The sequence below is a fragment of the Halichoerus grypus genome, chromosome 4 (genome assembly GCF_964656455.1).
Source record: "Halichoerus grypus chromosome 4, mHalGry1.hap1.1, whole genome shotgun sequence".
Classification (NCBI taxonomy): Eukaryota; Metazoa; Chordata; class Mammalia; order Carnivora; family Phocidae; genus Halichoerus; species Halichoerus grypus.
The window spans coordinates 57,557,252-57,629,340 of NC_135715.1; the positions used below are offsets into that span (position 1 = coordinate 57,557,252).

At 37.8% G+C, this 72,089-nt stretch overlaps 1 protein-coding gene across 1 annotated transcript; it reads left to right on the forward strand.

The window, feature by feature from the left end:
* Positions 1-15,060: 15,060 nt before the first annotated feature.
* Positions 15,061-42,051, forward strand: ITM2B (integral membrane protein 2B). Its single transcript, XM_036079394.2, has 6 exons — positions 15,061-15,377; positions 35,968-36,096; positions 37,782-37,988; positions 39,336-39,446; positions 40,240-40,390; positions 41,306-42,051. Exons 1-6 carry the CDS (start codon positions 15,261-15,263, stop codon positions 41,389-41,391), a joined length of 801 nt encoding a protein of 266 aa, XP_035935287.1. The 5' UTR covers positions 15,061-15,260; the 3' UTR covers positions 41,392-42,051.
* The last annotated feature ends 30,038 nt before the right edge of the window (positions 42,052-72,089 follow it).

Here is a 72,089-nt window from a genome sequence, read left to right on the forward strand (position 1 = left end):
CAAAGTCTCTGATGTACTAGGGTTTTTGTTGTTGTTGTTGTTACTTTTTTATTGATAGACTTTATTTTTTAGGGCAGTTTTAAGTCCACAGTAAACAGAGCAGGAAATACAGAGAGTTTCCACATACCTCCTCCCCACCCCACACAGCAGCTCTCCCCGCCCTTGACATCAGCATGCACACTGGGTACAATCTGCTAGCTTTAGAACTGAGGTTTGCTCTGTTAATCTGATGATATAAGCTTTCAATATTTCTGAAATTTTTTAAAACCTCAGATCTCCTGATAGTGTATTTTGTTATTTTCAAGCAATAGAATGAATTCCTCTTCATCTTTATAATTTTTGTAATTTTGAGGAACTGGGGCAGGTGGGTAGGGAGGCCTTTCTGCACATCCTCCATCTTGGAGGTGGGTGGGGGGAATAACTTCCATGGACTGTTATTAAAAGTCATACCAACAGTCTTCCAATCTTCTCAATAATTCTTCTAAATTCTAAAAGGCAAGCAAATTATTTTTAACTAAATATTCAGCATTTTTTTTTAAAGTAATCTCTGTGCCCTACATGGCTCAACGCAGAGATCAAGAGTCACATGCTCTACCGACTGAGCCAGGCAGGCACCCCTAAACAGTCAACATTTTTAATAAGTAGTATATATCAACCTATGTATGATAAAGTAGAATGGCTCTATTTTTATGAGTTTTTTTCTTTAATGTACTGTATTTGTGATTGTTGAATTTGTGGCATATTTAATTTATATAGTATATTAAAATTATTTATCAATACTATACATTTAAGCAGTTTTATAGAAAAAAAGAACACAAAGCCATTAAATTCTATTTCTATTGCCCCATATTCAGTTTTAATCTGTCAGTATATATGAATGCATATTGCATAGTTCTAATATTTTATGCATATTATTTTTGTACTGTTTTGTTATCCAGTGTGTATGTGCGTTTACTTATATTCACAAGTCTACAAAATTGCCATTTTTACTACCCATATAATTATTAAACAGAATGGAATCATGTTTAAGAATATTTTTTATTGTGCTGAAGAGTATGAATTCCATGAAGCAGCTTTCTAAAAAACTCAAACCAATTTATAGTGTGTTATCAACCCTGCCAAACACTGGGTTTAAAATTTTAATTCTTTGGGAGGTTTTTAAATTGATACTTTTTTTTTCTTACATTTGTGAACACATTTTCCCTCTCAATGACTTCCTATCTGTATTCTCACACGTATGAAAGTGTTTGTGGTAGATTGTGTTTTCCTAATCTGTCTGTAACAACCAAACTGCCCCAAACCTTCTTCTTGGACCCTCCTCCCATTCAGAGGTAAAAGCATATTAAACAGAATGGAATCATCATGTTTACTGACATCTTGTGAGAGTAAGAATGTTTTTTATTGTGCTGAAGAGTATGAATTCCATGAAGCAGCTTTCTAAAAAACTCAAACCAATTTACAGTGTGTTATCAACCCTGCCAAACACTGGGTTTAAAATTTTAATTCTTAATTCTACGTTTTTCTTCTACATTTTGAGTTGACCCTGTGTGACCTCCAAAGCTAGGTTATAGAATGTTTGGGTTCAAAAGAAGTTTATCAAAAGAAACACCTGCTCTTAGAAGTAAGCCACCTAGCTGGGAGGAAGCCCTAGCAAACTGTAAAGAGGCCGGGGTGGAACAGAACGGAGGGCCTCAACCCGCAGTCCTGGCTGAGTTCAGCACACAGCCAGCCCCAGCTTGCTAACCATGTGAGTGAGTCACCTTTATGCACTAGCACCCCAACTAGTCACTCTTGCTAATGCTGTTGGCCGACAGAAGTATGGCATCCCTGCTCAGCTCTGCCCAAATTAAAGATTTATAAGCAAAATAAATAATTGTTTTGTTTCAAACCACAAAATCTGGGGCTGGCTTGTTACCCAGCAATAGATAATTGATACAGTGTGCTTATCTCTTTTAACCATGCACCAAGTGCAATTCGGAACGTTCACACGTACAGGCATACCTTGGAGGTATTGTGGGTTTGGTTCCAGACCACTGCAACAAAGTGAGTATCACAATAAAGTGAGTCAAATGAATTTTTTTGTTTCCTACTGCATATAAAAGTTATGTTTACAATATACTATAATCTATTACGTGTGCAATTGCATTATATCAAAAAAGGTACATGCTTTAAAAATATTTTATTGCTAAACAATGCTAACCGTCATTTGAGGTTTCAGTGAGTCAGAATGACTGATCAGAGATCACGATAAAAAATATAATAATAATGAAAAAAACTGAAATATTGTGAGAATTACCAAAATGTGACAGAGAGATGAAGTGGGCAAATGGTACTGGAAAATGGTGCTGATAGACTTGCTGACACAGGGTCACAAACCTTTAATTTGTAAAAAATTCAGTATCTGTGAAGTACAAGAAAGTGAAGCACAGTAAAATGAGGTATGCTTGTATTTGTCTAATCCTTTGTTCGGAATAACCACTTTTTTTTTTTTTAAATCAGAAATACAGAGAGGTAAGCGGCAGTACAGCAGCAGGTGTAAGAACACGCGGGCATTAGACTGCCTGGGGTCAAATCCTGGCTCTGCCAGTCACCAGCAAATTAGCAACAGATACCTTTGTCATCTGTTAAATGGGGCTGAAAATGACAGCCATCTCATTAGAAGTATTCTGAGGATTAAATGAATTAATGTAGGGCACATGGGTAGTTCAGTCGGTTAAGTGTCTGCCTTCGGCTCAGGTCATGATCCCGGGGTCCTGGGATCGAGCCCCGCATCGGGCTCCCTGCTCCGCGGGGAACCTGCTTCTCCCTCTCCCGCTCCCCCTGCTCATGCTCTCTCTCTCTCTCTCTCTCACTCACTCTCTTTCAAATAAATAAATAAAATGTTTAAAAAAAATAAATGAGTTAATCTATATAAAATACTTAGCTCAGTGCTCAGCCCAAAGTAAATCCTCTTTGTTAGCCATTCCTAACAGTTACATATTTTCACACATGACTCTATTTTGTTGCTTTTTTAAAAATTGCATTATGACATGCACATTTTCTTTCCTTTTTTTAAATTTTCTTTTATACTTGTTATATCAGTCAAGGTTCTTTATAGTGCGATAACAGAAAACTCAATAAAAACTGATTTAAGAAGGACATAGTTTAACTAACTTAATAAGAGGTCTTGATAGGACAGGATCTGCAGTTGATCAATCTATCATTTCAGTAACCCCATCAAAGACCCAGGCTCTATCCAGCTCTTAGATTTGCTAATATTGGCAACAAAATGGCTCGGTAATTCCAAGCATCATATCCAGATATGACAAGTCTAGAGGAAGTAGATGGGCCATCTCCTCTTTTGATTCTCTCATAGGAGCAGGAAAGTTTTTCTTCACAGATTTACATTCATTGGCAAAAATTGTGGATGTACCCAATTCAGAAACAAATCCCTTGCAATATCATTGGAGTGGAAAGAATGTTGGACCATCAACCACAATGTTTACTGAACTTTCTAGCATATTCAATTTGCTTTTGGTAATATATAACCTGTTCCGTCAGTAGTTCTGATTTCTCCTCAGACTCAGGTATTTAAGAGAGTGTTCTATGCTTTCCAGATGGTTGGTTACTTTTAAATTCTATTTTTGTTACTGTATTATAGACAAAGTGACATGTAGAATTATGGTCTTTCATGTATTATGCATCTTTGAATCTCATCCTACTTCTCAAGGAGAAAATCTATTTTTTTCTCTCCATGTCTGTTAATTCTACTTTATTTCATGGTTCAGTAATTAATTATTGTTTAATTGATCTGCCATTTTGATAGTGGGATTTTAAAGTCTTCCATTATGAATATATTTCTATTTATTTCTTCCTGTATTTCTCCATTAACTTTTGTTTTAGGTATTTGTTTGCTTTATTTCTTGAAGACAGTTAGATTTAATGTTAGTATTTTACCTGTTAATATAGTTTTTACCATCACATAGCAATCTTGTTTCTCATATGTATTGTTTTAGTTTCTGATCTATTTTACCTAATACCATAATAGTAACTCTGCTTCTGCTTCTCTCTCTCTCTTTCCACTTTCTTTCCCTAATTTATTTTTGTTTTGTTTTCAAACAGGTTGAAATTCAGACCATCTCTTAAAAGCCCTCTTATCTCTCATTTTGATAATGATGCCATTAACAACTTTTAGCTTAGAAAAATCACAAAAATACCTATTGGTTATATTTTTTATGCCTATTCTAATTTCCTGGAACTTTGAGAGCCAAGAGCCCCTGAAATTTGCATTTTTAAAGATTTTATTTATTTATTCATTTGAGAGAGCAAGAATGAGAGAGAGAGAGAGCACATGAAAGGGGGGAGGGTCAGAGGGAGAAGCAGACTCCCCGCCGAGCAGGGAGCCCGATGGGGGACTTGATCCCGGGACTCCAGGATCACGACCTGAGCCAAAGGCAGTCGCCCAACCAACTGAGCCACCCAGGTGCCCCTGAAATTTGCATTTTTAAATAAACTCATCTTTTACAAGCCAATTTGTACTTCTTTATGGAGTATCATCAACATCATTATGGTTAATACCATATTTTCTGATAATGAAGGTGACTAGTTAGATATAAAGATACTACTTCAAGCTTTTGCCAGAGTCAGAAATGCCAGAAAGGTTATTTTATTATCCAGTTTTCTATTCAATAATATTTTGAAGGCATTACAAGTAATTTTGTACAGAATTCCCCAAATAGTGAAAAACATATGGATTCCCTGTGAACATTTGCAGGCTTTTAAATTGTTCTCAAAGTAGTCCAGTGATGACTCCTAGAATAGTTAGGGTATTGTATATTGCTATGTATGTGAGAGAGAGAATGGAACATATGTCTGTAGTCAGTTGAAAAAAGACCCCAAAGATATCAGGTCTTAGAGCCTATAAATATTACCTTATTCTGAAAAATAGTCTTTGCAGATATGATTAGGTTAAGAATCTTGAGACAGGGAGATTATCCTGGATTATCTGGTGGGCCCTAAATGTCATCGCAAGTGTCCTTATATAAGACAGGCAGAGGGTGATCTCACACACACACACACACACACACACACACACACACACACACACACACACGGTGGGGGAGCTGAGAGAAAAAGGAAGGAGAAGAAGATGAAGAAGAAGGAGGAAGAGGAGGACAAGGAGGAGGAGGAGGGGAAAGAAGGAGCAGAGGAAGAGCTGAAGATGTTGGCCTTGGAGATTTGAATGATGAGGCCACAAACCAAGGAATGTCAGCAGCTACCAGAAGTTGGAAGAGGCAATGGATGGATTCTCCCCAAAGCCTCTGGGAGAGAGCAAGGCCCTGTAAACACCTTGATTTCAGTCCAGTGGTATTGGTTTAGGAATTCTGGCCTCCAGATTTCTGACAGAATAAATTTGTTGTTTTAAACCATCAAGTTCGTGATAATTTGTTAGAGCAGCCATAGGAAATGAATACAATGCCAATGAATAATACATTTTCAGTTATCAGAAGATTTAAGAACCATACCTCTGGGGGCACCTGGAGCTCTTTTCTTCTTCCAGTCCTGACCTCATGGCACCATTACAAGTCAATCACACCGTAGACTAAAGGAAACCACTCTGCACTATCTTTCAATGCCTATGTTATCAGCCACATTGAATAATTTCTCAAGAAGTCTCAATATTATGTAGGCCAGCAGGCATTTCCACCCACTGTTCCGACAATTCCATATGGGTTGATCTCTAAGGACCTGGCTATTTCTCAAATTCTCTGACCTATCAGGAGACTCTACCTTTAGTGGGGTCCTATGCAATGAGAGCAGGGTTCCCGGATATAGTAATAGGAGCCAACCTTGGTATCTACTATAAAACCAGAAGCCTGCATGCAAGTGACCCACGGGGGTAAAGTAAGTTGCCTTTAGACCCAGGAGAAGATTCTGCTAAGATCTTAGGATTCTTCCTAAACAAAATTGGCTTTAATTATCTAGTTAAGAAGAATATGGGAACACTCTAGGTTCAATAAAACCTGAACAAAACACCCTGCCTCTAAAATGCCAAGCGAATGAAACCTACAAATGGAATGCCGCTGTTCAGGTACGGCGTGTCATTTCTCTGCTCACAGAGATTCCCGTTTGGCAGAGTATCTGTGTGTAGGTTAATTTAGAACCAGCTGGGCCCCCCTCCTCCCCTCCCCCCCCCCGAAGGCACTGGAGATAGGCGCAAGGCCTTCATGGGTTTCTCCATCACTTTTTTTTTTTTTTAAGTTTCCTTTCTTGGTTTTGTTTTGTTTTTCAAACCAGGAGAGTGGCCTGCATTTCCAAGGTCATTAGCTCTTCTTCTCCTGTCTCTTCTTTTCACGACCATATTGTTTTGTTTTGTTTTTCTTTAACCTAGGAAAAAATGCAACCACAAAAGTAATGTTTATCCTTCAAAATAGCAGCTGAAAAAGGCACAGGATGTGTGAGACTAAAAACGCTCTTTTGGTTTCCTCTCCTTTTTTGTGTGACTTTCCTTAGGTTCCTCCCAGAGGGAGCCTGCTATAAGTGACATTCTTCTGTTTGGCTTAGGAGGGGGAAGTTCCCCCAATGAGAGCATCATCTCCTTAGGAACATAACCTGGTCTGTTCTGTGCCTTTCGGCATGGGCTTAACTGCAGTTGAGCGATGAGTCTCCGCTGCGTTGTCTTCTTCATTATGACATGGCTTCAAGGGGATTAGTCTTCACTCTCTCTGCAGTTGTTTGAAAATAATCACAGATCATGGATCCCAGTGCTTCTGAAATACTGGCTTTCCTAGGGAACTCTATAAGAAAAACTTCTTAGAACTCTGTCTTCAACCAACAGAGCTGTTTCCTTTCTTTTTGGGTGCATTCCATAAGACAACAGGACTTATGAGTTCAAATTCTTGCCTCACAGAACTACTCATTCTTAATGACATGTGTCCTTTCTTCCACTTCTCATTTCCTACACCCCCTTTGCTCATTCTATCTTCCTTTATTTCTAGATCTTTGCACGGTCTTCTGCAACCACCTACCTACTTGCTATTGACTAGGGACCTTTCTCACCCCCCTTATTTTGGGTGTGACTTTTATAAAGTATATAGGAACTGTGGCAAGGGGTTTTTCAAAAAACTGAATTGAATTGCTTTGATAAAGGCCATTAAGACTCCTTGTCTGCAGTATACATATGTTTGTTTCTGTTACATGTACTCTAATCCTTCATAAAATTAACTCTGGTCTCTCAGAATGATGGTCAGGCTATTTCTTGGTAATGACTATAACGCAATGTTTTATTATGCCTCCAAAGTATCATCTTTCTCTTTGTAGGAGATAATTAATTCACTTACAGAAAGAAATGAGTTTCAAAGTTTAAAAACTGACTAATGCAAAGAAAGGAAAAACTGGTTATGGTCTATCTGGAGAAGCATGCTCCATAGGTAGTTTGACCCACACACTGAAAGATGAGGCATTGAAAGAGTCAAGAACAAGTGGTCCCCATCTGAGTAGTGCATAGTCACATTGAAATATCACCCCCCCTTTTATGTTTTTTAAAAAAAAATTTTTTTTAAGTAGGCTCCATGCCCAACATGGGGCTTGAACACAAGACCCTGAGATCAAGAGATCAATGCTCTACTGACTGAGCCAGCCAGGTGCTCCTATTGTCCTTCTTTTTGGTGACTTAAGGAGCTTTAACTGAGACTCTATTACTTTATTATTTTTTTTAAATAAAGATTTTATTTATTCATTTGACAGAGAGAGACAGTGAGAGAGGGAACACATGCAGGGGGAGTAGGAGAGGGATAAACAGGCTTCCTGCTGAGCAGGGGCTTGATCCCAGGACCTTGGGGTCATGACCTGAGCCAAAGGCATATGAGAAGCTTGAGGACTGACCCACCCAGGTGCCCTGAGACTCTACTACTTTAGGAAAGTTTCTAAGTGTATGGGTATTTCTAGAATGACTGGTAGTTTTTGTTTCTTTTCTATTGACTGGAGGTTTATTTGCAGTTTTATGCAGTTCTGTTCTTTCAGGGAATGTCTTCCTGCATTTGTTCCTTCAGTTCTTCTATTCCATAAAAAACTGGCCCTGAGTGGGTACTTAGAAAGGGGAAGAAATGCTCTTTTTTCTTTGCTGTTTTCACTGAGGAAACCAAAGGCAGACCACTTCCTTGTTATATCTTTTAGCATCTTATCAGATTTTCTTTTATAATATTTTTTTCTCTGTGTGTGGTCTTATAATGCAAATGGCAGTTAAGTGTGCTATTTCTGGCTTAGGTCAGGTATTTTCTCAAGACAGATTTTATAGGCCTTTTATGCAGTGTGATCAACCAGCCCCAAGAATATCCTAAGGACAAACTTCCGTGTTTAATACACCTAACATGCCTGAATTTCCCTTGGCCTTCAAAATGTATGTCCTGAATCAGCTCTTATTTTATCTGTCTGAAACATCCTTTAAGGGAAATTACAAAAATAAAAAAGAGGTTTTTACATAAATATTTGGTTCTTGGTTCTCTGGAGTTTTAATAAGTCAAACTTTCTCTCCCTTTGCTTAAAATAAGCCAGAGGAAAACTAGATGAATGATTACACAGAAACCGTCTCTTTAGATGCTGTCTGCCTCAAAGTACAAACAATTTTTCTGTTGGGTATAAGTTCTCTCTGTTATGCAGTGATTCAAAGCATAACAGAAGAAAGTGGATTGTACCAAATTCAAAGTAAAAATCCAAGTAGATTTCTCCAGCTGTGGTGGGCTTATTTGCATTTCCCATATTTTTTTTTCAGGTCCCTTAAAGTGGTCTGGGACCCAGGCTAATTTGCCCAGTATGGACTAGGGAATAAATAACTCCTTTTGTATCTGAGTGCTTCGTAGGGAGCAGTCTGCAACAGGGAGGCTCTTAAACACATTTCTTTAAGACCTCTTTTTGTCCCTGGCATGGGTCAGCGGGCACAATGTACTTCTTACACTTTAATCTCACCTGGAGCTCCTTTGGTTATAAATTCTCAAATTCCTTTACCATTATCACCTCACTAAAGAGACAAATATTTTTAACAGTCTTCAGCATCAAAACCATCTTAAAAAACTTTTTTTTTTTTTTTAAATAGAGAGTATTGGGACAAAAGAAGAAACCAGCTCATTTCACCAGCTCAAGGATCTGGCAATATCACCCAATTGAAGAAACACAGTTCTCAAGGACATGCCCTACCGCTGCTGGCCCTGGGAGTGCAGCAGCATGGAGTCTGATCTGGGCAACATAGGTTAACTGTGTCCGTCAGTTCTAAGGGTTTCTTTGTCAATAACCCGTTGTGAGGCCTTTCCCAGGTCTTTGTGTCTACTAAGGGTGAGGATCACAGGGGACAGTTATAGGTAGGCACAGACTGCCATGTTGATCTAGGACATATCTCTGAGTAGATAAGAAACAGCCTTCTCATCAATATCTATGGCTGAAAACCATCTATACTGGAAGCCACCTAGAAATCACACACACACACACACAAAAGCCCTTACTGTTTCTGTGCTGCTAATTACGCTGCTTTATGAATGATTTTCTTGTTTAGTAACTACTGCCGGATGCAATGTATCTTGGGGTTCGAAGGTGGAAAGGTCACCTTAGTGATCTTTGACCACAGTTCCAATGACCACGGTTTTGCAGGAGACCAAAATCATTCAAGTTTTTCTTTTGATTTTTGAATATTTTTGTTTAATGATCATAAGGAAAGTAATTTCGTAGTGGCCTTTAAAAATAAGACTGTCTAAACAAGCATGACCTTCCCATTAGGTTGAATTGCAATCTGTTCTTGCACTAGGCAGAAAAAGAACTATGAGGAACTTCTTGAAGCCTTTTTCCAGGACTGTGATTCTATTAGTTAGAACATTGTTTGCACACAAGGCAAAGTCCTCTGGCTATTAAGTCTGAAAACATGGGACTTCACACTTATAGTTTTCAGAAATTTAAGTGTCCCAAGCCAGCCACATTTGTTTTTTGATTTCCTGCCCAGCACTTCTATTTTGACTTAGATTTAAATTGTACATATATATTTTTTTAATTGCACATGTCTCAGATGTAATTAATGAGTATGTATGAAATATAAGGTATAATATACAAATATATTTAGAGATGTGGAATATCAAACCCTGATTAGACTATCTCACTCATTATCATAAAGGTTCTAGACAAAATAATTTTTAAAATTATTTAGCAGTTAAGTTTACAAAATATTTCTGAGAGATAATGTATATTGCCATATGTTCCCCTAATGAATGTAGCTGCATTTTATTTATTTTTTTTTTAAAGATTTTATTTATTTATTTGACAGAGAGAGAGAGAGAGCACAAGTAGGCAGAGAGGCAGGCAGAGGGAGAGAGAGAAGCAGGCTCTCCACTGAGCAGGGAGCCCGACGTGGGGCTCGATCCCAGGACTCTGGGATCATGACCTGAGCCGAAGGCAGCTGCTTAACCGACTGAGCCACCCAGGCGCCCCAAATGTAGCTGCATTTTAAACAATATTTTCGGAGTTAGGATTAAGTGATATTATTTTCTTTATTTCATTAAAGTGTCACAGTGTTAAATAATTCACCAGAATCCATATAAAGTTAGCATTGTTTTTGTCTCTGCTGTGGGGAAAAGATTAAAAAATAAGGAAAAAAATATAGGGATCTCATGGGGCCTTTTAATTAGATCCTGGGGTAATTAATACATTTTTTAAAAAATTGGTGTTACATGGAGTCTGCCTTCATGTGCTTTTTATATGTGCCCTACTATGTGTGTCAGGTTTATCTCATTTTAGCAAAGTGCACAAAAAGATGGAATTAACAGTGTGCAAATTTAATCAAACATCTAAGAAACCCACTGAAAGAAATTTCTTAGTACTAACTTCCTATTCCTCTTCTGTTATAACAAAATGGGATTAAAAATGGCAAACTGTTGCTTTCTCCGTACTAATTAAAATAATAATTTTGGTAAAGCTAGAAGGAGGGCAAATTCCTATACTGAAAGCCAGCCAGAATAGAGTGGACAGAGCACTGGGGACTTAAGTCTGGCTTGATGACGCAGGGCCTTGAAGTTTAGATTATACACATACACACATTGTGGGCATGGTGGGGGTGGGGAGGAGGGTTGTAGATCATATATGCAGTCATGACAGAGAAATATCAGTGCCTCCTCCCACAGTCCATGTTGCCAAAATAATGACTATGATAACAGCAACACTTCTATGTCATTTGCCCGCTAGCCTTCCTGGGTGAAGCCCAGTATGACACTTGGTAAGATTTCACTGGAGTAAGGCAGACTTCTTATGATATTTAGCCAGCTTCTGTGCATATTTCTCTTACCTTGCTTGACTTATACACACACACAAGATCTCTATTATATGTTATTAGTAATGTTGGTTTATACAGTATCCCTTCTTCTAACATATGAGTATTAGAAATGTATCTAATTTATCCTCATTAAGAAAAAAAAGAGGGAAACTTTTCAATGGCCTGGAAATTTCTGTTTGGTGTTTCCTTCTTTCTCATTCGCTCAGAGTGCCAATCAATCTTTACAGAGCAATCTTTTTGTTTTGTTTTGTTCTGAACAGGTTATTTGCAGAAACTTTCAGCAATTCTGTCAGAAAAAAAATTCCACACTACTCATTGTAACACGACATAGAGATTTATGGCTCTATCCTCCCTATCTTGCTGTTATGCCCCACATTACTCAGCATGTATCCACTGGAGGCCCCCGCCCAGTCCTCTCTCAAGGTGGTCTTGGTGTCCTTGTTCATGCTGTTTCCTTCACTCCGGCTGTTGTTCTCTCTTCCTTTCTCTGCATCCAAGTCTTTTCCATCCCTCCAACTAAAATCCTGTCTCCTCTATGAAACTTCACCGGGTCCTCCAGGTCATTCTAGACCTCATTCAATGTCATATTATGAACACTTGGCTTATTCAAGTATTGCTGGTAAAATATGAGGCATGGTGAAGTTTAAGCAAGACTAGGGTTCAGGTTGTTTGAGTGGATTCTGCCTGTTGGACCATCTCTGTGCCTTTTTGCCATTTCTCTCTCTCTCTCTTTGACTTGTTTTTCTCATCTTTTCTCTCTTTTTTTCTCCCTCCCTCCCTCATGTGAAGAGACATGTCCCAAGCATGGATGTACTTGGAAAGCCATACTTTGGAGGAGGGAAGCTAATAGATGGCAACTAAAAGACTGGAGAGTATCCAGTCTTTCCACCATCAAAAAGAAACAAAACAAAAAACCCAAATGCCACAGTCAGTCAAATCAAGAGAACTGAATTTATTATTAGGACAATTCCCAAAGGCATATTACAGCCTGAGATTCTGAGAGAAAACAACAAAACCCTGAAAAAAAAATAATTAAGTCAGTTCATCAAGGAAAACAATGACATGGTATAAAATAAAATAATTGAAAAACATATATGGTATTGAGGTAAGGAGGTGGTAAGAAATATAAACCTGGGAGATAAGAAATTTAGAATCAATAAAGATTTATCTAAAGTTATGGAGAGAAGAACAGTGCTTGCTTATATCTGAACAGAGGCAAGGTGAAGCCTTCACCATTGCCTAGAAGAAATACTTCTTTTTTTTTTTTAAGATTTTTATTTGAGAGAGAGAATGAGAGAGAGAGAGAGAGCACAAGAGGGGGGAGCGGGAGAGGGAGAAGCAGACTCCCTGCTGAGCAGGGAGCCCAAAGCGGGACTCGATCCCGGGACTCCAGGATCATGACCTGAGCCGAAGGCAATCGCTTAACGGACTGAGCCACCCAGGCGCCCCTGGAAGAAATACTTCTTAAATAAAAGCTGAGACAGCTGCAGGAGGCCCAGCCACAGGCACACACTGGGTTAAGAGAGAAAGTATCAAGAGCACATTTCAAAGGGCATACTGAGTGATGTCGCACCAAGGGCCCTAAATTTGCAAAAATTTCCAATTCTCCTGCTAAGCCTGAAAGAGAATGAATTGAAAGTATGGAGATGCAAACAACCTAAAAAAAAAATCCGTCTCCAAGCGCATCATACAAATCCAAATGATCTAAGATTCTTGAATTTAATTCTCTGATTCTGTTTTGTCTTCCCTCCTGGTTAAACAGAAAAACACTAACATCAACGTGAAATGTAAAGCAAGGATCACTTTTAAAATAGAGGCTCCTTATTCTTCCAAAATCACCGTGATAAAGGAAGATAAAGGTCTTCTGGAAGCCCCTTTACATTCAGTAGTCAATGGTAAGCTATCACTATGTTTTTAACTTTCTTTTGTTGAGTCATCAACTCTCCTCCTCCTCTACTCCTTCCAGGGTCAACAGACAACCTTTTATTAAATCATGGGACTGTATTTGCTATGTTTGGTTTTGATCCAGCTTCTTTATTATCTCTGCTGTTGTTGTGCACTACACTGTTTTGTAGACACACCAGATAAAATGGGGAAACAAAACCAGGAGACTATTCCCAGACTGTTTGCCAACGGATTTTAAACTGTTGCTGGATACTAGTACCCAAAATAATGAATGTTTTTTATTTCCAAGTCTTGTAGAATAGAAATGGGGGGGGGTGTTAATTTCTGATTCTGTCAAATGCCTTCATTCTTTCTTTGCCTTAGTTTCCTGATTTGTTTAATAGTGTCCCGAATTTTGTTTTCTTTTCTTCCCTAATTCTATGTAGTGCAAATGCCTTGAATATTTTTCCATCATTCCATCATAACAAGAGAAGCAGGAAGGATATATGTATAATCATTTATAATCCTCCCGATCTTGCTATCAGAATTCCTTAGTTTCCAATTGTAGTGTCTCAGGAAATCTATGAAACTATGCCAGTTCACAAAGTAAACCTTGCAGAGTTGGTCCCTGGACAAGTGAGGCCCAGGGAATTTCAGTAAGTTACCACAAGACATATGGCTGGCTAGGGTCAGAACTCACGAGACCTGGAATTCAACTTTTGCCATTCTCAATTGAACACTTAATTTTCACTGAAATTTCAGAATGCCTAAGCAGACTTAAGGTCTGGATTGGGTTTCTCTCTCAGTCCAGTATAATCTTTGGAAACATATGATCAGAAAGATACGAAGATCTTGAACTATTTCACAGGAATTTCGGGTCTGATTCTACCGTCTGAGACCTAACCTTTTCCTTGAGCAGAGCCACATTTCCAAGGACCTCAGCCACAACCTACTTTCTTCACAGTTGACCCAGGTCAGAGTTGACACAGCTGAAACATTCTAGAGTATATCCACATCTCAGGTTGAACCAGGACACAGTGGGGTGGGAGAAGGGTGTAAGATCAACCATTTGTCCAAAGGGCCACACAATCATTAACCCAGTAACACTGCAGGCCAGTATCCTCTCTCACATTAGCTATAAGTAAAATATTTTCAAAATGTAATTTTGCTTTATCCTTAATATATATATTTTTAATTTTGCACAAAACAACTAAAGACTCATCATCGAGTACCTTGCCTTTGAATCACAAGTCAGCCCGATGTGCACGTGGGTTTTGTTAAAATCTGCACAAGAGTGGAACATTTTGTTTCAGGAATGTGAGATTTACAAAATACAAATGTGCCAAGAGCCTTCCTCCAAATTGCTCTGGGAGTAGGCAGGGAAGTTACTGACCTTCCAAGGGAGGGAGAGAAGACGGCAAGTCTGACTGAGGTAACGCCCTTGGGTGAGGTCCTAGGAAGATAAAAGAAGTCAGATCACAAGGATAGAGCGTATTAAACATTTCTGCGCTCCACTGGGTCTCTTCCACAATAGAGAGGAAATGGAGGTGTGGACGCCCAAAAGTTCCAGTCTTTAGACTTGCGGTGGGGGCAGCAAGCAGGAAAAGGCCGGCCTAATCCGCTGTGTGGGCAAAACCAGGAGAGTTCACCTGATTTTGTTACAGACCTGCAACATTGAGCCCCGAGGTTAAACTGGCTGGAAACGAACTCAGAACCGGAAAATCCAGGCCCGCACCCAAGGAACGCCCGTCCCAACCCGGCTGGATCCTGCGTGGGACCTGGGGCGGGGGCAGAGTCTGGCGCGGCGCCCGGCCCCGCCCCTCCCGCCCGCCTCCGGCCCCGCCCCTCTTGTCCTCCCCACTCCGACCCCGCCCCCGGGGGTGAGAGCCGTCTCCGCCCTCGCCCGGGAGCTGCGAGGCTGCGGGAGCGGTGCCGCAGTAGCCGCCTCAGCCGCCGCGGAGCCGCTCGCCCCTGCTCAGGCGTAGCTGAGCCGCGCCCGGAGGCCGGCCGAGGAGGCTGCAGCCGCAGCCAGGAGCCCGCAGCCCCCGCCTCGAGCCCGCCGCCGCCCTCCGAGGGCGCCCCAGGCCGCGCCATGGTGAAGGTGACGTTCAACTCGGCTCTGGCCCAGAAGGAGGCCAAGAAGGACGAGTCCAAGTGCGGCGAGGAGGCACTCATCATCCCCCCCGATGCCGTCGCGGTAGACTGCAAGGTCCGCGGGCCGGGGAGGTCGGGGGAGTGGGCGCTCGGCCCGGCCGGCAGGGCTGCGCGGGGCCGGAGGCGGCTCTGCGCGCTGAGGAGGCTCAGAGCACGGGCGAGGGTCCCCGGGAGAGCCGGGCTGTCCTTCTGGGGCTGCTGCTCTTTTTTGTCCGGCCGCAGCTTCTCCTTTGTAAGAAAGTGCGTGTGCAGGATCGGGGGCTTGGGAGGCCTGGAGAGAGGGATCGAAGAATTGTGCCGAATTCACGGTCGTTGTGCAGTCGGGGGAATGTGCGTGGGGTCGGGACTGGGTTCGTTCCACCTGGAGACCGGCGGCGACGTGCAAAACAACAAAAACAACAACAGAGTTTGGCACTTCCTCCCGGTATAAATGTGCCTAAAATGGCTGACATCATTCCAAGCCTGAACCTCCGTTGCTTCCTACTTTCGTTTCTAGGCTGAACAGCACTGGGACTAAGACCAGCTGCTGCAAGCCTCTTAATTTTAAAAGCATTTTCTTTACCTCCTTTTCCACGGCCCTTCGGTATTGGCAGGTGAACTTCACATTGGGGTCTGGAGAGGGGGCTGAGGAGCGGTTGAGGGGAGAAAGTGAGGTGAAGATCTGTTCAGAATAGGCTTTGGCTGTTGATTTTATAATTAAAACAAATATTCCCCGTAAAGATCAGTAATTACTGTTTAGATGTTAGTATAAAACCCACGACTGGTTTTTAAATTATATAAGCATATTTATGAGGACCCCTTAACGCTAAGTGAAACTAAACGGGAGAAACTCGTTCACGTCCCTTGTAAAATTCTCCTTTCTTTTTACAAAATCCCTCTTTTTAGTCCTAATTAAAAATCAGAAGTGGAACTATAATTGTGCTAACTTTTAGCGGATTACAATAATAATTTATTTAGAATACGATTGTAATTGTCTCAGGAGTTAAAAAGGAAAGCCTCATAGCCTGTTTTCTACGAGATCTTTAGGCTGCAAACATTCAATCCTGTAGAAATTAACTGTAAGAAGTTCTTTATGTTGCACAACTTCCTTTTTCCTTAGCATTTTTTCAAGATCTGTTATCAGTAGGGTAAACCTAAGTTTTCTAACTTCAAAAAACCCAATAATTGTGTGCAGGTGTGAGCAATAAGTGTTTTTTTTTTTAACTACGGTTTAATGAAAATTACGGTTGAAAAATATGGCACTAATATACTATTAAAAAATTTGAGATTGTAATGTTAATTTGGACGTGCCTGTACTTATTTTTTGGAAATGTTCTAGTTAAAAACAAAACCAAGGGTTGATTTTTAAATGACTGCCTTGCCTTGAAATAGGAACAGTGAGATAAAAGGATTCCCTAAAAGGATTAAGAGTTTTGGTATTGGTATTGTTTTTCTGAATCCATCGCAAACAGTCTTGGTCTTAAAAGAAAATGTCTGGAATGCACAGAGGATAATTCCAGTAGCAAATTATTATCTTAGCTCTATGTTTATCTAACATTCATTGTACCTAAAATAGATTGTCAAGTGCCCTGTCATAACAATCTCAGATACATATAGAAATTAATCCTATTATATATCTTTTAAAAAACCTGTAAATAAATGTAATTCCTTCCCTTTAAAAAAGAGGGAGAAAGCATCGGATGATGTCACTTCAGAGGGCTTTTCTCTTGATCTGTATTGAAGGAGATTTGGAACTCTGGATAAAAGTCAGAATTAATTTGCTAGGCAGCTGTAAATCTGACTTTTGACATTTTCTGTCATTCCTGAAACATTAACTCCGTTTTCAGATTCTCAGAATTTCTCACAGTTTCACCATACTCAAATTTTGTGGTCACAGCAGCTGTGAAAAAGTAACCATTCGTAGCTCTGTGCATTTTCTGTTTCTGTTTTTTTAGATCCCATACCCAAATAAAAATACTGGAACTAAGCTCTGAGGGCAGAGTATTCCTTTGTAACCACGCAGCAGTCATGGGTGAATAGGCAGATTAAAAAAAAAAATGACATTCTTTTTCTAGCTATAAGCTCAAAGACTTCTTTTCTTCAGTGAGTGACAAAATATTGCTCTACATCAAAAGTAGAATCCTAATAATCGGTCACTTAACGGTAAATGAAGACTTTGCTTAATAACAGATATTGTGAAAGAACTTCTGATCGCTTCATCTGCGCTTGGGCTGTGATTACATAATGTGCTGTAGCTCCTTGGGGTGACTTTATGGTAACCACCGAGTTTGCCTGGATTCTGCACAGAATCAGCCTTCGTGTGTTTGCCTGGGGCTTATCCTTGCCTGCCTGGTTGGTTGAGAGAATCAAGTAAAGCTAGTTATGGACCAGAACTCCTGAAGAAGAAATTTTTAGTACCTTTAAACCCTTCTGGACCACAATATCCAAATGATGTTTATTTCTCAAAATGTACACTTTTTCAGGGTCACCTGCCCTGGTGTCAGCTTGGATTCTGGTTTAAAAATGCAGATTCTACTACCTTAGAATCTGCCAAAGAATTCTGGTCTCTGTCTACCACCAAGAATGCTGATCACTCCAGTCAGCTGTCTTATGTAACACCCATTCCAGTACTTCAGTGTTGCTCCTGTCTCTTGCTATTTCTTTAGCTCTTTTCTCATTGCAGGTTGAGAACCCTCTGAAAGCGGTTCCATTGCCCTGTTTTTCAGTCTTGCCTTTCAGTAGCTCTCAACTCCAACAGTCATGTCTATTGATGATCTCAACTAGCTTGCTATTTACTCTTCTTTTCCTGCATTTTCCCCTTAATTTTTCACCTTCCTCTGCCTGTCCCAACTGGCACAAAGCTCAGAGATACAGAAATAGCAAAGAGTAGGACCTCTGTTTTTTTTTAATAGGTGAACGTGAAATTATATGCATGTTTTATGTTACAGGTAGCAATTCATTTATGTTTGTGTCTAAAATTTTTTCCTTTGGAAAGCTGTTATTTATGTGCAAATATCAAAGAAAATACCCTAATGGACTGAGTCAGAAGTCCCTGTTTTGTCATTACATAACTGCTTGATCTTGGGCTTAAGTTTTTAGTTTATCTGTAAAAATGAGAGGACCACATGGTCTGTAAGGACTCTTCCAGTTTTAAAATTCTCTGAAGCTGTTAGGATTACATAATTATATTTGTCAGGAATTAAATTGTTTTAATTGTGAAAAATAACAGTTACTTCCTCATCTTAACCAGACTGTTCCGTTTCTTCCCCATGTTTATTTAGCATGTTACATTGTTCTTCCTATTAAGTAGCAGTGGGTCAAAGAGAAAAGAAATGGACCAAGGTATTACGTAATAAAACCAAATTTTTATTTTGGGTTACCTCACTTTAGAGCAATAGTTGTTAACACCTCTTTTTTTTTTTTTTTTTTTTTTTTGGTAATGCCTAATTGTGAAACACCTTTCCCAGTATCAGGGCTCAAAAAGCTTAAATTTGCTTCATAGATATCCCTCCAAACTGTACTGCCAAAAAATAGTGTTGCCCCTCCTCGACCCTGCATCATAGTTGTAGACGTAAAAGGTTGAGAAAAGGAAAGTGCTTGCGTAGGAGAGAAGATGGGGCAGGATGGAAGTGGGGAGAAAAGTGCAGGACTACTAACCCAGTTAAGTTCTGAGTTACCCATTAGAGCATGGCTCTTTGGACCCTAGTTCTTTGAACTTTCTGGTATTTCCTGTATGCATATATTTATATATATGCTGACTGATGGGTTTGGTAATTTAGCGTTTTGGTGGTGTTTTTGGGGAGGGTTGGGGATAAGGAGGAACATAAAATACACGATGAGGTTTACTGATTTGTGTTGACCTTCAGAGAAGGGATTTGGGAGCTTGGTTCTTTTTAAAGTACGTATCATTACCTAGTTGTGTAATTTAGTGTTTGTAAACAGTGGCCAGTAAAAACTTCACAGTTAACTGCATTCAGGTTCTCCATGAAGGTATTGATAGCTGAAGTGTGAGGGTTTAGTACTGGGGATAAATTAATTGACGCCCCCGCCGCTGCTGCATACCACGTGACTTGGCAGGCCCGGACCCCCGCCCCACCGGTATCCGTGCAGCGGGTTGGCTGCTGCAGAGGGTGGACAAAGGTTGGACGAGGTTGCATGTTGCACCTTTGGAGGACAGGTTTCCAGCCTGGGGCTTCACGGTGTCATCTTAAACATTGTTTGGACTAAACAGAAGCCAGTATATTATTAGCAAAATCATAAGCCCGTGAGATGTTGTGGCATTCAGCTCTGCCATGTAAGAGGTTTAAATGAATATAAGTATTTTTTTTAACCAGAAGTCTCTCTTAGAACACATGGCACAGGCTTAAGTTGATTATTTAGCTTATAAAGTTTTCATTATATGTTACTAAAGCTTGACTTGCTTTAAATATTCATCGAAAAATGTAGTAAGTAGTAATTCTGGGACATTTTATTTCTCTTGTTCTCTTGTTCTGTCTAGGGTGTGTATTTAAAAGGCATTTTTTTTCCAAAAGGAAATACTTTCTGAATTGAGATTATAACTAAAGCAACTTCGACTGCTTTCATACCATAGTGTCAGTAGAGGAAGATCCAGAAAATATTTGTCTTTTCAAATACAATATTGATGAATTCATCCTCCTAAACTTTTAGGTAAACTTGGCAATTTTTATTAGAACTTAGACTGAAGGAGTTAAGGACTTTGCCATCAAAGAATTTTTTTAGGTCATACATAACTACTGCCTGTTAAAGGATTTGACAGTTCCGAATTTCTCAACGAGGTGGTTTTTGTCCAAAGGATGTAGAAAATATTAACACTGGAGCTAGTTTTTCAAGAAGCTTATGTATAAAGTTATTCCCTGGCTGTCTTATTTTCTTTGCATAAACCTTAACAGTGAATGTTTTTACGAGGTAGATGGGTGAAAGTTGAAAATTAGAAATTTTATTACAGATATGACCTAAGAACATCATTAAAAAATCATTTAATGTGATTATTCTTTAATTAGTATTTATGATACATTTTCTTAATAGCTTTAAAGATAGCTATAATATAATCCTCTTTTTAAATGTTACCAACAATTGAATGAACAAAATTATTTTCAACAGTTGCGATTTCTTTAAAGCTCTTTAATTGATTTGAGGGGAAGAAAGAACCTTATGAAGTATTTCTATAATTTTACCATTTGGGGGAAAATCAAGTAAGAATGAACATACACTTTAGAATGTTCAGTGTAGAGTGAACTACACATACTTTATTCTTAAGTAGAAGAATTTTAATCCTGAGTTACAGAAATGAGGAAATTATTTTTATGATAGGGATATTCTAATTTTTCATTTAATGTTTTATCTTTTAGTATTAATGAGCTTCCAGTAGTAATTATATGACTTAGAGCTAATGTATATGTGTATATGTATCAGAAGAGAAATTAATGTTGAAATAAAATTTGCCTAATTTATAAATACTGAACATTTTGAGTTAAATAGGGAATTTATTTTGGGAAATTGACACTAATTACGGTGTTAGATATGCAATACTTGGAGATTTTAAAATATTTGCATAAACTTGTTGACATAGTTGATTTTCATACTTTAAGAAATTAAGTTTTGATGGGTTTTTGTATATTTGAAAGTTTGTTTTAATGCCAAAATTATTTTTGAAAATTTGTTTTTGCAGAATGTGTTAAGAATAAAGCTTAAATCTTGAATTGTTTTCTCTGCCTTAAATATGATTATCATGTTTAAAATTATTTAAGAAAAAAACCAAAAAGGTAAGTTACATTGTTAAGTAATTCCTTGGATCACTGCAGCATCCAAAAGAAGACCCAGCTTTAGTGCTGGGAAAAATGATTTCTAGAATCAGTCTGTGTCTGTATTTCTTAAAATTCATTTTCTCAGCCCACGTTTGTAGTAGTTCTGTTCTGTATACACTACTCTATATGTTTTTATCTTTCAATTTATAACTTTCTCCTTCAATTCATTTTTTCCTTGCTTTCATCTTAGTGCTAGGAAAAACATTTCCTAAGCAGGCCGTCAGTGTTAGCCAGGGCAATGCTAGACATCTTAAGCAGAGATCGCAAACTCCATCCTTCCTGGGCCCAAGCAGAACTAGTGAAGGTGGGCTTTTTACCTATTAAACAATTTAGAATATTCTTCATTTTCATTAAAAAAAAAAGGGGGGGGGGACCCAGGGTTGTTTGGTTTTCCAATCTTTAAAGGCAAGCTAGGATCAGGGTTTTTATTTGAAACTTGAGTTTTAAATATTCACAACTAATTTATACAAGAATTTCAAGCAAGGCAAGAATACTGACAGCCTGACGTGGGCCACTGTTTCAGTCTCCTTTACAGTGAAGAGTCCGGTTGGCAAATTATGGCCCATGTGTGCAAATGTGGCCTGCTGCCTGGTTTTGTATGGCCCATGAGCTAAAAATTATCTTTACATTTTTAAATGGTTGGGGAAAATAAACCAGTTTCTCCCTTTTACCCCACTCTCCTCACTCAATAGAGGGGGGAAAGTTCAGGAAGCAATACTGTCTACTTACTGAGAACTCAAGACTATGCACTTAATACTTCAGGGTTTAAATCCTATCTCTACCACTTACTGTGATATGTGGGGTAAGTTACTTCAACTCTCTGTCTCAGTTTCTCCTTCAGCAAAATGGGGACTATGATAATCTGTAAAAAGTTTATCACCATGCCTGGAATAGCGTGAGAATAAGACTCGATAGACATTAGGGGCACCTGGGTGGCTTAGTCCATTAAACCACTGACTCTGGATTTGGGCTCAGGTCATGATCTCAGGACAGTGAGACCAAGCCCTCGTCAGGTGCTGGCCGTGGAGCCTGCTTAAGATTCTCTCCTTTCCCCCTGCCCCATCCCACCACCCTGCTCTCTTTTTAAAAAAAAAAAGAAGAAGAAGAGACATTAGCTGCTGTTATCACTATTACTTACAACTACAACTGTCACAGGGTTTGGCATTCCTCAGATTGTTAAACAGCCATGTGATGTGAGACCAAATGTAGCATCTTTCTAGTTTTCCTGTTGGCTTTGATTTAGCTTTGCAGATGTCACTTGTTTTAAGTAAACTTATTTTAAAAATTTCTAGAAGTGAAGATTTAAAGATAGAAGTAAAGTTAGTGAAGCAGAGCAGTTCTTAATTTCTGGTTTTTTTATAGACCAGTGCTGCAAACCTAAAGCCACTTTCAGATAGGGTGAGATCCTGCTGGCAAAGGTTAATGTTGTAACCTGTGTCTGGTAACTTGGACAAGTCAGGAAACTTCCCCATGGCTCAGTTCCCTCGTTTGCAAAATAGTCTGGTGGCAGCAGCCCTAGAGTATTGTTGGGATGAAATTCCCAGTGCCTGATGCATAGAAACTAGTTAAATGTTAATGCGTTTCCATTATCCCCATCTATTATAATAAAGTCCCATCTTTCCCTCTCATCACTCTAGTTTTGGAATATTCTGTTACTATTATTGTTTATCCCTATGTTACATAACAATACTGTTGTTAAATCACCCTCTACAAGGTATTCTGGTGAGGATTCCTTCCTGTAACGTAAAACCCTTAGCATGCAGTAGTTGTATCCTTTTTCATGTAAAAGTGGGTATTTCTCCATTACATAAAGGATGTTGAGAGAATTTTGTAAATTTAATTTTAGGTTTTACCAAATAATACTTAGTGTTAAAATGCAAATATTCCTGCCCTATCATAGAGGAACCCACTTTTTAAAAATTGTACCATAATTATATACAGTACAATGCAGATTTTGAGTGTACAGTTATATAATTTTAAATATATGCACCTGAATCACAACCCAGTCAAGATAGAACATTGCTATCAACTCAGAAAGTTCTCATGTCCTTTTAGTGTCTGTCCTCTTCTCCCCTTAGAGGCAACCACTAATCTAATTTCTATCTTTGAAGATTAATTTGAGGCAGTTGGGTTCACTCTAGCTTCTAGGCTTTCTGCAGAATAAAAAAGGGTGCCCTCTGCGGTTTTGGTGAGCACAGTACAGACTGGATTCTGGCTCTGTTCATCTCCTTGGCCTGGCATCCTTGTACTCAGAAAAATCTGCCTAGCCATATATGATGATTCTAGCTCCGCATTTCTATAAATCAGTGGTTCTCAAACTTTCTGGTCTCAGGACCCCCACTCAGTACTCTTAAAAATTGTTGAGGATCCCAAAGAACTTTTGATTTATGTAGGTTATTGATATTTACTATATTAGAAATTGACTATTAATTTAAAATAGCAATAATAAACCTATAACATTACCGTAAATGGCATTTTTATGAATACTAAAATTTTCCAAATAACCAGAAATTTTTAAGAAGAGTAAGGGTAACACTTATTTTTGTAACACTCTACTGAATAGCTTAGTAGAAGACTATTAATAATAGCTGATTCTCCCATCAGCTTCTGTGGTCGGCCTGTTGTGTTATCACACATTCAGCTTCTGGGAAAACTTTATACTAGTCAGAGAATGAGAATGAAAAAACAGTGTCTTAGTTTTATTCTGAGAATACTTTTAACCTTGTATAAGTCCGAAAAGGGTGTCCCTGGACCACGTTTGGAAAACTTACACTCTACATACTTGCTTATGCTGCTGTTGTTGGTTTTTGTTTTGTTTGTATTTTTTGCAATTTTAGATCTCACCTACTGGCTTCCTAATATGGAAAGTGAATATTTAGCCTTTTCTATATATTAACATTACAAACATATTCTGTCTTAAGGTATATAGTAATTTCTGGTTAAATTGATATTCCGTACTTTTATTGTAATTGATATAAACATTATTTACACCTGAGTAATGTAGTATAACTTAATAAACTTAAGTTGTTTCTCATACAAAAACTCTTTATTTTCCCTGGATTTAATAATTGTTTCTTGGGCCAAGGAGGGTTGCTTAATTTTCTGTTTATTGCTAATTCATCCTCAGACTCTGACAGCAGTATAATTGCCTTTGCGTATTTACAAACTTATTAGGTAACTTACCAAGTTTTGTATTTTTCTTGGCAGTATTCCATTTGTCATTCTTCAATCTTACCATCCAGACTGGTTGTAATCTAGGCATATTGCTATCCAAATGCCCGATAATAATTGTCATCCTGGAATTGAATTGGCTTTGTCTTTATCCTGGGTTGGATCTGCAGTTTTATGAATCTGAGAAAAAGTATCAGATCAATTTTTTTTAAAAACCTTGCATGTCTGAGAATCTTTACTCTATCCTCACATTTAATTGGTAATTGATTTGGGTATAAAATTCTAGGTTAGCTGTAATTTTCTTTCAGCATTTCGATGGCATTACTTCATTATCTTCTGGTCTGATGCCATTCTGATTCCTGGTTCTTTGTACGTGACCATTTTTTTCCCCCTGTAGAAGCTTAAGATTTTTTTCTTTATGCTTCTGGCTCTCAAAATTTTATTGATGTAGTTTGTTTGAGGTCATTCATTTCCATTCTTGGGCTTAAAATGAATTTATTTGTTTACCCCTTTATTATTACTCTATCGAGCTTTCAGGAAGAAGTAAACATGACCATTTAACTGAAAATCAATCATAGGACTTCTAAATATTCTGCCTTCATAGCTTTATAAAGATTTATTGGAATATTTCCTTTCACATTAAAAATGGACTTGGATAATAGCTATTAATGGAAACCATTATTGCCTGCATTATTACTATTGCACTAGGTTTTTTTTTTTATGTTTATTTATTTAAGTAATCGCTACACCCAGTGTGGGGCTCGAACTCATGACCCTAAGATCAAGAGTCGCATGACTTTCCATCTGAGCCCTCCAGGCACCCCATATTAGCACTAGTTTCAAGGTCATACAGGATGGCCTAAAAAGATACATGAAGCATCTTCTGGTGTCCCTCTTTAAAGTACCAAAACTGTCTCCTTCATGAGTTATTTTAGAGACAATCACTACCAACTTTGTAATTTTGCTTTGTGGCTTTGTTATTCTACTTAGGTTTCATTTTTGTAATTAATACCTTGACTTTTCTATTTATTTTCAAATGCCTATATGCTTATAAGCCTGAGTTATTTTCCTTTGTTGTTTTTGCTTTGTGTGCATATAACTTTATTTTTTTAAGATTTTATTTCTTTATTTGACAGAGAGAGAGCACAAACGGGGGGAGAGGCAGAGGCAGAGGGAGAAGGAGACTCCCCGCTGAGCAGGGAGCCTGACATGGGGCTCGATCCCAGGACCCTGGAATCATGACCCGAGCCAAAGGCAACCTCTTAACCGACTGAGCCACCCAGGCGCCCCTAATTTTTTAAACATAATAATAACACTACTGTTGTAATAGTTAACACATAGTGCTTAGCATGAGTGTGGCTCAATTCAGGTCAACTCATAGCAGAACTCAGGCTACATCATTTCTGATTGGATATGAGTATTACCCTATTGTGACATGGTCTCACTTCACTTACTATCAGAGTTAATTTGCATAAGCTGTTATTTAGTCAGGTGGTGGACATAATAGCCCATGCTTTTCCTTCCCTAAGATGTACATGGAGTGAGAGGATATTCAGGCCTTACTAGTTCTGAGTTACTACACAAATAATTTTACTTAACTTCTCTGGGTCTCATTATATTTAATCTATAAAACGATGTGTTGCACTAAATGTCCTTTCATGGTCCTTCCATAGTAGATCTTTTCTTAAAACTATACTGATCACATATTCAGAGGCACCCATTTCATGGGCAAACGCTTTATTAGGAATTTAAAAATTACTAAGCATCCCAGCCTTCAAGTAGCACCCATTAGAACTGAGAGAGACCAACCAATTGTGTAGACCCAATTAATCGCAACCAACTTAAATGTCACAAGAACACAACGCCCCTGGATCCAAGAGCCTGGGGAGTGGTGAAAAAAGGGAGCAAGATCCAATGACTACTGACTATGGATTGTGCATGTCGTTGGTGCTAGGCATAGGTTCAAAGCACTTTTTACATGTTCAGGATAGACAGATATCTCTGATCTCAAGAACTGGAATTTGGGCGCCTGGGTGGCTCAGTTGGTTAAGCGACTGCCTTCGGCTCAGGTCATGATTCTGGAGTCCTGGGATCGAGTCCCGCATCGGGCTCCCTGCTCAGCGGGGAGTCTGCTTCTCCCTCTGACCCTCCCCCCCTCTCATGTGCTCGCTCTCTCTCTCTCTCAAATAAATAAAATCTTTAAAAAAAAAAAACGAATTTTTTCTAGTAGTCATTTTGTCTAACTTTAAAAATTCTAAACTTGGACAGAAAATACCACTTTTCACATTTAAATTATTTTACGCTTTTAGAAGAATATACTTGGAATTTTTTATCAAGAGTTCTGCATTTTAAATGGAATTACTCATATTTGAATATGAATGTAATTATCTTGTTGAATGATGTTAAAATCCAGGATTTACACAAAAATGATTCCAGAACAAGTTTGCTTTTTTTCTCCTCTCATCTTGACACTTAATTTTAAAATGAATTATATAGAGTAGAACATTCCTATCACACTTCAAATTTTAAGAAAACAGTTGATATTCTTATTAGTAACAATAGGAACTCATAATTCAGCCAGTGGCAGAAGAAATCTATCTTGACCACTTTATTGCTCTCTCGTAAAGGCTATGATTAACAATAAATAGCAGTTGTATATAATGCTCTTGACTACCCAATACCTTTAGCTCTCACCAATATAAGTTTGAAAATCTGGGGCACCTGGCTGGCTTAGTTGGTAGAGCACGGGACTCTTGATCTCAGGTTCCTGAGTTCAAGCCCCACATTGGGCGTGGAGCCTATTTAAAAAAAAAAAAAAAAAAGGCAGGAAGAAAATCTCCTGAAATTTCACTTCCTAAAATAGAAAGTTCTCTTCAGTGTAGATTGAATAAACACCTTGAAGAATAATGGCTATCTTTAAGATATATAGAAAAAAGAATAGAGAATGTTTAAGGTATTCCTATATTAACATTCTGCTTTGTGTTAGATACTCTGCTTGTCCCTGATGATATAAAGTGATTAAATTGTGATCCAGCACAAAAAGCATTTATAGCCAGATTTCTTTCTTTTTTTTTAGTTCTGACCTATTTTTTTTTTTTTTAACCTAGGCCTGTGCCAATTTTATTTAATGCCAATAATTTGGTTCAGGTCTCGTAATTTTTCAGAATAGTTAAATTATTATGCAATGGCTTAAAATTTTCATTTCTTTTTGTTTATTGCAGCTTGTGTATTGTAGAATTTGTTCACAAAACACATTAATGAAAAATCTGTTTTGTAGACATTGTATTTACTATTGATTTCTCACTTTTTATTTAATATTATTTTAAGTAATCTCTACACCCAACGTGGGGCTTGAACCTACAACCCCAGGATCAAGAGTCACACGCCCCACCAACTGAGCCAGCCAGGCACCCCAGTTTCTCAGTTTTTAACCTCTCTTTAGTCCAAGTAGAAAATAATGCAGTAACTTTATTATCCATATAATGCCCAGCACTTGGAAAACTGCTTCCTTTTTGTGTGCTGGACACAACAGTTGTCATGTGGACTTTCTCACCATAGTTGAGATATAGTAGCGATCTTATTTGAAAAGTAAAATGAGAAAGCATAACTCAGATACTGATTTAAATGAACAAGACAAAATGTCAACAAATGTTTGATGTCTTTATAGATTTTAGCTTTTTAGCCATAGATCTTGTGTTTTTACATATAGCAGAATATATATTTGATAATCAATGATATTAATAATGAACAGGTCGCTGGATCATGTCTTTTTGATGCCTCCATAGTTGGGAAAGAAAGCTAATGTATAAGTCAGGTGGATAGAACATGTACCAACAGTAAATGGAGAGCACTGGTATTCTGCATAATAGTAATCTGTTGGGGCCATTGCCTACATAACTTTTGTGGTTCTAAGAATATAGCTAGGAAAGCATTTTGGAAAAATTTTAAATAGATCTTAAATGATAACCAAGGTTTGTTACTTTAAAATTCTTACTGATACACGAAGTGATTTAATTTCCCTCTCCAGTACTATAAATCTTTTTCAGTTGGCCTTTCCAGGATTCTGTTGTAGATTGCTTTTTATTGGCTTCAACCCCAGTGGATACTTGTTTCAGCTTACTTTCTCAGCTAAATCACATGGTGGTGGGATAATAATAACTATCATCTATTGAGCACTTACTGTTTACTGTGTACCAAGCAATGTTTCTCATGTTTTACATGTTCCTACAACAACCCTGTGAGTAGGTGCTATTATTAATCCATGTTTAGGATGACATAGTTGAGACAGAGAAGTTAAACTTCTCCACCTTTTTCCCATCCTCCAAAATTCTGACATTTTTCATTTGCTGTCAGTCTTTTCAGTTTGTCTTCTCCTATCTTCTCCAGCTTCTTTAGTATCATTTACTTGGGTCTGAGGGAAAAACTGTCCTGTTGCTCGTAAATTGGGAAAAGAGAGGAATTTGATTTTACTGAAGTATTATTTACGTACTGAAAATTCAGCCCTTTTAGGTGTATTATTGTGTTAATTTTGACAAATGTAGTTGTGTAATCATCACAGACAAGATGCAGAATATTTTCCTCACCCCAAATGTTCTTTTTTGATACCACTTTGTAGTTCTGGCTCTCACTCCATCCCTGTTTTGTCTTTGTGTAGTTTACCTTTTCCGGAATATAGATGGTATTATAACCAAGTAGCCTTCTGTCATTCTTGCTCTTTTTATCTTTTCTGGGAACTGGGAGTTGTCTGGAAAAGGTGTTGGATTCCTGTAGCTCTTGGCCCATGGTTTTCTCTGGGCTTGTCCATTTCCACTTCTTCTCTGTCACCACTTTTGGCTAGCTGATGCCATCCATATTCGGATTTGATGTTCGTAAGAGAATGCCTGTTGCGTCATTTAAAGCATTAAGGTTTTTTATTCAGAATATTAATCCAGTCTGAAACTCAGATGTCAAAATCCTTTATACGGGGAACGGTTAGACTGGTTGTTTTATAAAATTAGGTTCTCAGAAGGAAGTATACCCAGTCATAGCAGGAAATGAAGATGAAAGTTCAAAAGTAAGCAACACAGTAGAAAAGAATTTGGTACATTTGGTCTTCAACTGGGGAGAAAAATTTATGAGGAGTTGAGAAAACTAGAACATTGATTCTCATTTGTAAAAATTTGAATCATTTGGGCGGGGCACTTGGGTGGCTCAGTCGGTTAAGGGTCTGCCTTCGGCTCAGGTCATGATCCCAGGGTCCTGGGATTGAGTCTGTATCGGGCTCCCTGCTCAGCGGGAAACCTGCTTCTGTCTCTGCTGCTCTTCCCCCTGCTTGTGCTCTCTCTCTCTGACAACTAAATAAATGAAAATCTTTAAGAAAAAAAAATTTGAGGGCGCCTGGGTGGCTCAGTTGGTTAAGCGACTGCCTTCGGCTCAGGTCATGATCCTGGAGTCCCTGGATCGAGTCCCGCATCGGGCTCCCTGCTCAGCGAGGAGCCTGCTTCTCCCTCTGACCCTCCCCCCTCTCACGTGCTCTCTCTCTCATTCTCTCTGTCTCAAATAAATAAATGGAATCTTTAAAAAAAAAAAAAAAAAGAAAAAGAAAAAAAAATTTGAATCATTAGATTTTTTTTTAATGTTGCCAGCTAATTCTAGAGTTTGGAAAATAGTATATAGGCCAGACACATCCATGGGCAGCTGGCCTGTGCATCTCCATGTTTATCCATATTACCAAATGTGTTTTAAAAATGTACATATTTCGGGGCGCCTGGGTGGCTCAGTCGTTAAGCGACTGCCTTCAGCTCAGGTCATGATCTCAGGGTCCTGGGATCGAGCCCCGCATCGGGCTCCCTGCTCTGCGGGAAGCCTGCTTCTCCCTCTCCCAATCCCCCTGCTTGTGTTCCCTCTCCCGCTGTGTCTCTCTTTGTCAAAGAAATAAAATCTTAAAAAAAAAAAATTAAAAAAAAAAAGAATAAACCTTGATTTTAAAAAAATGAACATGTTCCTAAATTACTAAATCTGTTTCTGAAGGTTCAGTAGTTCATGCTACTTTGAATTGAATAAATTGTATTGATTCTTTTCTATATTTGTCTCGTTTTTATACTTAAAGCATTTTTATACTGTCTGTCTTCCCCTCCTCCCCTCCCTTCTTCCTCCCTTCCTCTCTCTCTCTCTCTCTCTCTCTTTCTTTGCTAATATAATTTTTAACCCTAAGAGATGTTTTCCTCTTTAATATTCTGGTTCCGAAAGCTTTGTGATTGCATTCGCTATAATAATTGCATAATAGTATATCTGAGAGCTTTGGAAGAAATGTGTTTTCATATATCCTATAATAAAAAAGGCTCAAATAGAAGTGCCTGAGGATGTGAACTGATTTGTTAGTATAGGAACAGAATCAAAATTATCTGAAAACCCTTGCATTTTGTCTAAGTTAAGTTGATAATGGAAGCACATTTACTGAAGCCTCTTAGGGAACTGACAGAGGCGACCTAATTCTTAACTAATTGAAGTACCAGAACAGAATTTATCCTTCATTTTGCTTAAAATATAATCGGTTAAGTAATTTTACTTTATCATATGATGATAAGATTGATTTGAACCAGAAATTCGTGCAGTGAGAGAGCAAGAATGCTTCCAAAACCTGTGTCTTTCCATACTACTGTAAAGGGGTGATTATAGGCCAGTGTGTGCGTCAGTGTCTTCATTTATAAACTGGGGTAAAAACTTGAAGTTTTAGGAAGATTAATGAGATGATAATTGTACAGCACCTGTGGGAGCTCTTTTACCTTATCAGCATAATTTAAGGTGCACCAGTTTTATTGCGGTGCAAGGGGAGGAAATGTGTCCGTGACTTGTTTTAAATTAGGCCAGGAAAACTCATACACGCTGGCAACGAAGCCCTTGTTCAAGAGTGATTTTCCTTTTTTGTTGTTGTTGATTTTTGTTGTTGTCCTTTAGTTATGAAATAATCAAGCATACACCATTTGATACGTTTTTTAAAGTCTTAAATATCATATACTGGTAATACCTAACTTGCCTTTTCATTTTGTAATTTGGCATTACATTTCTGACATCTTAAAATCAACTATGCTAGTTGATTTCATTTTAATTATTATTATATGAACCTATAATACTTTATTCTCCACTTGATGGACATGTAAGTTATTTCTAATTTTTTTCTTATTGACCATTCTGCAGTAATCATTATTGGACCTTTTTCTTTATGTACATGTATAAAACTTGATCTAGGGCTACATTCCTAGAAATGGAATTGCTGGGTCATAGGGGGTGTGTGTGTGTGTGTGTGTGTGTGTGTGTGTGTGTGTGTGTGGAATTAGATACTGCCAAATTGTTCTCCAAGCAGTTGTACCAACTCCTGCCAGCTGTATGAAAGTTCTCAATTCCCATTGCTCCACACTTTCCCTAGAACTTGGTATTAGACTTTTCTTGTTGCCTGCTATAATAGGAACTCGGTTGATTTTTTTTTAATTTATTTTATTTTATTTTTTTTAAAGATTTTATTATTTGATAGAGAGAGAAGCAGTGAGAGAGGGAACACAAGCAGGGGGAGCGGGAGAGGGAGAAGCAGGCTTCCCACCGAGCAGGGAGCCCGATGCGGGGCTCGATCCCACCTGGGATCATGACCTGAGCCAAAGGCAGACGCTTAACGACTGAGCCACCCAGGCGCCCCTCAGTTGATTTTTAATTACTGATCTTCAGCAATCTTGCTGAACTTTACTTTCTCAGATTTTCTAGACAGTGATACCATTTACACATAATGATAGTTTTGCATTCTCCTTTGTAATCTTTATATCTGTTCTTGTGCTTGTCACTTGTGTACTAGGTAGGATCTCTAGTATAATGTTGGATGGAAACAGAGTCCGTTTTAGTGGGCAACCCTCATAATTCCTGACTTGAAAGGTTAATGTTATAAGTCTGAAGTTCCCCCATTAAGTGTGAGGTTTGCTATAGGTTTTTGATCATTATTACCCTTATTCATATTAGAGTTCCACTTCTTTCCAGTTTGCAAAGAGATTTTTTTTTAAGATTTTATTTATTTATTTGAGAGAGAGAGAGAGCACAAGAGTGGGGGAGCGGGAGAGGGAGAAGCAGACTCCCCGCTGAGCAGGGAGCCCAATGCGGGACTCGATCCTGGAACTCCAGGATCATGACCTGAGGCTAAGGCAGTCGCTTAACCAACTGAGCCACCCAGGCGCCCTGCAAAGAGATTTTATTATGAATGGGAGTTGGGAGTTTGTCAAATGCATATTTGACATATTTTGAGATGGTCATGGGGCTTTTCTTCTTAAATCTTATATATGTGGCCTTTTCTTTAAGCTTACTCTTTCCAGTGTTAATCATTTAAAATACACTTTTAATAAATCACTTAGATTAAAAACTTTTTTGTCTTCAATATATTTATTTTAATGCTTTCTCCATGAGTCAGATTGTAATACGGTATGTCATTGTCTGTCATGAATAATGTTAATTTTGACTGTAAATTACTTAAGACATGAGCCATGCCTTAATCACATTTGGATTTCCCACTGGATCTTGCACTGTATATTGCCAGTAACAGGTCCCTAACAAATGTTGAACTGGGCTACTTAGGGCTGCTGTTCCTTGCTGAATAGCCGCTCTCTGTTGTGTGTTGTGAATTCTTACGTTGCCCCCACCCCTCATTATCATGCTGGCCGTTGATGTAACTTTTATGGGTCATTAAAAAAAATAAGTAACCAAGCTTTAAAAACAAATCTAAATTTCACTCATCAAATATTTGTTGAGTGCCAACCAAGTACTAAGCTTGGCTTGGAGCTACCAGTAATGCAAAATAAATAAGAATGGATAGTCCCAAGAACCTTATAGCCTAATAGGGAGAGAGAAAATATGTATGTGAATTATTCTAATGCAAGGTAGGAAATGATCACTAGAAATTGAGAAAAAAAGAGATTAGATAGATTTTGGAGCTCTGATAGCTCTTTTAGGAAGTAGGAAGTACATGACTGTGGTGCATGGACTTGGGTCTATAATGTGGTCATTTGAAGACTTAGTTTCTGATTCTTAAGCCATGGTTCATATTGTTGAAGTGCCAAACAAATGACCTGTAGATAAGTGAAGCATTTTATAAATTAAATTCTTAGAGAAATTTAATTTTTTAAATTGTCATTGTCCAGAAGTGTGATTTTTGAATGAACATGAGAATTTGAACTCTGTAGCGTGGTATATAAACATGAGAATTTGAACTCCGTAGCATGGTATATAAAGGCCCTTTGTGATCTGCCCCAGTTAACTCTCCCATTTTTATTTCTTGTACCCTCCCCACATATTGGGCAAGCCAGCCATAGCACATGTGGCCCTTGGAGATGTCATGCATTCTGGTTCCATGATTTTATCCATTCTTTGCCTTCAGTATAATGCCCTTTAACTCTCTCTTCTGTGTGGGTAATGAGCATTTGTCCTTCAACATTCCACTCTAGTATTTTCTCCTCTGGGAGACCTACTCCAAACACTATCCCTTTTTCTGTGCTCTACATTCTTCTGTTAAGAGTCCATATCATGTTCATGTTCTCTTTGTGTATTTATTTTCCAGGCTGATCTGAATGATCTCTTTCTTGGCAGGGGCTGTGTACCAGTATATGTGTATAGCACAGCTCTTGGCACATAGTAGACATTTTATAATTTGTTCTTGAAATTTGCTGACCAGTTAAAAATGACATATTAAAAGGCCTGAAAACTTGCATCAATTTGACAGTTGGGGCTGCATTTTTTTTTTTTTTTTATAAGTGTCTGCCTATGGTCTTTGGATATTCATTTATGTGCTACTAGAGAAGGGAGTCTGCCAAACAGGGTGGGTGTTGTACGCACATTTGACTGTCTCAGCAGCTGATACCAAATGTTTGGAAATGACTGTTTCCATCTGTCATCTCCATCCCCCCCACCCTGCCTCCACCCTAAAATTAATTATGCTAGGAACTGTTTCTTATCTCCTTACGTATTTATATCAGACAAGGGCTCAAGCAAAATACTAGACTTTAATCATTCAAGTTTCGTATTACTACGACTTTATGACTCCATGGAATTCTTGTAACTTTCTGTTTAAAGATGGAATGTCTTAGATGACTTGATAAATTACTCTAGGCTTATTCTTTTTACATACTGCTTTGTAGTACCCTTGTCTTAAGTACGTGTACAGTACATTGGCAAGATCACCTACTACAGCCAAGTGTAAATGCCCTCACAGTGTCTGATCCAATCATTAAGTTAAAAGGCATTTGTTCTACAGTATTAAATTCTATGTTTAAAACCTCAGTTAACCTAGTCGCACACTGTCTAGCTCTAAAGTGTTCTTGGCTGTTTGAGACATCTGGGATTGGGCTTTTTCTCAGTAGTATCAAGTTGAAATTCCTCATCTTAGCATTGAAAATGTAACCTTAGCTTTCATTCTTTCGTAACTGTATTCTTGCTTCAACCATATCCAGCATTGTTGATACAAGTTTTCTTCCTTTTTATTTATATCCTATTTATCTGTAGAGGTGTGGATCAAATCTACTTTCTCCCTTAATACTACACTTGATCTTAGTCAGAAGGCCAAGAAGCGATTCTCCCTTAATACATCCTATATTGAGTTTTCCAAGCAAAGATCAGAGTCCTATACTTGAGAGGCTGTACATATATACTACTAACTAGAACATCTTTTATTACGTTGTTTTCAAGTCAATTGGAGCCTTTCTTTTCCTGTCTGTACAATATATCTTGAGCCATGAGTTAGATAACAGGAGCAGCTAATCTCATTTGTCAGCTCTTTGATGTGATACTGGGTACAAATCAGAAATGAGATGTAAATCTGAAGTGACAGAGTAGTGTGAGTTAGAAGGGCAATGGGAGTATTTAAAGGACTGAATATTGTGACCCCATTTGACATTCTAAGGCTAAATTATTTCCTGGAGTGGATCAAAATCAAAATTCTAACTAATTGTATGTCTCTTGACTTTACAAGGTTTTTTTCCTGTTTAATCTTTCCTCATTTTTCTATTGCTTCTATCTTAAAAATGAAGACCTTTGTCAAACTGGGATGTGTTTTTTAGGGTTGGGCAGTAAAATTATAGGATTATTTCAAGACTCCAATTGTTTAAAGAATTTGTTTCATATTATTTGTTCTGTCCCTTATTTTCCTGTTACTTTTTCTTGTGTATTGTTAGGAGTGGTTTGATACCTGCTATGAAATAATGAACTACCTGTAGCAGGCTAATAACATAATTTTATAATATGATGTAATATACACTGAGGTTGTATATAAGGCTCAGCACCGTAATATTGCCTGACAAAGTTGTGTTGTGGCCTTTTCTGAATTTTTAAATGTTAGGAGATCTCTTCATCACCAAAGTTGTGCACAGAAAATAGAAATTATGTAGTATGTTACTGTTCTGGGGGTATGAGTAGCAAAGGTGTTGAGAGAAGAAGGCAAAACTCTCCTAAGAGATTGATGGCTCAGCTCAAGAAGAGACATTGTGGTGAATCCCGGCACCACCACTTAATAATTCCTGGGTTAATTTTGATTAGAGACCTGAGTCCATTGGTCTTTATTATCTTTGTTTATAAAATGATAATCCTTTTTAGGCTTCTTTGAATCCTTTCTGTGGTTCTGACGGGAGATATAATATTGACCGTTGTTGGTCTTTTTTCATATTTTAGGACCCAGATGAAGTGGTACCAGTTGGCCAAAGAAGAGCCTGGTGTTGGTGCATGTGCTTTGGACTAGCATTTATGCTTGCAGGTGTCATTCTAGGAGGAGCATACCTGTACAAATATTTTGCACTTCAAGTAAGTGGAAAAATGCTAAGGACTTTTTGGCCCTTTCCTTCATGCATATTAGAAAATTGGCCCAAATTTGTTCTAAGCCTGCATTTTTTGTCCATGGCCTTTGGCCAGGGTGGTGGTCCTATTTTAAAGTTGTGTTTAAAAATCTGCACATAAGTTTGCTGAGCCTATTGGACAGCACTAAAAGCAGAATAATGTTGTTTTGAAATGTTGCTGACTAAAGAGGATGGATTATTGGATGATTTTTCAAAATTGACTAACCTTCATTTTCCTACTCTAACAAGTAGCTAAGTTAACAGTATTATTAATTGGCCAATTGAATAAATAACATCAGACAACATCAAATGTTGTCATCTTGATGGACTCTTAACTTGATAGCCAGTTTGGACTCATCTACAATTTGCCTTTACTCCTGGACACCGAGTTCACTGGCACCATGTCTCTCTGCCTCTTTCCCAGCCATTGGTTTCTCTTTAAGGATTGTGTAACTTCAGCAGTGATGTTGAAGTAATTTGGGATGAACGTCATTTTATAACTTAAGAGTGTTTAATAGTAATCCGTAATCCCAGTGGGCTAAGATGGATTTTTCTTCTGATGAAAATCATGATTTATGATCTCTGTTTTGTGATATACTTCTCTTGACAATAATTTAGTAGGTTTATTATTTTTTTAACATTTTAAAATTTGGAGAAACTGTTGACAAATAGATTTTATTAAAATAATGAAATATTCTGTCAGAGGAAATATACATTTCATGCTCATTTGCTTGTTGATAGACATTACTGAAATACTAGTCATCTTTTTTTTTTTAAATAAATATTTTATTTATTTGAGACAGAGAGAGAGAGTATGAGCAGGGGAAGGGGCAGAGGGAGAAGCTGACTCCCTGCAGAGCAGGGAGCCTGGCACGGGACTCAATCCCAGGACCCTGAGATCATGACCTGAGCCTAAGGCAGACGTCCAACTGACTAAGCCACCCAGGCTCCCCACTAGTCATCTTTTTTAATGCAGTTTTTTTACAAGAAATGTATTTGATACATAAAAAAACAATTTGTAATTCCACCATCCAGAAATAATATCTTTGCCTTAATGTTTTGTTATATACTCGTAGCCCTTGATGTATGCTTTTAAAAAACAATCTTTATTATGGTTGCTGTAATCTGCTGTTTTCCATTTGATTGTAATATATTTAAAGGAAAAAATCACAACTAGTATTCCTGTAAAAATTACAGAAAAACTATCCCTTTTTTGGCTAACAAGAGAAAAATCATTTAATCAGTGAACCACATCAAAAAGTCTTAAAAGCATCTTTCAGAAAAAAACATTATTCATTTCTGAATATATTCTTTTATAAAAATAATGCCTACAGGTAGAAATAGGCCTATGTATTTCTTCAGATTTACTTGTCACCAGATGAATAATTGCTTTAAATTCTATTTTTGTCGACTGTAAAAAGTAAAGGAAAAAATGAGCTGCTTTTCTCCTTCTGAAACCATTTTTTCAAAATACTTCAAAACCCCATTTTAAGGAATATGTTAACTCTGTAATTAAACTGTCTGACTTGTCATCTAAAAGGAAGAGTTTGCAAGCAAAATGCTATTTAGATAGCAGTGGCAGCTTAAGTAATGCTTACATTTAAGGACCTGTCTCCCACTGAATTGCTGAAATAGTGTTTAAACTCTCTATAGCCTGATGACGTGTACTACTGTGGAATAAAGTATATCAAAGATGATGTCATCTTAAACGAGCCTTCTGCAGATGCCCCGGCTGCTCGCTACCAGACAATTGAGGAAAATATTAAGATCTTTGAGGAAGAAGAGGTTGAATTCATCAGTGTACCTGTCCCAGAATTTGCAGATAGTGATCCTGCCAACATTGTTCATGACTTTAACAAGGTGAGCCAGGTGCCTGGAACTGTAAAAAGAAAAAAAAAAATGCAACTTCTTTAATTGAAGCTTTTTACATTTTTAATTTCAGTATTTGCTGATTTCTTCTGCCTTATAAACTGTCCAGCATTTGATGTTGGGCTCACCTTCTGGCTTCTGTTCCTTTGTTAGTAAATCGGTACTATTTCTTACACGCCCTGTGTTCTTAGATAAGAGGTGATTCATGGTCCTATTTCTGTGTGGCTTTTTCATTCTGCATCATTTCGTTAATCAGTTTTTAAGTTCTCATTCTACATTTCCCTCTAGGATTCAATATTGTTATGCAAGGCAGGAAAGATGAAGTGAGAAAATAGTGACTGTCACAAATCCTCCACCTACTTCCAAAATTTTACCATATTTTCTTAATTTCTTTTTCTCCTATTTGACACTTGACCCCTGCATATTTGAACTGTTGTCTCTTCTACGTAACTCCTATATCACTATTACATCTAAGAAAATGAACATGATAATATAGTATTATTTAATATCTAGTTGATATTTAAATCGCCCCAATAATTTTTGTCCTAAGAATGTTTTGTTTTCTTAAGCCAGGATTCTGAAATTAGAAGTTTACATATTATCTGTGGATTTTGCACCTGTATGTAAGTTGGCCAGTTGGAACATTCGGGCATATCACTGAAGTTAGCTTTGCAAGTATTTCATGCCTGATAAATACATCTGATGAATGTTTATAAAGTAGTTTAAAAAATTATGTACTTCAAGATAATAAGCCTATCCAAAGCAAATAGTAGGTAATAACTAACACTGAGCTCTTAGAAATCTAAGTGTTCACATGGTTTGATTTAACTCATTTTAATCCTCAAAGCCATCCTATGAGACAGTCTTTCACTAACCATAGTCTCCCATCTGAACCACAAGAACACAGAAAATCATTTAATTGACTCTTATTTCAGTTTTTCTAAGGATGGTAGTAACTAGTACCATTCTAGATGCATAGGAGAGAAATTAAATTTTTACATGTAACAGATGGATACGTTGGAGGGTGTTAGGGCTTAAAAGTGAGAGAACGGACTATCTCAATCAGATGATAGACTATTTGCAGTTAATTTTAATAGTTTATTGATAATCATTTATAGAAGCAAACCCCTGATAAGAATTTTGTTTACTAGCAGCAGTAATTTTTCCTCTCATTACTACCTTCTGTTCCTATCCCACCAAATACTTCATTTGTTAAATGCAAGTGATTTACGTATTCTGAAGCCAACCCATTTTAATTGTACAAATTCTTCTTAAAACTCCAGGTGCTGCCTGTGTTACAAATATTAATCTAATGAAAATGTATCTTTCTCTTTCTAGAAACTCACAGCCTATTTAGATCTTAATCTGGATAAGTGCTATGTGATTCCACTGAACACTTCCATTGTTATGCCACCAAGAAACCTGCTGGAGTTACTTATTAACATAAAGGTATAAGATGTTCAAATATTTTATTTTTTTAAAGATTTTATTTATTCATGAGAGACAGAGGCAGAGGGAGAAGCAGGCTCCCTGCGGAGCAGAGAGCCCGATGTGGGACTCGATCCCAGGACCCTGGGATCATGACCTGAGCCGAAGGCAGACGTTTAACGACTGAGCCACCCAGGCGCCCCCTGATGTTCAAATATTTTAAAGATTTTATTTATTTGACACAGAGAGCGCACAAGCAAGGGAAGCGGCAGGCGGAGGGGGAGAGGGAGAAGCAGGCTTCCCACTGAGCAGAGATCCCAGGACCCTGGGGTCATGACCTGAGCCGAAGGCAGATGCTTAACCGACTGAGCCACCCAGGCGCCCCTGTTCAAATATTTCTTACTAATAATGCTGCTAAAGCATCTTAGAATTCCCAGTTGAGATATTAGCCCTATAAGTGCCCACCTTACTGGAAATACAGCCAAGAGTTTTATGAAGAGGAATTAAGACCCATGGTTTTGGGTTTTTTCCTTATTTTATATTTTGAAATAAAATATACAATCTCTTAAATTAGTATCTAAGTTTTCCTAACGGGCCTGATAATAAATAGTAGGCTTTCAAGAAATAAGATCTATGTTGCAAACCATTCAACTCATGGATTGTATGTAAACAGATGGGCATGACTGTACTGCAATACAATTTTATTAATGAAAACAGATGTTGGGCAGTAGTTTGCCAACCTCTCTTCCATGCCTTTCCTCATCTGTTCAGTGTATGCTTTGAGGTATTCATATAATATATCTTCCAAATGTAGGCTGGAACCTATTTGCCTCAGTCCTATCTGATTCACGAACACATGGTTATCACTGATCGCATTGAAAACGTCGATCACCTGGGTTTCTTTATTTACCGACTGTGCCATGACAAGGAAACTTACAAACTGCAACGCAGAGAAACCATCAGAGGTAATACTTTTTACCATTAAAATCCTGGCAGAAAAGTTTGTTGTTTCACTTCATTGTATTGAACTAGATTTAGATGTAAGCCGGTATTGTTCTCAATATGCTTGCCACGAGTAAGAAAGTAAAACCATACTGTATCACTATGTAATATTTCTAGATTTCCAGAGAATCCTCTAAATTTCTAAATCCACTCTTTTCAGATAGAGAATTAGGTGAATGTGAAGTGTCAATGCCCTGAGATGCTGTTATCTTACTTTGCATGTAGTCACCCAGTCCAGCCTTCCATCCCACCACTTTGGTTCAGTCACACTGTGCAAGAGTTCTTCTTGTACAGACGGTCTCTAGAGAAGCTCTGCAGGTGTGTGCTCAGGGGCCTGGGTTCTAAACAGAGTTTGCCTTTTGGATCACATTGAAGACAGTCGCAGTCAGGGTAATTAGCAGGGGATTTGGCTGAAGAACTGAGAGCATTGACATAAGTAATGTAGCTTTGCCAAATCATTTAACTTTTTTGTTTTTTACCTGAAAAACAAGAATGACAGTATCTCCCCATTTCCTTTCATTTCCTTTATAGTTGATCTTTTTTTTTAAAAAAGCCAGACTTATACATATAATGCAATTCACCCTCTTTAGTGTACAGTTCTGAGTTTCAACAAATTACCATCACAGTCAAGATAGAAATATTTCCAGTACCTTCAAGGTCATAAATTTATATGTGGCATTATTATTGGTTACTAAGATCTGTTAAGATACTTAGTTTAGACAACAGAGAAAAATTATCTTCTCCAGTGTTAAAAAATCCAACTATAGAAGTTCATGGAATATAGAGTAAAATATTTTTATATGTATTAATAATAACTATGATGATAAGTATGAATTATTAAAGAACCAGAAATTTAAAAATTTTTCCCTCCCAAACAGGTATTCAGAAACGTGAAGTCAGCAATTGTGTTACAATTCGGCATTTTGAAAACAAATTTGCTGTGGAAACTGTAATTTGTCCTTGAACAGTCAAGAAAAACATTACGGGAGAAAAATTTAATATCGCAGCATAACCCCACCCTTTGTATTTTGTGCAGTGATTATTTTTTAAGATCTTCTTTCATGTAAGTAGCAAACAGGGCTTCACTCTCTTTTCATCTCATTAATTCAATTAAAACCATTACCTTTTAAAAATCTTTTCTTCTTTCCAAGTGTGGTGTCTTTTATCTTGAATTAGTAGTTGTATGAAGTCATAGATAATGATACACTTCACCATAGATCTTATGTGTTAGGAAGAATTTAAATTTCTTTAAATCATTTATCCAGATTTTTACGTTTGAATTATGCATTTTCCAGAGGAGGGGTTATCTAAAGAATAATCATATATATGCATACGTAAAAATGGACCACAGTGACTTACTAGTAGTTGTTAGCTGCCCTGCTACTTAGTTTGTTAGAGCATTTGAGTACACATTTTAATTTTCCTCTAATTAAAATGTGCAGTATTTTCAGTCATATTTAACTATTTAGAGTATGATTTCCACCTTGATGTTTTAATATCCTAGACATCTGCTGTAATAATATTTTAGAAAATGTTTGGAATTTAAGAAATAACTTGTGTTACTAATTTGTATAACCCATATCTGTGCAATGGAATATAAATATCACAAAGTTGTTTGACTAAAGGACTGTGTGTTGTTTTTCCCATATAACAAAACCAAAGAGTTATTTGGTTCTTTATATCTTAAGATAATCCATGTAAAAAAAGTATTTCTTAAAAATTCAGTTCACTATATGCAGTGGGTAAAATTGTAGATTTTTCTAAAAATAAAAACAAACTTTTACAGTAAGTTATATTCTTCGTGGGTACTATTGAAGTAACATCTAAGACTCAACCTAGACAGATGCTGTGTAATACATTTAAACTAATGTTTTTGTAGTTAATGGAAGGGCTATTATTAACCCTAAAGTTTCCAAGGAGCATAATATATTGTTTTTCTGTGAATGTCTCTTTCACAAATGAGGCATTTCAAGTTACAGTGGTGATTCTTAGATTTCCAAGGTTACTTCCTGTCTGAAATAATTTAGAATCCACCACCATTAAAATATCTAAGATAATTTTGGGGTGCCTGGGTGGCTCAGTTGGTTGAGCCCCCTGACTCCTTGATTTTGGCTCAGGTTGTGATATTGGGGTCATAGGATTGGGCCCCATGTTGGGCTCAATACAGAGTCTCAATGCAAAGTCTGCTTCTCTCCCTCCCTCTCTCTCCCCCTATGCCCCTCTCCCTACTTGTGCGCCCTCTATAAAATAAATAAATCTTAAAAAAAAAAAAAAAAAAAAAAAAAAATATATATATATATATATATATATATATTCAGTTCTGAATTTAGGAAGTTAGAATTTTTAGTTTCACAAACCCATAAACAACTTGGTCTAGGAACCAGTTCTAGTCTAAAAAGGCATTTAATTCCTGGCTCCTGGTTTTAGTTCAGTAATATTGTAAGAGCTTTAGGCGAGTCAGATATTCAGAGGTTGAGAATTTATTTTAGAAGAAAATATATCCTGATAAAATGAGAATTGTTTTTCTCTACCCTTCAGGTTCTAAAATTTCATGTTTTTTGGGGGGGAGGGCTATGAACATTTAAGAAAACGTTATTTATTCAGCAAATACTTACTAGCATCCTTTACATGCCCAGCACGTAGCGTTAAGCGTTGAAGATACATCTGTGAAGAAGAAAGACAGCTGTTGCCTTAGGGGAGACTAACAATCTAGGGAAAGGAACTGGTGAATAGATACCTAATTATAATACGGTTGTGATCAGTACTGTGATGGGGAAGAACAGGTCCAGGAACTTTGGGAGCGTTCAGGAGGGACAATGAGATATTTGGGATATGAGGCGCATGGAGCCAGGTTATGGAGGACCTTGTATGCCATCTCGAGGACTTCAGTAGATCATGAGCTGCTGTTGAAGGTTTATATTTTGGAAGGACCATTTTAGTTTCTGTTTTCCCACAGATAATAGTAATGCTCTATTAGTTAGGATAGGTGAATTGCTTGTAACAACCCCCAACATCCCCGTGGCTTCAGAGAGTAGGAGTTTATCTGCTTCTATAATACTCCATTGTGGCAGGAATGCTCCAGGCTTCCAGGGATCCAGATTTCTCTATCTTGTAACAGTGTCAGCTTTGACTCCTCAAATCTTCTGTGGAAGGAGAGGAGCTAGAGTGGTAGATCCTGCAGGGTTTTATGGCTGGACCTGACAGATGGGCATACATCATTTCTCTCCTTTTCCACTGACCGGAGCCCAGCCATATGACCCCAGGCCAGTGGTAAGGAAGATGGAGAAATGTAGTTGTCCTGTGTGTAAATAAAAAGAACCATAAGGATTTACTGCACATACAGCATTGTCTTTACCACCAAGGTCAATTCGAATGAATGAACAAAGGAATGAAAAAAATAGCAAATAAAGATCATCCACGGTTCCGTAACACAGAAATCATCATAACAAAATTTTGAGTGTGTGTGTTTAAAACTTGTTATCTTACTACAATAGTGACATGTTCTTGGTGGATTTGGAAGACAGATAAAAGCACAAGGAGAACAGAAGTTGTTTATTCCCTACCAGGAACTTACTATTGTTTTGGTTATTTGGGTATGTACGCTTGACTTCTTAACATTTCTTTACTGTTTTACAGTCTTTTCCCTCCACTTATACATCATAAACACTTTTCCCATATCACTGAAAATTCTACATTTTAAAGGCTGCATTATATTTATTGTAGATATACCATAATTTTTTAATGAATTCTCTCTTATTGGACATTTGGTAATTTTAAGACATTTTTGCCATTAAAAACACTGAGATGTGTTCCTTTTAATAAGCTTTTATATAAATATCCATGATTATTTCCATCTGTTCTTGCAGTTTTTTCCTTTTTCATTTGCTTTTCAAAAAATTATTCAAGTAATTGATGCAAATAGAAATCAAGTACTATCAGAAGGAACTTAAAAAAAAAAAAAAAAAGGCAGTCTCCCATCTCCTTCCCTATGCCCAGATCAGATTCTTTTAACTGTTAATTCTGATACTTATTTCTACTTTTATCCTCATACTTGTTACGCTATTTTTAATCTCTTTTTTTTTCTTCCCCGTCTATACTTTTTATTTCCTATTCTTGTCTTCTTGTATTAATAAGGACTTCCAGTATGATTTTGAGAAGAAGTGCTGTCAGGCAACATCTTTGCCCTGTACCTGAGAGTGGGAAAGCTTCTAGTTTCTCACCACTAAGTGTGATGTTAGGTGTAGGTTTTTGTAGACAGTCTTTATCAAGTTGAGGAAGTTCCTCTCTACTCCTGGTTCACTGAGAGTTTTTATCATGAATGGGTATTGGAGTTGGTCAAATGCTTTTTCTCCATCTGTTAAGATCATGTGATTTTTCTTTTTTAGTCTGTTGATGGTGGTGGATTACATTAATTGATTTTTGAATGCTGAACCAGCCTTGAGTATCTGGGCTAAATCTCACTTGATCATGATGTATAATTCTTTTTATACTTTTTTGGGTTTGATTTACTAATATTTTGTTCAATCTATGTTCAAGGGAGAGATTTGGACTGTAGTTTTCTTGTAACATCTTTGTCTGGTTTGGGTATTTGGTAATGCTGGCCTCATAGAATGAGTTGGGAAGTATTGCCTCTGCTTCTGTCCTCTGAAGGAGATTGTAGAGGATTGGTATAATTTCTTCCTTAAATGTTTGATAGAATTCACAGTGAACCTATCTCGGCATGGTGCTTTGTGTTTCAGAAGGTTAATTGTTGATTCCATTTCTTTAATAGATATAGGCCCATTCCGATAATCTCATTCTTCTTGTGTGAGTTTTGGCAGATTGTGTCTTTCAAGGAATTGGTCCATTTCTTCTGCCCAAATTTGTGGGCACAGACCTACTTGTTCATAGTTATCCTTTATTATCCTTTTAATTTCCATGGGATCTATAGTGATACCTCCTCTTTTATTTCTGATATTAGTAATTTGTGTTCTCTCTTTTTTTTTCTTAATTTCCATTCCTAAATGGCATTAAAGCAAGGTAGTCCTAGCTCTTTCCTGCTTACATTTGTAAATCTGATGGGATTTCTATATATTTTTTTAAACTTCTATTTGTATTCATATTTTCATTGTACAAAATCACACGGAAGTGTTGATGGTAAAAAATGAATGCCCTCCTCTTTCTCCCATCCTCCTCTCCAGTCCCATTTTCCAAGGGAGACCATTGTTAATAGTTTAATGTGTAACATAATTTTTAGATGACCTGGTTCTTACCCTAGTGAGTAAGAAGAAGAAAATGCCTTCCTCTGGTCAGATGATGTGGTCTTACGTGTCATGAACTGTGTTGAGAAGCCCAGGCCGGAAACTCCGTACTCTGCACAGCGTCCAAGTCCTCCACCTCCCAGCGTCTTCTGGTGGTCTTCTGTAGTCATGGTGTATGTAACCCACTTAACCACATCCACTTCTGTGCCCCCTACAATCCATTCTTTATGCCGCAGCCACCACAGGTTTCAAAACACAAATTTGATGTTTTCTTTATCACATCCCCTACTTAAAGCACTTTCATGGCTTCCCCTGGCTCTTAGGATAAAGACCAAATTACTTAATCTGCATGATCTAGTCCCAGCCCACCTCTCCAGCCTCACTTTTTAGCACTCCTTTTTGCTCTTTGCATTCTGCCACAATGGCTACGTTCGTTTCTTGAAAAATGCAATTTTCCCTCCCTTGAAATTTATTCCCATCCGTTCCTCACTGTGCCCTTCAGTTGGCTTCTAGTCATCTTGCAGAACTTAGTTCAGATGTGCTTTCCTCAAGAGAAACCTTTCTTGAAACATTAGGAAAGGTTCCGCTTTTTTATATTTTATCTTTCTTGCTCCTTTGATTAATATATTTCCCCCACTAGACTCCTCAACATATATATAGGATGGCTGGCACATAGTTGGAGCTTTTCATTATCTAAAATTAAACACTCCTTCCTGTACCACCCTAGTCTTGCCTATAGTCAGCTTTATTCTGGATAGTACAGCCTTTCCCAACCAGTTGTCTATATGTCTCTTCCATAATCTTTGCTGGCTTTCTCACTCTGGATCTGAGTGAGTTGATTTAAATATAAATCTGATTATGTTTTTTTATAAATGTTCATGAGTGTTCTGCTGCACTTGGGGACAAAATCTCTTTCCAAGCCCAAAATTCTGCCCTGGCTAAACTTCTGTTGACCACTTAACTGTTTCCTAACCTCTTCTTTCTGCCCTGGCTTTCATGTAAACTGATGGCCCTCCCTGAAACTGTCTTCTCTCTGCCTGTCCCCACACCCATTCCCGCAAACAAAACATTGAGTTAACTCCCACTCATTCTTCAGCTCTCAGATTAAACATTCCCTTAGAGAGACTTCCATACCTCTCTCTTTCTTTTAACTCCCGTGTTACTTTATTACTTGTCTCCTGAAACCTTTCATTAGCAAAGCTCATGCACCATTGTGTCCTCTATCTGGCACATAATAGGTCTAACATTGAATGAAAGAATAATTTCTTGGTCAGCTGTAGCTAGGAAAACAAAAACAGTTCAACATCAACTTCATTAAAGCCAAAATATTTTTTGGCAGAGGATCTTCAGCATTTGAATGGACCATTCAATTAATAATGAATGAGCTACATTTTGTGGATCAATTCATTCAGCTGATGAGGGTTTTACTTGGAGGCTACTTCATCCTGGCCGGCTCACTGTGCAGACACAGGCTTGTACTAAATAAAATGTGCTGTGGGGGCCATATTAAGGTTTTTATAGGATGGAAGTGATAACTGATACTATTTATCCTCAAATGTTTCAAACCAAGATTGTCTTTTTCCATGCCATGTCCTTCCATGGAATTTGAGGCCAGATTCTTCCATCTCCAAAAGGATACCAACATTCTTTTAGGCCCAGTGATTACCAAAAGGGAGGTAGAACTGAGTTTTTAAATGTAGGCCAAAAAGTAAATAAATAAAAGTAAAAATGTAGGCACACTACTTAGTTGTCACAGGACTGGAGATAGGCTATTTGTATTTGTTGGGTGGGGCCACAGATGCTAAGTGACTTAAAAGTAGGGAGTCCTACCCAACAAAGTATTGCGTAATTTGTCAGTTACACCCCTGCTGGGAAGCTCGGAAGGATACTCAGAAGTTTCTTGAATACCAGGGATAAAGGCATCCATTAAGCCCCTGATTCAGTAAAGCCGGGCATAGTTTCCCATTTGGGCATGAATATGATGGTTTCTTAGAACATTTTTTTTATAACAAAACATATAATTAGCCAAATACAAGTTCAGTAGCTAAACCCCATGTATCTAATTTTAATCAGCTCCAGAGAATATTGCAGAGAATTTATCAGCCCCTAATTATCTGATACCCAGCTCCTGTCACAAACCCAGCTGAGGCATGCAGGAAGGTAGGCCTGGGAAATCTGAGAATCCTGTATTCCTTGGGAATCAGTCCAGATTCTATCCCTGCAGGTAGGGCACTCTAGAAAACTGTGAATACCTTCCTTTAACTCCCTGTAGAAATGCCTTCATAGAATCATAACTTAGTATTATCCTCTTGACTTTTATTGAGGACTGATAGAAATAAAAATGAACCAAAAATGGTTCTGCTTTTATAAAAGTCCTAGTGAAAGTATTATGTAATATCTAGTGTTTCTTATCCAAATACTCTTAAAGTTGGTGTTAGGAAAAATTTTTTTCTCTTCTGATACACACTAATATTAGATAATAGAGCCAAGCAGTTTGTTTCCCTTTTGCCTTGGTGGCTGGGAAACTCAGAACAAAACTCTGCTCAATTAGATTAATTGCTTTTAGCCTAGGTTTTCCTGTATATAACCTTTTCAGTCGCTGGCTTATGTTTTGTTGCATATTTTAGATAGAAAATGCACATGTGTTCAATGAGTTTTAACAGTTTTAAATGTCAGTGTTAACAATGATCAGAACATTTTCATCACCCCAGAAAGTTTGCTTGTGTCCCTTTGCACTCAGTGTCCACTCTGTTGCAACTACTTTCTGGTTTCTGTGACCATAGATCAGTTTTTGGCTGTTCTCGAACTTTACTTGAATCATTTTAGTCTGGCTTTTTCCACTCAACATTTTTGACGTTCTGTGCTGTTGCTTGAATCAGTAGTTCTTTTTAATTACTGAGTAGTATTTCGCTCTTAAATATACTTCCAATTTGTTGATCATTTCTCCTGCAGATGGATATTTCAGTTGTTTCCATATTTGGCTATTATGAATAAAGTTGTTTTGAACATTCGTGTGCAATTCTTGGTGGACAGCTCATGTTTGAAAATCTTTGTTTAATGATTTTATTGTGAAAGCATCTTTATTGTAAACCTCATCTTTATGAGAGGGGGAGTGGGTAAAGTATAATAAATACCATGAAAATATAGCGGGCCCCTATGATTAGATTTATAGTCATTAACTTAAAACACTAAAAACATACCAATATCAATTTCCCATTGTTTTATTTTTTATTTTTTAAAGATTTATTTATTTTATTTTTTTAAAGATTTTATTTATTTACTTATTTATTTGAAAGAGAGAGCAAAAGAGCACAAGCAGGGGGAGTGGCAGAGGGAGAAGGAGAAGCAGGCTTCCCGCTGAGCAGGGAGCCCGATGTGGGGCTCGATCCCAGGACCCTGGGACCATGACCTGAGTCGAAAGCAGACGTTTAACCGACTGAGCCACCTAGGTGCCCCAGTTTCCCATTGTTTTAGAATTGAAGGCCAAGCCAGATATGTAACTTAACCCTTCAAACAAACTTCTACAATTTGGATAACTTCTCATTTAGATCCCTTATAAAATATAGGTTGCTATCTTTTGAAATCCCCCTTTTCCTAGTCCAGTAGTCAGATACCGTATTCAAAGCCAAACTTGATTTCCTTCCCTAAACCTAACCCTCCCATGGCTTTCTCATCTCAACTCTTTTTTCAGTTGCTCAGCCTGAAAATATGGTCTCATCCTTGATTCCTCTCTTTTTCATAAACATCACATGGAATCCATCAGCGAATATGGTGCACTCTGTCTTCAAAATGCAGATTATTAGGGATGCACGTCTCACTCTTCCTAATGCTAACATGCTAGTCAAAGCCACTATCATCTCTTGTTCGGATTGGTGCCATAGCCACCATCTTTGGCCCCTAGAGCCTATTCTGAACAGCTGGTGTGGGATCCTTTCTCACTCTCAGTCACATCAGCTCACCCTGCTCAAAACCCAGCATTCCCATTCAGAATAAAAACCAAAGTTTCTTGCGATGGTCTACAAGGCCATAAGTAATCTGGCCTCCCAGAACCTCTCCTCACATCTCTCTGACCACTCTCCCCCTTTCCTGCCCCTCTCCAGTCACACAGCAGTCTCACTTTCCTTTGCACTGACAAAGAGCAATCCTGCCTTAGGCATTGTACTTGTTTCTGGGTCAGGAATCCCACTCCCCTCTAGCCTATATCCCAAGGCACACCGCGTTACTCTGTTCTTGTCTGGACTCACTGTCGCTTCATTCAGTAGGTCTTCCCTGATCACCTTTGTAATGTCCCACCTCCAGCCCCAAAGCCAACTGTTTCTGTTTGTATTATATTCTTACTTAGCCCCACCCAGGCCAGACCTTGAAGACTGCTTCAGGTTTGAGGATGGGCAGAAATGCTGATGAGAACTTGGCTCAAGTTTCCTGAAACAGCTACTACCCAATGCAAAGAAGAACAAAGTGATTGAGGATACTTTCTCAAAGCCTCCCTTGTTTTCTCATGGAGGCTCCTCCAGGATTTGATGGTCTCCACAGCCCCCACATGGAGTGAGATGTTCACTGGGGTAGAGAAGCCTAGAACTGTGGGCTCTGCCTCGTGCCTTCACTTCCTTGCAGCTGTTCAACAACCAGAAACAACCTGTACTATCTTATTCTGCTGCACAGTGAGCCTGATCAACATGGCCTTATAGCTGGGTGTCCTTGTGGCTTTGACAATCTCCCATTATCTATACCTGCACTCCAGTAGGGTCTAAGAGTTTTGCAGTCTGCCCCCTTACGGGCCCTCTTGGCCATAACCTACCACAATGCCTTATTTTCTCCAGGGTGCATATCATCTGACATATTACATACTTATTTTTCGTGCTTGTTTATTGTCTGTCTCTCCAAGTAAAATGTAAGTTCCCTGAGAACACGGACTTTTTGTTAATAGAATAGCACCTGACACATAATAAATACTTAGTAAATATTTACTGAATTAATTTTGTTCAATGTATTTACCATGGTTTTATGTAGTCTCCTTCTAAAAAATTGGCATCATTCTATAGATTTAAGTGGCTACTAATGTCAAACCAAACCAAACTTCCCTTTTTGCTTTTCTCTTTACTTTTAGTTTCAGAATCTTTAATTTATGGCCATGGAAATGCAAGTTGCATACACCTCAGGTTTGGTACAAGTTTTGTTGCCATGTTAAAGGGAACTGGGAATTGTGTCTTTAGTAGCTGGAGTAGGAAAAAAAAAATCTATTCTTGTATTAATATCTGAAGTTCAAATTCCCTCTAATACAGGGATCTCTTGAATGTGATAATGCTGAATCACACTGGAGAATAAAAGATGGCAAAGACTGAATTGAAATTCAGATTGATTCACAAGTAAAGACCTCTTGGAAATAACATTTTGAGAAAGGGCCTGCTTCTTTGAAAATCTGCATTTTGGGGTCTGGGTGGTGTGAATGGTACAGAGACTTGAAATAGAAATTGTAGATTCTTATCAATTCATTCCAATAAATAATTTTATCAAGTGTTTAGAATATCAGATACCTTAAATATGTAATCCTAATTGTGATCTATTTTTTCAAAAAGTCAACATTGTTTCCATAGTAAAATACTTTCTACTAGATGACCCAGAAAATCCAACTCCCTGGTGATCAATAAGTAATATTCATTGAGCAACCATATATGCAGATTACAGGACTAAGCTCTACCCTAAAGGAGTTTGCAATTTCTGTCTGCCCAAGGGTAGTGATTGAAAGGAGAATAATAAATAAGCTTGACTCTCTATAAGTCTCATTGCTTCCAGTTAAATGTTGACTGACTAAACTTTTATAGATCATCTCTTTTCATAATATGGAAATAACTAAAATTTGTTTTGCAAATTTTGAGGGAATATTTGATACTGACATAATATTGAACTGAATATCTGTATGTCAGCTCGGTTTGTAGTGGAGGGTGGGGCTTGTGCCTGGGAGGGTTGTGAATCTTTTATCATCCTCCCCAAATATTCAAAACCATGCCATGGTCAGGAAGATGGCTACTATGGCTCTTGCAAAAACAAGGGCATTCCACACCAAATTCTGATCAGAAATGATAACTATAGAAAACATAGTAATCAGCTTTTAAAGAAGACACATACAGAAAAAAACAATCTGCAAAGTAAAAAATTCATGTCGTTCCTGTGAATGACTAAATTAAACAAGTTTGGTTTAGGATTATGCAATGAAGACTCCATAAAACCCAAAAGGACTAGCTCCAGGAGCTCCCTGGTTGGTAAATGTGTGGAAGAGTAGGGACAGTGGCACCACTGGAGGGGGCATGGAAGCTCTGCACCCTTTCCCCAGACCTGGCTCTATGCATCTCTTCATCTGGTTGTTGATTCATCTTTGTATTTGGTAACTCTTAGCTTGGCATTTTTCTGGAGATTCTGTGGGAAAACCAGCTTTAACATCAGTAGTTGCTTCTCTCCAAAGGTAGAGAGGAAGATGGCAGAGGAGTAGGGGCCCTAGGTTCATCTGGTCCCTGGAATTCAGTTAGATAGCTATCAAATCATCCTGAACACCTGTGAACTCAACCAGAGTTCTAAGAAAAGAATTGCTGCAATTCTACAAATAGAAAAGCGACCACTTTTTGCAAGAATGACAAGATGGAAACTCACCTCAAAAGAGAGAACAGGAGGCAGTACTGACTGCCAGGGACCTAATTAGTGTGGATATAAGTAAAAGGTCTGAACTAGAGTTCAGAATAATGATTATAAAGATACTAGCTGGGCTTGAAAAAAGCATAGAAGATACAAAAGGATCCCATTCTGGAGAAATGAACTAATCAGGTCGAAATAAAAATGGCTATTAATGAGATGAAGTAAAAAATGGAGGCCCTTACTGGTAGGATAAGTGAAGCAGAAGAGAGAATCAGTGATCTAGAAGGTAAAATTATGGAGAATAGGTATGCCTGGGTGGCTCAGTTAAACGTCTCTCTTCAGCTCAGGTCATGATCCCAGGGTCCTGGGATCAAGTCCCGCATCGGTCTCCTTGCTCAATGGGGAGCCTGCTTCTCCCTCTGCCTGCCGCTCTCCCTGATTGTGCTCTATCACAATTGAATGGAAAAAATCTTTTAAAAAAATTATGGAGAATAAACTGAGGAAAAGGGAGATAAACTATTGGATCATGAGGGGAGGACTCGAGAGATCAGCGATACCATAGGTGAAACAATATTAGAATAATTGGGGTCCCAGAGGAAGAGGAAAAAGGGGGGAGGCAGAAGGTATATTGCAGCAAATTATAGCTGAGAACTTCTCTCATCTGGAGAAGGAAACAGGCATTCAAGTCCAGGAGACACAGAGGAGCCCCCCCACCCCCAAATCAATAAAAATGGGTCAACACTTCAACATATAATAGTGAAGTTTGAAATTTCAGAGGCAAAGAGAAAATCCTGAAAGCAGCTCAGGACAATTCCATAACCTGCAGGGTAGAAACATTAGACTGGCAGCAGACCTATCCACAGAGCCCTGGCAGGCCAGAAAGGACTGACATGATGTATTTAGGGTGCTAAATGAGAAAAGTAAGAAACCAAGAATACTTGATCCAGCTAGGATGTCATTCAAAATTGGAGAGATTAAGAGCGTCCAGGACAAACAGAAACTAAAAGAATTTGTAATCACTAAACCAGCCCTGTAGCAAATATTAAAAGGGATCCTTTAAGCAAAGAGAGAGCCCCAAAGTAACATAGACCAGAAAGGAACAGAGACAATATACAGAAACATTCACTTTACAGGTAATACAAAGGCACTAAATTCATATCTTTTAATAGTTACTCTGAATGTAAATGGGCTAAATGCCCCAATCAAATGACAAGGGTAACAGATTGGATAAAAAAGCAAGACCCATCAATATGCTATCTGCAAGAGACTCATTTTAGACTCAAAGACACCTCCAGATTGAAAGTGAGGGGGTGGAAAACAATTTATCATGCTAATGGACATCAAAAGAAATCTGGGGTAACAATCCTTATATCAGACAAATTAGATTTTATTTATTTTTTTAAAGATTTTTTTATTTATTTGAGACAGAGGGAGAGAGAGAGAACATGAGTGGGGGGGAGGGGCAGAGGGAGAGGGAGAAGTGGGACACCCCTCCCCCCCCGATGAGCAGGGAGCCCAACATGGGGCTCAATCTCAGGACCCTGGAATCATGACCTGAGCAGAAGGTAGACGCTTAACTGACTGAGCCACCCAAGCACCCCAGACAAATTCGATTTTAAACCAAAGACTAATAAGAGATGAGTAAGGACACTATATCATACTTAAAGGGTCTATCCAACAAGAAGATCTAACAGTTGTAAATATTTATGCCCCTAACATGGGAGCAGCCAATTATATAAACCAAAATTAAAGAAATACATTGGTAATAATACAATAATAGTAAGGGACTTTAACACCCCACTCACAACAATGGACAGATTATCTAAGCAGAAGATCAACAAGGAAACAAGGGCTTTGAATGACACACTGGACCAGATGGACTTCACAGATATATTCAGAGCATTGCATCCTAAAGCAACAAAAGACACATTCTTCTCAAGTGCACATGGAACATTTTCTTGAACAGATCACATACTGGGTCATCAGTCAGGTCTCAACTGGTACCAAAAGATTGGGATCATTCCCTCCATATTTTCAGACCACAGTGCTTTGAAACTTGAACACAGTCACAAGAGGAAATTTGGAAGGAGCTCAAATACATGGAAGCTAAAGAACATCCTACTAAAGAATGAATGGGTCAATCAGGAAATTAAAGAAGAATTTAAAAAACTCATAGAAACAAATGATAATGAAAACAACAGTTTACAACCTTGGGATGCAGCAAAGGCAGTCCTAAGAGGGAAGTATATAGCAATACAAGCCTTTCTCAAGAAACAAGAAAGGTCTCAAACACACAAACACAAAAGGTCTTAAACCTAACCTTACACCTAAAGGAGCTGGAGAAAGAACAGCAAATAAAGCCTAAACCCAGCAGGAGAAGAAAAATAATAAAGCTTAGAGCAGAAACCAATGAGATAGAAACCAAAAGAACAGTAGAACAGATCAACGAAACTAGGAGCTAGTTCTTTGAAAGAATTAATAAGATTGATAAACCCCTAGCCAAACTTATTAAAAAGAAAAGAGAAAGGACCCAAATAAATAAAATCGTGAATGAAAGAGGAGAGATCACAACCAACACCAAAAAAATACGATTATAAGGACATATTATGAGCAACTATATGCCAACAAATTAGTCAATCTGGAAGAAATTGATGCATTCCTAGAGACATATAAACTACCAAAACTGAAACAGTAAGAAGTAGAAAACCTGAACAGACTTACAACTAGCAAGAAAATTGAAGCAGTAATCAAAAAGCTCCCAACAAAGAAGACTCCAGGGCTGGATGGCCTCCCAGAGGAATTCTACCAAACATTTAAAGATGATTTAAAATCTATTCTTCCGAAGCTGTTTAAAAAATAGAAATGGAAGGAAAACTTTCAAATTCATTCTATGAGGCCAGCATTACCTTGATCCCAAACCAAAGACCACACCAAAAACGAGAATTACAGATCAATATCCCTGATGAACATGGATGCCAAAATTCTCACCAAGATACTAGCCAATGGGACCCAACAGTACATTAAAAAGATTATTCACCACGACCAAGTGGGATTTATTCCTAGGCTGCAAGGGTGGTTCAACATCTACAAATCAATGTGATACACTACATTAATAAAAGAAAGGACAAGAACCATATGATCCTCTCAATAGATGCAGAAAAAGCATTTGACAAAGTATAGCATCCTTTCTTGATTAAAACTCTTCACAGTGTGGGGATAGAGGGAACACACCTCAATATCATAAAAGCCATATATGAAAAGCCCACAGTGAATAACATTCTCAATGGTGAAAACCTGAGAGCTTTTCCCCTAAGGTCAGGAACACAACAGGGCTGTCCACTCTCACCACTGTTGTTCAACATGGTACTAGAAGTCCTAGCCTCAGCGATCAGACAACAAAAGGAAATAAAAGGCATCCAAATCAGCAAAGAAGTCAAACTTACTCTTTGCAGATGACATGATACTCTATGTGGAAAACCCAAAATACTCCACTCCAAAATTGCTAGAACTCATATAGGAATTCAGCAAAGTGGCATGATATAAAATCAATGCACAGAAATCAGATGCATTTCTATACACTATCAATGAAACAGAAGAAAAGAGAAATCAAGGATTCGATCCCACTTACAATTGTACCAAAAATCATAAGATACCTAGGAATAAACCTAACCAAAGAGGTAAAGGATCTGTACTCAGAAAACTATAGAACACTCATAAAAGAAATTGAGGAAGACAGAAAGAAAAGGAAAAACGTTCCATGTTCATGGATTGGAAGAACAAATATTGTGAAAGTGTCAATGCTACCTAGAGCAATCTAAACATTCAGTGCAATCCCTATCAAAATACCATCAACTTTTTTCAAAGAAATGGAACAAATAATCCTAAAATTTGTATGGAACCAGAAAAGACCCCAAATAGCCAGAGGAATTGAAAAAGAAAAGCAAAGCTGGTGGCATCACAATTCCAGACTTAAAGCTCTACTACAAAGCTGTAATCATCAAGACAGTATGGTACTGGCACTAAAACAGACACATAGATCAATGGAACAGACTAGAGAACCCAGAAATGGATGCTCAACTCTATGGTCAACTAATCTTCAACAAAGCAGGAAAGAATGTCCAATGGAAAAAAGACCATCTCTTCAACAAATGGTGTTGGGAAAACTGGACAGCCACATGCAGAAGAATGAAACTGGACCATTTTCTTACACCACACACAAAAATAGACTCAAAATGGATGAAAGACCTAAATGTGAGACAGGAATCCATCAAAATCCTAGAGGAGAATACAGGCAGAAACCTCTTTGACCTCAGCTGCAGCAACTTCTGGTAGACATGTCTCCAAAGGAAGGGAAACAAAGGCAAAAATGAGCTATTGGGACTTAATCAAGATAAAAAGCTTTTGCACAGCAAAAGAAACAGTTGACAAAACCAAAAGACAGCCTACAGAATGGGAGAAGATATTTGCAAATGTTTTATCAGATAAAGGGTTAGTATCCAAAATCTATAAAGAACTTATCAAACTCAACACCCAAAAAAACAAATAATCCAATCAAGAAGTGGGCAGAAGACATGAACAGACAGTTCTCCAAAGAAGACATCCAAATGGCCACAGACACATGAAAAAGTGCTCAACATCACTCGGCATCAGGGAAATACAAATCAAAACCACAATGAGATACCACCTCACACCAGTCAGAATGGCTAAAATGAACAAGTCAGGAAATGACAAATGTTGTCAAGGATGCAGAGAAAGGGGAACCCTCTTTCACTGTTGGTGGGAAAAGAGGCTGGTGCTGCTACTCTGGAAAACACTATGGAGGTTCCTCAAAAAGTTAAAAATAGAGCTACCCTACGACCCAGCAATTGCACTACTAGGTACTTACCCCAAAGATACAAATGTAGTGATCCAAAGGGGTACCTGTACCCCAATATTTATAACAGCAATATCCACAATAGCCAAACTATGGAAAGAGCCCAGATGTCCATTAACAGATGAATGGATAAAGAAGAGGTGAGATACACACACACACACACACACACACACACACACACACACACACAGTGGAATATTACGCAGCCATCAAAAAATGAAATCTTGCCATTTGCAATGAAGTGGATGGAACTAGAGTGTATTATGCTAAGCACAGTACGTCAAGCAGAGAAAAACAATTATCATGTGATTTCACTGATACGTGGAATTTAAGAAACAAGGCAGAGGAGCATAGCAGAAGGGAGGGAAAAATAAGACAAAACCAGAGAGGGAGACAAACCATAAGAGGCTCTTAATTTCAGGAAACAAACTGAGGGATGCTGGAGGGGAGCAGGTGGGGGGATGGGGTAACTTGGTGATGGGCGGAGGATGTAATAAGCACTGGGTATTGTATACAACTAATGAATCACTGAACTCTTACCTCTGAAACTAGTAATACACTATATGTTAATTAATTGAATTTAAATAAATTAAAAATAAATAAAAATAAACAAGTTTGGTTTAGATCAAGTCTAGGCATAGGGGTTTGGCCAAGGATAAGGAGGGCCAGCTCTAGTTGATCACAGACAGATGACTCTTGTCAATACCATTCACTTAAAACAGTCTAAGACAAGGTGGGTGTAATATATTTATCTGTTTCTCATAAAGAGACAATCCTTTGCCAGAAAATGTAAGTTCCCTTCTGTGAATTATACTTTACCAGAAGCCATGGGCTTCCTGGAATGACTGTTAAAATCCCAGGTGTCTGGGATTTTATTTTTATTTCTGCTGGAGTATTTTAAAGCAGCTCTCAAACATATCATTTCACCCTTAATTAGTGCAGTTCATGTGTCTTTTTTTTTAAATAAAATCCCAATACTCTTATCCCCATACTCAACAGAATTAACATCAATTCTTTTTATTACCTAGTAGACATCTAAATCCATGTTCAGATTTCCTCAGTTGGCTCAAAATGGCTTTTTATACAAAGCTGGTTTGTTTGAATTGGGATTCAAGCAATCTACACACTTTGCATTTGGTTGTTATATCCCTTAAGTCTATTTTATTTATGAATTCATCTCTCCTTCTCCACCCTTCTACCATTTACTGATTGAAAAGTTGGGTCATGTGTCTTATAGAATTCCCTAAATTTTGGATTTTTCTGATTTTCTATGATGTCATTCAAAAATTTTCCTGTATCCCCTGTATTTTCTATAAATTGATAGTTAGATCTGGAGGAGGAATCAATTCAGGTGATTGATTGATTGATTGATTTAGGCAACAATACTCATTGGCTATGCTTTAACCTTCCTATTGCATCACATTAGTAGAAAGTGATATTAAGCTTGATTAATGGGTTCAGCTAGATTTATATAATTTTATTTAAAATTCTTAATTCTGAATATAACATATTCACTGTAGAAAATTTGAAAAATACAGAGAACAATCAAGAAGAAAATAAAAAGCAAGAGTATTCCTACATTCTAAAGACTACTGTTTACATTTGGTGTATGTCTTTCCTGGTTTCTTCTGTTTTGGTTGATTAATCTTGAAACTTTCTCCTTTCTCTCCCTATTGGACTTATGCTGCCTTTTAAAATATCATCCAGTAAGTCCTTTAGTTAACAAATATTTTGGGGTGCCTGTTACATTTTTGTGATACTAGAAAGAAGGAAGACAGGGAGGAAGGGTTCAATATGAGCATATGCTATGTAGCAGTTGCTTTTACATTAGTTTTTACTTATATTCACAATGACCTTGTCAGAAAGGTATTATATTCCCATTTTATAAAAGAGGAAATGGAGACTCAGACCTCTTGAAGTCTTTGAGTTCAAAGAGTCTTGAAGTCTTTTAATTCCAAATCCAAAGTCCTAACACTAATTTTCTTCCTGAGTTTTGTGGAACTGGTCAAATAGGAGCATTCTATCTAATCGGTTAAGAATGTACTTGATGGTCATGAAAAAACTTCATAGTTGCTTAAAAGCTTGAGAGATTTTATTTGATAGTCAACAAGGCAAACTCATTTAAATGTATGAAAATAAAGTAGGGCACATGCTGTGATGAGCACTGGGTGTTATATTTAACTAATGAATCTTTGAACACTGCATCAAGGACTAATTATGTATTATACAGTGGCTAACTGAACATAATAAAAAAAGAAAATAGAGAAAGTTCTCCATTTTTCAGAGATTAAAATATAGTTTTGCAAGTTTTCCATGTTCTACTTCATCTTTACTATTTATCTTTTCTTGCGATACTGGCACTTAAGAGTCTTTAACTTCAAGTACGTAAAGGAATGCAAAAGAGGACAAAAACCTATGATGGAGGAGTTAGGGTTTTAGATTATCCATAAATCCTGTGTCATATCAATTCTTCATTGCATGAGTTAATTCAAAGAAGCACAGAATTTTAGAACTGGAAGGTATTTTAAAGATCATCTTCTAGAACATTCTCAATATGTAATGAAAAGTCCAAAGCCCTAATGGGTTCAGTGCCTTTCCTCAGGTAACTCAATTACTTTGATATCAAGGCATGAGTTGAACTCAACATCTTTGACCTTCAGTTATATATTGCCATTGTGTGAGTTTATCCCATATTGAGAAAATTTCCCTGGATGAACCAAAGGAAATGTTTAAACAATCTTTTCGTTATACTTGGGGTGGGTACTGATTTTACCAGACTCAGAAGCACGTCCTACAGTCATAAAAACACTTGCCAAGAATGGTTTCCTACTATTGTGAGAGCTGAGGGCTGGGGTACAAAGAGGGACTTCAGACAGGGACAGAAAACACATTTGAAATAAGGGCATGATTATATTTTCTAGAGTTTCTTTAATCCTCTGCAGGAAAAGTTTAAATAAATGTATCTTTTAGAGCCACTGAATAGGTTTAATTCCAAAATAAAAGTAGGAAAATAATAAACTTGTTTGTAATATTACTGGTCATGCTTTTTTTAAGGTAGAAATATTTGCATATAGAAAAGTACAAATATGTAAAACTCGTTAGGGAAAACTGAAGCAAAATCTTTCACCATGCTAACTTAAAATGCATACATAAGAGTTAGAAATAAATGGCAGGAAAGAGCTAATTGTTCACTGAGTAATAAGCCCTAGGGACAATGGTTTAAAGCAGCTAGATGATGTGTTTAGTATCCAGTTTCCTACCATTTTGTATAAACATTGCCTCTCTGTTTCCTTCATGGATAAATTTAACCTAAAAATCAGTCTCAGAGTCTCCAGTGCTGTCCTGTTTGTAGGGCAATAATCAGTACACAGGTTTTTGACACGTTGTGGCTTACAGGATATCCTTCAGCAGACAGACGTGCATTAGTCATCCATTTTCTGATGATATTTCTGGACTGCATACAGGGGCTGATGGTGCCATGTGGTATATGGCTATTTATTCTGGCTTCTAAGCAACTGGAATGCAGGGAACTATTTAGTTCCATGGTACTTGACAGAAGGGAACAGATTTGCTAGACAAGGTTGAAAACAAGCATGTCATTGTGGGCTGAAAATAAATTGGTATAAATGTAGTATCCTTCCTATATGCATAGCCACTAGTAAAGAATAATAGTAAAATATAAACTAGTAAAAAATAATAAGAAGAAAGATACCATTCACATTCAAGCTAAAGAAGTCTTTAAAAAATACATAATGGAGGAAAAGAAACTCTCATGTACCCATCAATTAACCTCACAATTATCAAAGGATAACCAATCTAGTTTGTTCCTATCTACTCCCCAGCCCTGACTATATTAAAGCAAATTCCAGACATCAAATTATTTTATCCACAAATATTTTAGTATTTATCTCTAAAAACATGGACTCTTTAAAAAAAAAAAAAAAGACCACCACACTATCACATCTAACAAATGGACAAAAATAACTTAATCCATTAAATACACAGTTAGAGTTGAAATTTCCCCGTGTCTCATAAATGTTTTTGTTTCTTTTATTTTTAAGTTTGTATGTTTGAATCAGTATGAATCAGTATCTATACATTGCAGTTGGCTGTTTATGAAATCCTTTTTTAAATTAAAAAAATTCTTTTAAATTTAACTGTGGTAAAATACACATAACATAAAGTTTACTACCTTCACCATTTTTACATGTATAGTTCAGGAGTGTTAAGTACCTTCACACTGTTGTATGATCATCACCACCACCCATCTCCAGAACTCTTTGTATTTTGCCAAACTGAAACAGCAACCACCGTTCTACTTTCTGTCTCCATGAATTTGATCACCCTAAGTACCTCATATTAGTGCAGTCATACTGTGTGTATCCTTTTGTGACTGGCTTATTGCACTCAGCATAATGTTCTCAAAGTTTTTCCATGTTGTAGTATGTGTCAGAATCTCATTCCTTTTTAAGGCTGAATAATATTCTATTGTGTGTATATACCACATTTTTTTTTTTTTTTATCTAGTCATCTTGTTGGACAGTTGGGTTGCTTTCACCTCTTGGTTGCTATGTAATGCTTCTTTGAACATGATGTACAGATATATTTTTGATACCTGCTTTCAGTTTTTCTGGATGTATACCCAGAAGTGGAATTACTGGATAATATGGTAATTCTATTTTAATTTTACTTTAAGGAATGACCACACCATTTTCCTTAAGGGCATACCATTTTACATTCCCTGCAACAGTGCACAAGAGTTCCAATTTCTCCACGATGTTGACAACTCTTGCTATTTTCTGTTACTTACGGGTTTGTTTGTTTTATTAGTAGCCATACTAATGGGTGTAAGGTGGTATCTCATTGTGGTTGTGATTTGCATTTCCCTAGTGACTAATGATGAGCATCTTTTCATGTTTGTTGGCCATTTGTATATCTTCTTTGAGAGATGTCTATTCAAGTCCTTTTTTTTTTTTTTAAAGATTTTATTTATTTATTTGACAGAGAGAGACACAGTGAGAGAGGGGAACACAAGCAGGGGGAGTGGGAGAGGGAGAAGCAGGCTTCCCGCCGAGCAGGGAGCCCGATGCGGGGCTCGATCCCAGGACCCTGGGACCACGACCCGAGCCGAAGGCAGACGCTTAACGACTGAGCCACCCAGGCGCCCCTATTCAAGTCCTTTTGCCCAGTTTTTAAACAGGTTGCTTGGTTTTTGTTTTTATGTTATAGGAGTTCTTTTTTTAAGGAAGATTTTAATTTATTTATTTGTCAGAGAGAGAGAGAGCAGACAAGCAGGGGGAGTGGCAGGTAGAGAGAGAAGCAGGCTCCCCGCTGAGCAAGAAGCCTGATGCAGGACTCGCTCCCAGGACCCTGGGATCATGACCTGAGCCCAAGGCAGATGCTTAACCGACTGAGCCACCCAGGCGTCCCTAGATATATTTCAAAAGAAAGAACGTTACCAGGTAGGTAGAGGTTTATGACTAACATAAGGATGAAAAGGCCAAGTACCACCCACAATGCACACACACACCTCAGCATAACAATAGCAACACTACTATCAACAGTATGATTATTGAAAACAGTTCACAAAATATTTTCTTAGTTTCCTTGTTCTTAAAGTATATCTCACTAGGAATGTACAGTTAAATTGCTAAACTTGTCCAACTTTCAAGTAGCAGCTTTGTTGAGCTATAATTCACATATCATACAATTCACACACATCATAAAATTCAGCAGTTTTTAGCATATTCACAGTTATGCAACCATTGTGGCAAAATAATAAATTTTAGAACATTTTCATTATGCCAAAAAGAAACCCTGTATACATTAGCAGTCAGTTCTCATTTTCCCCCAACTGCCCTCCTAGCTCTAGATAAACACTAATCTATCTACTTTCCATCTCTGTGGATTTGCCTAATCTGTATATTTTACATAAATGGAATCATATGTGTTGTTTTGTGTTTGGCTTCTTTCACTTAGCATAATGTTTTCAAAGTTCATCCATGTCGTATCTATTAGTACTTCATTCCTTTTTATTACTCAATAATATTCCATTGTGGTTATACCAGATTTTATGTATCTATTCATCAGTTGATGGACATTTGGGTTGTTTCCAATTTTGCCTTTTACGAATAATGCTTCTGTAAGCATTTGTGTATAAGGTTTTGCATAAACATATGTCTTCATTTCCCTAGGTTATATACCTACGAGTTGAATTTCTGGGCCATAGGGTTAACTATGTTTAACTTTCTGAGGAACTACCAGAATGTTATCCACAGCAGCTGTATCATTTTATATTTCCACCAGCATTGCACAAGGGTTCCAATTTCTCCACATCCTCCCTAACACTTGTTATTATCTGACTTTTTTATTATAGCCATCTTAGTGATGTTTTATTGTGACTTTGATTTGTATTTCCCTTGTGGCTAATGCATGCTTGAGGTTTCATTTGTTCTTTTCCAATATCTGAAAGTGGAAGTTTAGGTTTTGGTTTCAGATTTTTCTTCTTTTTTTTTTCTTCTTCTTCTTCTTTTTAAAATATAGGCATTTAAAGCTATAAGTTTCCCTCTAATCACAGCTTTTGCTGCATTCCATAAATTTTGGTATGATATGTTTTCATTTTCATTCATTTTAAGGTATTTTCTAATTTTTCTTATGATTTCTTCTTTGATTGGTTATATGATTTCTTCTTTGATGGTTGTTGTTTAATTTTAGCATCTTCAATTTCATTCTGTACTGATTTCTATTTTCGTTCTATTGTGGTTGGAGAACATAGTTTATGTGATTTCAATTATTCTAACTTTAATGAGTTTGTAGCATGGCCTAGAGTATGATCTGTTCTGAAGAATGTTCTGTGTGTTCCGGAGAAGAATATGTATTCTGTTGTTGGAGTGGAGTGTTCTATAGATGTCTGTAGAACTAGTTGGTTTATAGAGTTCTTCAAGTCTATTTCCATGCTGAGCCTCTATCTAGTTGTTCTATTTATACTGGAAGTGGGGTATTGAAGACTTCAACTATTATTGTTGAATTGATTATTTCTCCCTATAGTTCTGTCAGTTTTTGCTTCATGAATTTTGGGGTTCTGCTATTAGAAGTGTACAGGTTTATAATTACTACATCTTCCTAATAGATTGACCCTTTTATCATTACAAAATTGTCCTTTTTATCAATAGTAAATAATTTTGGTTAAAGTCTCTTTTGTCTGATACTAACATAATCACTCCAGCATTCCCATGGTTGTTGTTTGCATGATATATCTTTTTCTGCCCTTTTACTTTCAGCCTATTTGTATTTTGAATTGAAAGTGTCTTGTGGACAGGGTATAGTTGAATTTTGATTTTTATCTGATCTGGCAGTCTCTGCCTTTGACTAGTGGAGTTTAATCCATTCACATTTAGTATCATTATCAATATAGTTGGATTTACATCTGCCATTTTATTTTTGTTTTCTATACATCTCATGTCTTTTTTCTTCTTCTGTTCCTCTTTTACTGCTTTCTTTTGCATTTAATGTATATTTTCTAGTGTAACATTTTAATTCCTTTAATTTTTTTTCACTTTTTCTCAGTAGTAGCTCTAGAGTTTACTTTATATATCCTGTTAGAATCTACTTAAAATATACACTAGCTTAATTCTAGTTCTATAAAACATATAAAGATATAAGACATTACTCTTACAAAGTTTGATTTGTTCTCCCATTTGTGCTATTATTATTAAACATTTATTATGTATGTTACAAATTCAATGGTACATTGTTATAATCATTACTTCATATAGTTTTATGTCTTTTAGAGAAGCTCTCATTTACTGTTTCTGGTTCTTTTCATTTATTCTTGTGGATTCTAGTTCCAGCTGGTGTCATTTCTTTACTCCCATATGGCTTTGCTCCTACCCACCTCCTCTGTGATGTCACTGTCAAGTGTATTATATTTCTATATGTTATAGACTCAACAATATATTCATATACATATTGTTTTATGAAATTACTTTTAACTCAGTTAAGAGAGAAAGGGAAAAGAGATAATTCCGTTTGCTGGTATTTTTTGTTTTTCTGTGTGGATTTTAATTACTGTCTGTTGTCACTTCCTTTCAGCCTGAAGACGTTCCTTAGTATTTCTTCTATGGTGGTCTGTTAGCAAGGAATTCTCTCTGTTTTTATTTATCTAGAATTATCATTAATTCATCTCCACATTGGACAGATAATTTTGCTGGATATAAGATCCTAGGCTCACATTTTTTTTCTTTCAGCACTTTGAATATGTCATCCACGACCAGCTGGTTTTCAATCAGTTGTTAATCTTATTGAGATTCTCTCTTTTTTTTTTTTTAAAAGATTCACCCCAGTTTTATTTTTTATTTTATTTTTTTTTAAGATTTTATTTTTTATTTATTTGACAGAGAGAGACACAACGAGAGAGGGAACACAAGCAGGAGGAGTGGGAGAGGGAGAAGCAGGCTTCCCACCGAGAAGGGAGCCCGATGATGCGGGGCTTGATCCCAGGACCCTGGGATCATGACCTGAGTGGAAGGCAGACACTTAACTGGCTGAGCCACCCAGGTGCCCCTCTTATTGAGATTCTCTTGTATGTGATGAGTCATTTTTTCTTGCTGCCTTCAAGATTTGCTCTGTTTTTGGCTTTCAACATTTTGATGTCTGGGTGTGTGGGTCTCTTTGTATTTATTCTACTTGGAGTTCATTCTGGAAAATTTGTTAAAACACAGACTATTCCCAGAGTTTCTGATTCAGTAGGTCTGATGTGGAGCCTGAGAATTTGCATTTCTAATAATTCCCAAGTAGTGCTGATGCTGCTGGTCCAGGACTATACTTTGAGAACCATTGCCATATAGCTTTGAGGATTTAGGAAAAATTGGGTAACTTTTATCAAATTAAAAAATAAAAGAGCATGTGCTATTACCTTAATCCTACTAAGATTTATTTTAAATAACAGATGTGTAATCTAAAAATCAAACACAGAAATATGCAATCAATTGATGTTTCCTACAATTATGCATGTACTTATTTATGCTATTTGTCAGACAATCGTTGAATCAGGAGTCATATAGCTGCAAATCAATTCATGGTCTTTGTGGAAGGAAAAATTTAAAGGTCCTTTATCTCCCTCTAGCCTCTAACTAAAATTTTGCAGGCTGGACATTTGCCAAAAAAAAAAAAAAAAGCAATTACAGAGATTCTTAAAAATTAGCATTGACTTATGGGGTAGAAAGCTAAATGAAAGGCCATTTAAATACATAAATATAAAAGTTGATTCAAATGTGGTACATATGAGGGAATACTAAAGAACCTTGAAAGAACCCAGGGAAGGAAATTGGAAAGAAGAGTTCATTGTGTCATCTACTCCATCCCCCTTCTTAGTTTTAAATCTAATTGAGCCCTCGGTAACAAGTGGGATGTTAAAAATGTGTTGATCTCTTTTCTAGATTTTGGGTTTTACCCAAAAACCTACTAAATAGATCTCTTTAATTTTTCAAAACAGCTGGTGGTTTAAAGTGGTTAATTCAGTTGAATCTAGAGGGTAGGCTATGGGGAATTGAAATAGTTTTGTGTTAATTATTGACCCCTTGTTCAGAGTGTTCTGTAGTACTTGTCTCTTCTGCTTCTTGGATAACAGACTGCACTTTCCACTTGCTTCTGTCTATAATACCTGCTTTCCATGCTGTCAGCTCCTGCTTCTTGCTAGGAAGCTAACTCCTAGGTTTCTTCTGGATGAAACTAGAGAATCTAATCACATATCTAAGTGCCCTACATGCTGGAAAATCTCTTTAGCACAAAAAAACACTTGTCCACAGGCTCCATGGTTTTGACACAAGGCTTCCTGGCTGATCTACTAAGAGCTAAACCCTATGGAGAGTACTGAGCAGTTGGATACTCCCAGATTCCTTTATTTAGCTAACATGTGGCCCTGTATCCTACAGCCGTGGCCAAAACCTCACCTACAATCAGTCTTCTGTTGGAGTGAAAGGAAGATTGTTGGCTCCCTAAGAACATAACTACAGCCCCTGATGGAGCACTTTTCTTAGGTTTCTTAGGAGTTCAGTGATCCACCAGAACTGCTAAATAGTCCATAGTTCCACTCACCAGCATTCTATAACTTCTATCTGCACCCTAACAGAGGTTGGCACAAACTTTACTATATGACTAATTTCAGTAGTAATTCATGGATCCCATCCATGAATGTAACTCCCCCAACTTAAACAGGCAATGAAACCAACTAGAGGAAAAGTTTGATATCAGTTCAAGTTTCCTTTATTTAGGGATCTCAAGTACTCAAGACTGACATCCCTACTCCTCCATCTCCAAGGATTCTATCCCCTAAACCTGACACCCAGGATTGAGTGAGTAGAGCCCAGCACCATCTCCCAGAGGAGGCCCAGCTCTGTCTCTATCATATGGTCTCAGCTTCACCTGCAAGAGTCCCTGTCTTACTTCTTTTTTTTTTTTTAAGATTTTATTTATTTGAGAGAGAGAGAATGAGAGAGAGCGAGCACATGAGAGGGGGGAGGGTCAGAGGGAGAAGCAGACTCCCTGCCGAGCAGGGAGCCCGATGCGGGACTCGATCCAGGTACTCCAGGATCACGACCTGAGCCGAAGGCAGTTGCTTAACCAACTGAGCCACCCAGGTGCCCCCCTGTCTTATTTCTAACCATTTCATCTTAAGCACTGTGTTCCCTACAATCCATAAGCAGAACTCTCACATCCCACACAGTTCATCAGAGATTTGGGTGCACTAGGGGACTTTGTTGTCCTGCAAGACTGCCTGCTAGTGAGTATAAGGACTGACCTGGTGTCAGGAGGATTCCCCGAAGAGCTTTCTCCTGGTGAGTTCCATACTCCATACCTTGGGGTTGGAAGTCCGGATGAGAACACAAGGATCTTCTTATCACATCAGGCAGAAATGCAATGGCCTCCTAAGTGGTCTTCTCCTGTCCACGTTTTCCTCTTTTCAATTCTCCACATGGCAATCAGGAAATCTCATTGTGTCTTTCCTTTATTGAAAGCCCTTTCCTGTCTCACCTGTATACCCTTGCCCTGGACAGTCTCTCCAGTCCCACCTCGTGCTACCTTCTTCCTATGCCATGCCCGTTTTCTTTTAGTTCCTCAAATGCCATGCTCCCTCCTGCCTTGAGCTTTTCCATATGCTGTTCTCTTTGACTCTTTAACTTACTGATTCCCACTCATCTTTCCAAGCTCAGTTCAAATGTCACTTGCTCAGGGAAGCTGCCCTTGAAGCTCCAGAGCAGATGCACTCCCCCATTATTCCCTTTATAGCTCTACATCCCATTCCTTCCTGGTTTGTAATTATATGTCTGAATAATCTTGGATGTCTTCCTCCTAATTGGCTTGTAAGCTTCATGAAGGCAGAATCTATGTCTATAAACGTTTCCCCTAGATCCTGAGTACCCACATGGTGGGGGCTTGATAAATACTGACTAAATGACTAAATTAATGAAAATAAAAATGGAATGTTTCTATCATAGGCTCCACCAGCTGGTGAGTACAGATGTAGTTCAGTAACTTCATGCACTTTCAGTAGGTCTGTCACATGTGTGACAGCTAAGAATTTTTTTCCTTCTATGTGACATGCAGATATTCTCTATGACAGCTGCAGGAGTGGACGCCTGGATTCACCTCCAGTTTCTTCTCCTTCAGTCTCTCTCTTCTCCCCTCTGGCTCACCTAAAATACTCACCAGACAAGTGTGGACACCCCCCCCCACACACACACGGATATGCACACACAACTTTGACACAGCATATAACTGGCAAAGGTGGCTTTAGAACTCTGGCTTCTTGAATTCTACAAAAATGTTTTTTCACCTTATTTGTTTAGTGAGATCTATTAGTTGGCCTTGTTCTGTTAAAAAATAATATTAGTCAGATAATAACATAACCCTTCTTTGAGATTCACAAATTTCTCAGAAGTCTCATTTCCTAAGGATCTTAATAAAAACTTCACACCACTTAGAATTATTTTCTAACAGCACATGTTTCACTCAAACTCTTTTCTGGCCATTTAACTTTTCACTTATGTTTAGATTTTGTTTTCTGAAAAGATCATAAGCTATTTGAGGGGAGAGTTTATGGGTCTTCTGCTTTATATTCTCCCCAACCCGTATCGGTGCATAAAAAGTACTTAGCACATTTCTCCCAATTGTTTTCAGAAAGAGAAGTTAAATTGAAAAGGAAAAGAAAATGAACTAATCCTTAGAAGTTATTACAAAATTGTACATTCTGTAATTATATTTCATGTCCCACGACAAAGGAAAATGAAGACTGTAAGCAACAAGGTAAACCTGTATTCTAGCTAGTTGAAATAAAAGCCATGTTAACTGTGAAAGTAAGTTACTGTTCATAACCAGAAAGAAGACAGAGTCAGAAATTATCTTCTTAATGGAAAACTATTTTCACAATCTACTTTGGATTAAAAAGTCCTTGTGGCTTAAACATTCTATTATGGCCAACTTTAACTCATATATGATTAACATTTTTTTTAAATTATCTCATTGAATTTCATAAACCCTGTGAGGAGGACTTAAAGCATTTGCAATCATGTAGAAGAAGGTAATATGAATCAGAGAAAAGCTTCCTGACTTCAGACTAAAGATTCTCTGGGTTGAGAGGAAAGGTCAAGTCCAGATGGCAAATGAACAAGAGGAGAACTTACCCTAGTGGATCACTGAAGAGGGAACTGATCTTGCCCCACCGGGGAGGAACAAAGTAACAGAAGCACCAGGTAAGTTTGTGGGAACTGAAAGGAGACACAATCTAGATGTGATCTTAGATAGAAGTTCAAGGAAACCCAAGATCTCAGGGACTAAAGGGCCGTGTGGCACATATGAGTCTGGGACCGCTTTCAGAATCCCATGTGTCACATGTGGCCTACAAGCAGACAGATGGTTCTATGGCCTGAGTGCCCCACTGCACCCCAGTTTCTAAGACCCGGCTTGGCAATGGAATGAATTTTGGTATACCTCAGAGTCTGTATAGAAGTTAAAAGGGTAGTTGTCAAACCTATAGGGGCCTTTGTAATGGGATCATGGGGATGGCGCAGCAGTCCCCTGTAGGTAAAAAAATATGAAACAGGGTAAGTGGCTAAATGAAGATGAGGACAGACAGTCAAGGACCAGACACCACATCTCCCAGGGCTTTAACACTCCATAAGCACCCCAGAAATTAAATGTATCCCTTTGGTATATATTGACTAAATTTAAATTTTTACCACTTAGAGGGCAAGGGCTCTAAATAGAAAATAAGTTAGAGGAAAATAAACTTACTGTTTCTTACACAGCTGGGGCTGTGAGCTGAAAGTGAAACCAAAACACAAACCTCTTTTGAAATGCTAATGTCCTGCATTCACATATTATTATGTGAACAGAGTGTTTCTTTAATTCATAGCCAACCCCTTGCCTAGTTTTGAACTAGCAGGAGAATATAGGGTGTTTGGGGGAAGAAGAAAGGAGGTAGGAGGGTTGTTGTGAAAGGATTCTCTTTCTAATGGGAGGAGAAGGAGGGGGAATTAAGAGAAAAAGAAAAAGAAAATAGGCAAATGAATATCCAACATCTCTTTTGTTCTCATTATGATATTCATTCTGAATTCATGGGATTTTCTGTTTTTCTAGCATAGTCACTAAGGATACTTTAACCTAGACTACTGAAATTGTAATGTTATATGAGGTATAGAAAAAACAATGTTAGGTTTAATATCACAACCCAGATTTAATTTCTGGCTTTGCTGTTTAATATATGTGTGACTTTGGACAATACCTTAACCTATTTGAACTTCCTTTTCTTCAACTGTAAAAAGGGTTTTAATAAAATACATCCCATTGAATTACTGAGAGAACGGAGTCAGTGCACATGAAAGAGATTTGTAAATGGTACAAAACTGCCCAATGTGGGGCATCATTTTGTGGTGGAGGAGACAATGGGGAGAGATAATGCAGGTGGAGAAGGCACATGGAGCTGACGGGTGCTATTCTGGGATCTCTGAACAAACAGTTCAACACAAGGACACCAGGCTTACTGGAATAAAGTGGTCCAGAAGAGAAAAAGGAGGAAAGGAGTTATATGGGCATCAAAGACAAACCCAGATACCATGCTGGAAATTTAGTAATGACATCAAACTCTGTTCACTTATGCTTAGCTGTAGAGTCTCTTGCTCATTTAGCTTAGAGATCTACTTACGATTAGTATAAGGTTCACTGCCCTGTACTTACAGAATAGGACAATCACTTCTCACGCCTTCAATAAGAGAAATTAATGGAAATTGGGAAGGGGCTGAGGGGATGGACCAAATGAGTAAAGGGGAGTGGGAGATACAGGCTTCTAGTTATGGAATGAGTAAATCATAGGTATAAAAGGTATAGCACAGGGAATATAGTCAACGATATTGTAATAGCATTGTATGGTGACGGGTAGTAACTACACTGTGGCGAGCATAATGTATACACTTGTCAAATCACTATGTTGTACACCTGAAACTAATGTAACATTGTGTGTCAACTATACTTCAGTTAAAAAAAAAGAGAGAGAGGGGCGCATGGGTGGCTCAGGCGTTAAGCGTCTGCCTTCGGCTCAGGTCATGATCCCAGGGTCCTGGGATCGAGCCCCGCATCGGGCTCCCTGCTCGGCGGGAAGCCTGCTTCTCCCTCTCCCACTCCCCCTGCTTGTGTTCCCTCTCTCGCTATATCTCTCTCTGTCAAATAAATAAATAAAATCTTTAAAAAAAAAAAAAAGAGAGAGAGAGAAAGGGAGAAACCATAGTAATTGGGGCTTTGGGAACCAGGAGTTAATCTTTCAACCACTAGAAATCCTTCTTAGTTATTGTCCTTACCATGAAAGCCCCTGGATATTATTTCAACTGGTTGTTCTTCCTTTCTGACATCTCTGGAAGTTTCGCACTTCTG

What these genes read in the sequence shown, in the direction of transcription:
- ITM2B (XM_036079394.2), top strand. Translation starts at nt 15,261, where the DNA reads ATGGTGAAGGTGACGTTCAACTCGGCTCTGGCCCAGAAGGAGGCCAAG. An exon ending in CCGTCGCGGTAGACTGCAAG is followed by an intron (nt 15,378 to 35,967) that starts GTCCGCGGGCCG and finishes TTCATATTTTAG; the next exon opens with GACCCAGATGAAGTGGTACC. An exon ending in ACAAATATTTTGCACTTCAA is followed by an intron (nt 36,097 to 37,781) that starts GTAAGTGGAAAA and finishes AACTCTCTATAG; the next exon opens with CCTGATGACGTGTACTACTG.